Source organism: Pyrus communis, chromosome 15, assembly GCF_041283825.1.
Source record: "Pyrus communis isolate YQ-2024b chromosome 15, ASM4128382v1, whole genome shotgun sequence".
Taxonomy (NCBI): Eukaryota; Viridiplantae; Streptophyta; class Magnoliopsida; order Rosales; family Rosaceae; genus Pyrus; species Pyrus communis.
In genome coordinates, this window is record NC_142579.1 from 24629360 (window position 1) to 24698121 (window position 68762).

A 68762-nucleotide genomic window follows, 5' to 3' on the forward strand; every position below is an offset into this window, starting at 1 on the left:
TAAGCCTACATCCAGTTTCGAGACGGCGAGGAAATTCCACGAATATCAAAAGGAGATTACAAATAGAGTTTTAACTCTCAAACCCAAATCCCACATACAACCAATAGCTCTCACTCAAACTAAGAAACAAATGGAGAAGAAGAAACACATATCAAAATCCTTCTCTCCCAAAAGCTACACAAGTAGCACCAACATCTTTGATTGAGTGATTACTAACAAAATGGGATTATTACAAATGGTGGGAAGGAGCAGCTCATATTCAAATGGGAGAGCCGAATGCTCTCCCTGGTTTCTCTCATCTGCCGCTCCTTGGTCTCTGTATTCCACTCAAAACATAAAATGAGCTCCCTTTATTCTGCTCTCTCAACTCTCCTTTCTTTCGGCCGAACACATCAACCCAAGGCCACTCACCTTTTCTTCCCCAACATCATAATTGCTGCCATAATCATAAAAGCAACTTTTTCCTTTCCTTTTAGCCAAAACTCACGGGTGGTAGACAAAAGAAAAAACAACCCATATTTTCTTCCCCAAAACAAGGAAAGTTGTTCCAACTTTCTTTCTTTAGCCGAAAGGTATTTTGTCTTGTTGTCCACTTGGTCACGAATCCAACATTCCAAATTCAACGTGTTCATATTTGATAGAAGTTGCACAGAGATTGACTATCCACAAGCAATGCCCCAGATGGACTCAGCTGATCAAGATGATGATTCTGATGATGATTTAGACGATTATTCAACCCATAGGGGGAAATCTACATTGCCTTGTACTAGGCCTCACAAGAAAAACAGAACAAGTTCAAGTGGTAAAGCCTAACTCAACATCAACTTACACTATTACACATAATGTGGTTGTGGTTCCATATCATAGTTTGATCATTCAACTTTCGTCAAATGACCTTCGAGAAGTCATTGAAAAAGTTGAAAAGAAATGAAAAATTGCCAAACAGGTGTTTCTATTTTTAATACATGTTATTTTGTTTTCTGCCATTAGGGGTTTGCATGGAATGTTCTATATATTGCAATCTTTAACAGGGAAAGATAATTTTCCCGCTAATAAACGCGAGAAGGCAAATCTAATACTCGAATATTCGAGAAACAAAGACCTGGGTATGTTGGGAGAATGAATCCATTGACTAAGAATGGAAAAGCTACAGCTCTTGATAGAGCCGAGGTCTTCAAATCTCAAAACCCTTCTTCTTTCCATGTTGCCACGAAGCCAACTTATCTTCGACGATTCTTGGTAAGTCATTCAAGACCATCACAAAGTATGTTTACTTGTATCAGTAGATTTCCTTACTCTTTTTTTCTTGTTTTTGTTTTTATTTTTTCTTCAGTGGTTGCCCTCTGAGTGTCGCAATCTACATCTTATGAGGGATTCTAGTAAGGTTACCCTTCGGGTTTCGGATGGAAGAACTTGGCATGTTGATATGAATTACGATAAAGGAAAATCCAATTTCACTTTCTGTAGAGGTTGGTTGGAATTTGTGCGTGACAATAATTTGGTACTGGATGATGTGTGCACTTTTGTGTTGAATACCAACAACACTAAACCTTTGTTTGATGTCGTCCTTTTCCGAGCCCATGATGATGGGGAAAAAACAGTGCTTGAGATAGAAGAAGGTGATTTTCTACCCTGCCCAAAATCGGAGGGGAGATCTCCAATAGCACCGCAGTCCCACAAGAAAAAGAGAACAAGTTGGAGTCCGAAAGCTAGAGCTGGTCCTGAGTTTTTAGGAGCCTGGGACAAAATTCTAAATTGAGTTCCTTCTGAAGACACACTCACAAGTCACAAGTTTCACTATATCTAACTTTGACAATTTGGTGAAATGTCCTTGTACCACTGGTTTTTATGGCTTTCTATTTTTTTTGTTGTTTCGCTTAGCCAAGGACATTTTCAGACTCCTTTCTTTAATTGCGTGATGTAATGGTGTTTTTCTTTTTCTTGGTTTTTGAATTCTCCTTTTGTTCATAAAAATTTACCTTTGATGTAATTATTAGCTATATCAAACTAACAAAATGAAATATGCATTGCTGCTGTTTAGTATTCGCAAAACTAGCATAAAACTATTTGGACACTCATGCTTGTATTAGAGTTTCTATCAGCAAATATGTCAGTTTTGTGTATTTAAATAACATCATGTGTTTACTATTAATATTGTAGTGTCACTTTGGTGCTTTGGCAGTGTCAAATGCAATTCTGGTGTTTTGCGTGATAGTTGGTCGATGTGTAGAGTCGCTTGCGTGGCGACAATATGTGTTGAACTGCAAGGGTTTGAATCGTTGTTTTCTTCGGGTATTATTTATTTTGTATATGGATACTTTTTAAGGTCAAGGTTACAAATTTGGACAATGTACTTTTTACTTAAATATACCATGTTTAGTTCACGTATGTCCTAACTTACTAGGCTTTTTTCATGATACATCGTTGTTTAATTTAAAAAATGCTCATTCAAAAGATTTAACTTTCGAAGTTGTAACATCTTTCTTGTTAATGAGGTCTATAAGAATGAAAGAAAAATTCTAATGCTAGTGGAAATATTCCACCATATATAGAAGAAAAATAGTGTTACGAGCGTGCATGCGCAACATGCTTGATGGAAATAAACTTGTACCTGTCCAGCACTGCGGTCCTTCATTTTTATCTTTTCTTTCTTTTGAGATTACGTAAACAAAGGTGTATGCCGTAATCGGAATCCAATTCCGTAAATTGATTTCGATTACGGGTACGTAAACGTGCCATAAATCATTTCAAAGTCTGGTAGCAGACAAATAAACTTCACAGCCATTTAAAGGAGGTGGATTGTCTGCCCTCCCATTTCCATACTTTTCCCATGCCTTTCTGTTTGTGTGGTCACAGTTAAGCCACGTTAACATTTTATATTCCTATTACTTTTTGTTTTTTTATTTCTATAAAAAATTAATATAAAATGTTGACGTGACTTAACCATAACCACGCATCACATGAGGGCATGAGGAGAATATGAAAATGGGACGGCAGACAATCCACCTCTCCATTTAAATGCCTTAAGTTTTTCGTTTTCTTTTTGGTAAGAACATCCACTAACTAATATTTTTCTTTTTCTTTTTATATTGTTCAATCAAATATTTTGACATTTTTTCTATATTTTTAGTTGGCTTTTTTTAAGGTAATAAAATATTGGGTAAATTACAAAAAGCTACTTCAACTATTGGACCAATCACAGTTTCATACTTCATGTTTAAAACATTTCAATGTCATACCTCAACTTATAAATTTGTTGCAATGTCAGACCTCCGTTAACTTTTCCGTCAAATTGACTGTTAAATATTGACGTGGCTTGAGGCGAGACCCACTTCCTATTAAAAAAATTAATTAAATATTACAACAACAACAACAACAGCAACAAAGCCTTTTACCACTAAGTAGGGTTGGCTATTCTGTATCATATCCTCCATTAGATCCAAGTACTCTAAGTCTTTTCTTAGAGTCTTTTCTTAGAGTCTTCCTAAGTATTTCTCTACCCCTTTGGCCATGGACCTCTGTCCCGTAGTCGCATCTTCTAACAGGGGCATCAGTAGGCCTTCGTTGCACACGTCCAAACCACCGTAACTGATTTTCTCTCATCTTTCCTTGAATTTCGGCTACTCCTACTTTACCTCGTATATCTTCATTCCTAATCTTATCCTTTCTCGTGTGCCCACACATCCAACGAAGCATCCTCATCTCCGCTACACCTATTTTATGTACATGTTGATGCTTCACCGCTCAACATTCAGTGCCATATAGCATTGCCGACCTTATTGTCATCCTATAAAATTTTCCCTTGAGCTTCAGTGGCATACGACGGTCACACAACACACCAGATGCACTCTTCCACTTCATCCATCTAGCTTGTATTTTATGGTTGAGGTCTCTATCTAAATCTCTGTTCTTTTGCAAGATAGATCCTAGGTAGCGAAATTGGTCATTCTTTGGTACTTCCTAATTTTTGATCCTCACCCCTAACTCATTTGGACCTCCATTTGCACTAAACTTGCACTTCGTATATTCTGTCTTTAATTGACTTAGGCGAAGACCTTGAGATTCCAACACTTCTCTCCAAAGGTTAAGCTTCACATTTACCCTTTCCTGAGTTTCATCTATCAACACTATATCATCTGCGAAAAGCATACACCAAGGAATATCATCTTGAATATGTCCCGTTAGCTAATCCATTACCAATGCAAAAAGGTAAGGACTTAAAGATGAGCCTTGGTGTAACCCTACAGTTATGAGGAAGCTTTCGGTTTGTCCTTCATGAGTTCTTACGATAGTCTTTGCTCCATCATACATATCCTTTATAACTTGGATATATACTACTCGTACTCCTTTCTTCTCTAAAATCCTCCAAAGAATATCTCTTGGGACCCTATCATACGTTTTTTCCAAATCTATAAAGACCATGTGTAAATCATTTTTCATATCTCTATATCTTTCTATTAATCTTCATAAGAGATAGATTGCCTCCGTGGTTGAGCACCCTGGCATGAACCCAAATTGGTTGTCCGAGACTCATGTCTCTTACCTACATCTATTGTGGTATCCCGTCCCCAAAATTATTGTTTTATTTTATTCTTGACGTATTTCGAAGATTTGATTGGAACTAGTTCTTTATTTCTCCAAATTTAAGAAAACGAAGTGAGGGGTACTTTAGTCATTTCTAATTTTCTCGACCTTTTCGGTCAACTCTTGAATTGGTTAGGTAGGGTTCGATTCCATGAGCGCGTAGGCGCAAACAGATCTTATTTCCGAGTCTGAACGGAGAAGTTAGAGTCGTTTGAAGTTGGTGGCATTTTGGTTATATTACCAAAATGCTATAAATTGGGGGGATTTCTGAAAATGGGAGGGGGAAACGGCACAAAACCGTTTTAGGGGGAAATTTGACCCATAAACCTACCAAACTTGACCCGCTTGTATCTTTTTCATCCGAGCTCCGTTTTGGATGATCTTGGTGTCCCTGGAAAGCTCTTGACGAGCTCTACATCTCTGTGATTTTATATTTTCCCATTTCTTTTTCCATCCGTGCAGTTCGAGGTCGCAAAGTCCACGACCTTACCGGCGGATTTATCATCTTTCCGGTGATTCCGGCAACGATTTCCTTCGAGTGAGGTATGAAACTTCATCTACTCTTCATAATCTTCAAGTGGGTATGCTTAGTTTGTGCTTTCGTATTCATTTTAGAGTTGAGTGTTTAGAACACCTAGAAATCCGGTTTTCTCCGGTGAAATTGGACTGTTTCCGGTTAGAATTTATCGCCGGCCTAGTTGTGAAAAGTGTTTCCCTTGTTGAGCTCTAGCTACCACGTAAATTTGAGCTCCTCTAGTTAAGGTTGAAATTCGGGGTTTGTAAACCCTCAATCTTGGCTTCCACCGCGTGTGGCAGTGCGTGGGATCGTTCCCGAGTGTTGTCTAGGTTTTAAATACCTTCTAGTGACCATGTGAACCTATGTCTAGCTTGGTTTCCAAAGATTCAATTGTTGGGTGTGTAGATCAAATTTCTTGATCAAGGGTTTGGTTCAAGGTCAATTTCTTGTTAATTTTGAGTCATGTTAGTTTTGGATGTTGTGTACATGACTTCTGGACTACTGGGAAGTATTTTGGGGTGTGTGATATGAATTGGAAGTGGGTTGTTACGTAAGTTGCAGAAAATTGATTTCTTTGCAAAGAAAACTCAAGTTTCGAGTAGCCTTCTTTGGCTCTTAATTTCTAGGCCTTCATGTGCTCCTTTAGAGAAAATTTTTAGTGTGTTGAAAGTATATATGCTCATGATCGTAACCCAATTGGTTTCACTCAATTTCGTTGAGTTTTGGTTGATCAAAACCTTCTTTAAGTTTGGGTCGCGGGCTGCCAAACAGCAGCAGAAAATTGGGTTTCCAGTTTCAAGACTCCGTTTTTCCTTTTGGCATAACTTCCAATTTAGAGCTCCGTTTTCTACAAACTTTGTATGCTTTTAAAGTACAGAACACAAGCTTCAAAACTCATATAATATCACATGATTTGGTTTAGTTTGGAATGTCCCAAAGGGAGCCTAAACTTGGTCTAATAGTGCTGTTTTCTGCAGATTTGGTGGAGAAGTAGAGTACTATTTTTTTGCCACATCTATTTTCTTTTCCAGTTTCCTTTCTAATCTTCTTTACTACTAATTGAGTGATATTATTTGAGTGGTAGATTCCATAATCAGTGTACTTTCTTTAGATAATATTAATTTTGTTCCTTTGAAGAGCCTAATCGGAACACAAAAGTACAATCAAGAGTATAAATACAAGTAGTACACATTACTAACCAAACTAAGCTATTAAAATGTGATTTCTTTTATAATTGGCCATCGATCTATTTTTATTAAATGTGGTTTGATTATGGATGGGTAATATTGTGGAAAAGTGATTCGAATTGCATATTGAAATGTGAATTATATATATACATACGCCATAGACCTATGTTAATTAAATGTGAATTCTATTGAAGTGTTATTTTATTTGTGGCCAGTGATCTATTTTCAATAAGTATGATGTGACTTGTGGATTGGAAATATGGTTTGTATTGTATGATTGGATTGATGTGATGAAATGCGAGAGCTAGTAGTGGACCTTTAATCCATTGTTATGGGGTTTGTTGCTTCGAAACATGTTTCAACCCTCGTGTCATTATTCATTCTCGTTTCATTGAGTCTTTGTACCTTGAGTAACTTGATCCATGTCTTGTTTTATCGATTGGTGTTACACATTCTATTCTGCGATTTCGTTGAGTGATGGTCCGAAATCGTATCCTGGTTTGGATTCCGTTGAGTGATGGTCCGGAATCCTTCCTTCTCCACTCCGCGATTCCGTTGAGTGACGGTCCGGAATCGTATCTTGGTTTGGGTTCCGTTGAGTGATGGTCCGGAATCCTTGCTCTTGTTCATTCCGTAAGGTGATTTAGAATCCTAAATTCGAGTAGATGGGAATTACCCACAATAGATATTGTGAAAATAAATTAGAATTACCATGTTATTATTCTTAACCCAAATTGGGAATTATGTAGAGTTCTTTAATTAAATTCGTGAAATGATATGTTATCTCATTGATTGATTAACGTAATTAAATGTTAATATTGTACTTCGTGATTCCTTGATATGTTACAAGCTATGTATTGAAATATAATGTTGGAAGTATAGTGATTAGTATGATGAAGTGAAATGTGATGTAACTTGGGTATTGGAAATGGTTATGACACATGATTGTAATGCATATTGAATTGCTTGGGAGATGTGAGGCTAGTAAATGACCGATGACCCATTGTGATGTGGATTTTACTCAAATATTGCTTTGTTTCGTTGAGTTTCGTGAATTGGGTAACTTGAATCATGTCTTGTTCCTTCGAGCCGTTGTTATGTTTCTTGGACTCCCGTTCAATTCGGTTGGGTGGATTGGAACTGAGTTCTGTTTGGATTCCGTTGAGTGATGGTCCGGAATCCCCTTTGGAGCCTTGGTCCGTTGTGCGGTCCAAAATCCCCTTTTTCCTAAGATGTAGTCTTCAATTGAATTGTGTTGCTCTAGCCTTGTGTTTCGACTTGTTGTAAGTGTTATTGATTGATGTGATTGTGGAATGACGTTGGATATGAGTGGAGTTATCATGAGTATTTTAGTTGATTAATGTTTCTAGAGATTAATATGTTCTTTGTTAATTCTTAAATATGTTACTCGCTATGAAACGCGAATTTATGTGGGAAACGTGAGGAATTTGTGTGAGGGTTGAAGTGGGATATGTTAATCGTCATGTGGGATTGTTATGTTGGATACCATGGTCATTGTTATGACTAGACTTGTTGATAAATGTGGCTAGAGAATGGTATTGTACATCGTTGATTCTTTGAAATGATATATGTTGTGAATTGCGGTATCATGTTGTGACATAATGGCCTATATATTGTTGGAGGGGAAATCATGATTTTCAGATGGGTTGTTATGTAACCCTGAGTCTAGTATTTTCATGCTTGTCAAGTTCTATTGACTGATTGAGAAATGTTATACCTTTCGACTTAATCGGACTGTGTTATATGTCAATTATTGTGCATGACGAACTACGAATGGCTTGATCCCTGTCTAGGGTACGTAGGCAGTCTAACAGGGAGGTTAGATGCAGCCATAAAGCATACGAAAATAACTATGTGATTCGATTACTGAGTTGTGCTTGGCCATATCCCGGAGGTGGGATATGATAGATACAGATTTTTGTTGACGCCACGTGTCAATTCTGGACGTATGTCGGGATTGGGGCGTGACATCTATGCTCAATGACTCTCTCCCAGAGCTTCATTGTATGATAGCTTAATACCCTTATAATTCATGCACTTTTGTACATCGCCCTTATTCTTGTAGATAGGCACCAAAGTGCTATTTTGCCACTCATTTGGCATCTTCTTCGCTTTCAAAATCCTATCGGAAAGGTCTGTGAGCCATGTTATACTTGTCACTCCCAAGACTTTCCACACTTCGATTGGTATATCATTTGGGCCCACTGCTTTTCTATGCTTCATCTTTTTCAAAGCTAAACAACCACTTATTCCTTCCTAATTCGGCGGTAAAATGAGTAGTTTCTACACTCTTCTGAGTTACTCAACTCCCCCAGAGAAATACTCATTTCATGTCCTTCATTGAAAAGATTATGAAAACAACCTCTCCATCTATCTTCGACCGCATTGGAGAGGTTATTAAAAACAAAAAAAAATAAAATCATTTAATTATTTTTTTTAAATGGAGGACCCACACCTATAATCCCATCCCTCTTCTTCCCTATGCACCCGTGTCCCCTGCCCCCAACCTTCCTTCACCACCAAAACTAGAACCCCACCATGACTCTCCCTCGTCTTCATCCTTCCTACTCGATCGTCTTCTCCACCCAGCCACCTCTGCCAAATTCCAGTCAAGTCTTCCTACTTCTGCAACTCTCCAAAAACCCTTAAATGCCCATCAAATCCTAGACTAATTACTTTATCCTTCAACTCTTTTCTTCTTCTCCTATGGGTTATGAGAACTAAGGCTCAGACGAAGCCCACCCCTCTCGTCGTCGCTGTCCTCTTTGTAGATCGTCTACGTCGCCGCCTCTGCCACCACTATTGCAACAATGCCAACCGACGCCAATCAATTTTTTGCGCCCTCACTGTATCGCTATCTCTAAAATCGTAGCTCGACCCCCGACAACTCTACGTACATCGACCTGCTTCAAGAGCCCTGTCAAGAGCTTTGACAACTCGAGCTCGTACTCTCTCTCATGATCTTCGTCTTTTTCCTCTGAGTACCTCAAAATCACGGTGTAAAATTTCTGGGATTTTGACTTGGGCAATCTCGCCCTTGAGGATAGTGAGGTTGCAAAGTAGGTATTATAGGGGAATATGGTAAATGAGGAGGAGGAGGATGAAGAGGAGGGGGAGGGGGAGAGAAAGGGGGATGAGGAAGAAGAAAAGAGTTGGAGGACACAAGTGTGAAGGAAGGTTAGGGGTGAGGGACACGGGTGGATAGAGAAGAAGGGGGGTTGGGTTTGTAGGAGTGGGTCCCTCATTTAAAAAAGTTATTAAATGATTTTATTTTTTAATTTTTAATATTTAATTAATTTTTTTATAGGAATTGGGCTCCGCCTCAAGCCATGTCAGCATTTAATGGTCAATTTGATAGAAAAGTTAACGGAGGTCTGACATTACAACAAATTTATAAGTTAAGGTATGACACTGAAATGTTTTAAACATGAGGTGTGAAACTGTGATTGGCCCAATAGTTGAGGTAGTTTTTTTGTAATTCACCCTAAAACATTTATTGACTAAAAGTTCTTTCTTGTAATTTTAATGTGCTATTTTAAGTTTTATAAAATGTCAGGCTGTCGACCTTAAAAACTACCAATCCTACGTGGCGCGCATGCCGAATAATTAATAAACTAACTACATCCTTTGGCTATGTGCAAGGTGTGCCAACTCGTCGGCCGAGTTCGGTGGGGGAGTAAAATGTGTTGATGTGGCGTTGGGCGCGCTGCTGACTTCTTGATCTTGCGATTGCGGTCGAGGAAGGAATACGTCTCGGCCTTCGGGTTCTATAGCCTGAAGACAAGGCTGCTAGTTCTGCAAAGTTCACAAATTGTATGTTGTGTAAAACCATCTCACACTGGATGCATGTATGTCTCAGATTAGAGGTGAGGTGTATGGCTTATGTGAACATATAACACAACTGTAAATGGAAGGACAATTTATTTGTGGTTGTAGCTAGATAAGAATGAATGTAAAGGAATGAATCAATCAATAAAATTACCTAGAGTAGCAGCTATGATTTGTTCACTCAAACTCTCTGAAAAACATTCTCTGAAAATTCCTTTTGTTCTTTACCTTTTCTCTCATAAGTTTTTACTAGAAATCCATCACATAATAGTTTTAAAAGTTAGTCCAGTAATTAAACTGTATCGACATATTACATGGGTAATATGATAAACTGTTGATATGTCATGGGTAATATATCGTGCATAAAATTATCAATTACTGCCTGCACAACGTATCGACATATTACATGCATTTTCAACAATGTCAACGTATGTTAAAGAATTGATGTCCCACACTAGGAATCTGGTGCATAAGTTTAATTCTGTCAGACAAAAATTCTAGCTAAGGAAATATCATTAAACTTTACTGGTTTTACTACATATAAGTGCAAAATAATGACATCCATGTAAATCAAAGGCATTTGGATTCTTTATAAATAAAAAATAAAAAAAAAGGCCATTCGAATTCATATTTGAGCCGTACTGATATTGCCAACAAATTCTTCACAAACAATTCATGAGTGCATATTTGCTTACCAGTCTACTTAGTATCATTGAATGAGTTTAGATTTTGATGGTGGTAAGCAAAAGTATTCAGAAATATGTGGTGGTAGGTATACGGCCAACCTAACTAAAGCTGAAACTTTTGGGGCCATAGTGCGAAAATGAAAAATAAGATCATCTCTTGTACTAATTTTTAAAACCATGTATTAATGCCATAAACTAAAATTTATAACTCCGAATCATCAACAAAAATCATCAATTTACAAAAACTCATCGATTTTATTGTTTGACTATATTTGTCTCTTTTCTCTATTATTTTTGTTAAATTAGCTGTCCTATCATTTATAGGCTAATATGAAACCTGGCATGTGAATTTGATGTTGTTTGGCGTAACTCGTTTCAACTACGTATCTGCTGGCTGGGCTGCATTTGCAAAGCGAAACTGTTTGACAGGAGAAGTTCGCATGGTTCCACATCAAAGTGCTCCAAACACGACAGGAATTATTCATACGCAGTACTGCGGCAACTGATTCAACAAATTTGTTAGAAATGAGTAAGTAGTCCTGCCTGTAATTAGTAATTCTAAGTTGGCTTTGTGTTGTACTATTGGGTTTAAATTCCTGAGCGTGTAATATGTTGTACACAGAATCAAATTCCGAAAAACAAAAACAAGAATTTTTCAGTCACTTGACAAAACCACCTATCCAAAATTCAACATAGAAATGGAGGAAGTGCAGGTGGTCATCGTCGGTGCTGGTCCGGCCGGCTTAGCAACCTCAGCGTGTCTTAATCACCTTAACATTACAAATGCGGTACTCGAAAGAGAAGATTGCTATGCTTCTCTTTGGAAGAAAAAGTCTTATGATCGTTTGAAGCTACACTTAGCAAAGCAATTTTGCGAACTTCCCTATATGTCTTTCCCTTCAGATACACCTACATACGTCCCCAAGAATTTGTTTGTTCAATACTTGGATACTTATGTATCCCAATTCAACATAAACCCTAAATGCAACCGAAGCGTGAAGTCTGCTTTCTACGATGTGGATTTAGAGAAATGGTGTGTCAAGGTCGAGAACACGCTTTCGGGTGCGCAAGAAATGTATCTTGGGAAGTTTCTTGTGGTGGCAAGTGGTGAAAATAGCGTAGGTTATATTCCTCAAGTGCGTGGCTTGGATGGGTTCAATGGGTAGGCCATTCATTCAAGCAAGTATGAAAACGGCAAGAAATATGGTGGGAAAAATGTTTTGGTCGTTGGTTCTGGTAATTCAGGCATGGAAATTGCTTATGATTTGTCGAGTTCGGGAGCTAATACTTCCATTGTTGTCCGTAGCCCGGTAAAACTTCTGCCTGCCTTTTTCTCCCACACAAGGACAACTAAAGTTGTTCCTTTTTTTTTATGCTCCTTGAATGTGCACTCAAATTTGTATCGATCATCTTATTTCAAGTACATTAATATTTAAACTTTTGTAAACATCGCAGGTACATGTTCTCAACAAGGAAATTGTGTTCTTCGGAATGGTTTTGTTAAAACTCCTCCCAGTTACAATAGTCGACATGGTTGTCGTAGGATTAGGCAAATTGAAGTACGGAAATTTATCCAAGTACGGAATTCAAAAGCCAAAACAGGGACCTTTTTATCTCAAGGCTGCTAAGGGTCGATCCCCCACTATCGACGTTGGTTGCATTAAGAAGATTAAAACCAGAGAAATAACGGTAAAATAATTTTTAATGCATAATTTATATCTTCATTCTTTATCTTGCAGATTTATAACATTTACTTATGTTGTTGACAATTAAAATAATTAACTATCGATAAAAAATTTCATCAGGTCTTGCCTTCCATAACAAGCATAGAAGGAAATCTAATCAAATTTGAAAATGGCATCTATAATTGGTACGATGCTATCATATTTGCTACAGGCTACAAAAGCAGCGTTCTAAATTGGCTTAAGGTATGCGTTTATGTCTAATGTTTTCTTAGCATGTACCGAAGAATTGCTACTCTTTATGATATATACAGTCCAAATAACGTTGTTCATTATTTTCTTGTGAAGGATGACAACTGCTACTTTAACGACAATGGAATGCCACAAAAGAGGTTCCCAGATCACTGGAAATCAGAAAATGGTCTTTACAGCGCTGGGTTCTCAAGCCGTGGATTGCTTGGCATTGCACATGATGCACATTGTATAGCAAATGACATTAGTTCGTGTTTGAACTTACACTACAAGAAAATGGATTGACTTTGATGGATTATCAAGCGTGATACAGTAACATGGCATTCGTATTACATTCATGAATGTCATACTAACCTGCTGACATGATATTAAAGTTGAAGGATTTGTAACATTAATTCTTTACATTCTTTGAATTGATTTTTCAGCGAGTTAATTGATTCTTTGCATTTGTTTTTGGAAGTTGTACCTGCACTAAGTATTTATGTAATACGAATTTACCTGCATTGCATATGATCCGTCTTTTTTTTTTTAGAATTAGAAATTTTCCTCTTTATTCGCATGCAAATAGAGCTAATTAGCATAGCAGTCCGTTGGGATGTAGCTGCTTGTGGTAAGTATTGAGTAAATAGGAGAATGCAAGTATTGTCCTTCAAAAACCAAAAAAAAAAAAAAAAAAAAATTTCACACACTTTGTGTGTGCCCATATGCTAGTTTTTAATTAAACTATCAATATCTCTTTTAACCCAAATTTACTAACTAAATTACCCTCACAAACTCAATTCAATATATAAATTTGTCTTTACACCCATTTGGAATATAAAAACACAAAATCAATGTTCTACAACTCATTCAAGATTTGTCTCTCTAGCGACATGTGTGCTTAGCTGTCATATAATTCCTTTTATAAAATGTTGTAGAATACAATTATATCTGCTACCAAAAGATTCAAATTTGTTCCTAGGTTCATTATCTAATAGAATTTTTTTTCTCATGAGATTAACTATTCCACTCTTTCTTTGTTTCTTCAACCGGTATCCTCTTGCAGCTTCATAGCACATGAATGAAGTCTCTGCTGCAGACACCAACTTCATGCAGAGCGTTCTGCTGCAAACATTGAAGCATTTACCGAGGAGAAAAAAACAATCTCTTATATGCAAGCATCATGGAAAAGGCGCTGATTTTGTTCATAAAATTTAAATTCTTAAACACAAAACCAAAAAAAAAAAAAAAAAAAAATCAAATCAAATGATTTTTTTTTTTTTTTTTTTTTTTTTTTGTATAAATCGATTCATACTTTTTAGTTAGAGGATTTAAAACTTCAAAATCATCATCTATCAGTAAAAAAGAGTTTGCTTTTCTCTATGAAAGTGTCTTAAGGTTTTAGCTAGAATGAACGTTGTATAAAGATTGTGTGATGGTAGAGTTTGATTATTAGGTGGGTTTATTGATACATTTTAATTTGATTATTAATTTCATCTTATACTTGATGGTAATTATGGAATAAGGTAGAAAAGACAATTCACATTTGAAGTTTAAGTTGGGTGTAAAGAGAGGTTATATGGGTTCAAATAAAATTTTCCAAAAAAATATGAGGTGCCAAACAATCCTTAAAGACTATTTCTTCTTTTTTTGGGATGTTGCGTTCATAGTAGACCTGACATTTTCAACCTGATCCGTTAACCCGACACGACCCGTTAAAATTAGTATTCGAATGAGTGATAAACGAGTCGGATGGTTAACGGGTCAACTTGTTAATCACCCGTTAAATAACGGGTCATTTTGGATGAACTCGTGAAATCCGTTAACCATTCGTTCACACCCGTTAGTGAAGACTTTTGTGTAAATTCAATAGTCCTAAACCCAAATGGGTGGCCCTGTGCGGATCGAACGGCTGCAATCAGCTGGACGCGAAAAGAGACACCTCTCAGATTCAATCCCTCGCGCTCACCTTTGCTACGCCGCAATTCTCAACTTAGCTTTTGACATCCCACAAAGTCTGCAATTCTTCGAAATCCCGAACACCCACTCCGCCTGCAGGGGTGAAATTTGCAGAGGGAGACGAGGAATTGCCAAAGGTTGTTTTGTCCAGCGTCGACTTAATTGCATTTTTTGCACTCGTCCAAGCTTATCCAAATTAATTGTTGTATGTTGATTTTGCTCCTGAATCAAAGTTTTGTTTTTGTTTGAGCTTAATTGCATTTTGTTTTTTGTTTGTTTGTTAACCTGGTAAAAAAAAAAAAATATTGTTAACAGTTGAAACGGATGATTCGTTAGCTTAATGAGTTGGGTTTGGATAATCCATTAACTTAACGGATTTAGTTTGAATGATTCATCAAATTAACGGATCGGATTGGACCCAACCCAAATCCAATAAACTTAATTCGTTTACAGGCCTAGTTCATAGTATACATTCAACCTAATTAAAGGCAAGTAATTTGACTCGTTTAGCTAACCGAATTAATTGGACCTTTTTGGGGTAAAATTATGTACTCCAACACCCCACCCTCAAATCGATAAAACCTAGTGAATAGAGCTTTCCTTCTGCAAACTGGTAGTGCTGATTTGAAAGACCTTTGATTCAACGTCTATGGCTTCCGCTCCCCCGGAAAATATTAACCGGCCAATATTTTCTCCGACGACTCCCCATTTTTTCAAAATCGTTCTAGAGGACACTTCCAAAGACAGAAAATTTGTAAGAGTCTCTCTCTCTCTCTCTCTCTCTCGTCATCCATACATATGTGTGGCTACACCAAGTGAGAAAGTATTATCCGTTTCTTATGCGTGTGACAAATGTCCGCTGCAGTTATTTTATGATTTCGATTATGTTTGTTTATTAGCAACAAAAACGAAGACTTTTTTTTCACAATTTTTTGATCAGTTACTTGGGATGTTTTCTGCTATGCAGAGAATTCCAAAGAAATTTGTGATGAAATATGGTGAAGGAATATCAAATCCAGTATGTCTTAAGCTTCCAAGTGGTTCAGAATGGATAGTAGAACTTAGAAGATGGGATGGTGAGGTTTGGTTTGACAATGGTTGGCCAGAGTTTTCCAAATTTTACTCTCTAGATTGCGGTCACTGGCTGGTTTTTCGATATGAGGGGAATTCCAAATTCAATGTGTGTATATTTGATAAAAGTTGCACGGAGATTGAATATCCATTAACAATGCCAAAGATGGAACTAACTTCTCATGATGAATCTCGTGACGATTCCGCAAATGATTCTAGTGATGATTATGGTGATGATTTGAGTTACAAGTCCGGTGATGGTTCTGGTGATAATTCTGCTATGATCTTAGATAAATTTTTACCTTGCCCAAGAAAAACAAGGGAGAAATCTACATTGCCAAGTCCTCAGCCTCACAAGAAAAGGATAACAAGTTCGAGTGGTAAGCATTATAAAATCTCACCGGAAGTGAAACTAAAATGACATGTTTGTTTCTATTTGTATTACGTATTGTGTTTTCAGCTAATCTGTAATATCCTACTGCAAATTGTTTTACAGGAAAATGTGATTTTCCAACCGAAAAATATGGAGTCACGTCTAGCACTCCAAGTGGAGAGGTTGTAGCTCGTCGGAGAGCTATTGCTTTCAAATCACAAAACCCCTCTTTCATTGTTGTCATGAGGCTCAGTTATATCAACTCTGGGCTCTTGGTAAACTTTATAAAATTTTGTATTCATGTGTCAGTAAATAATATCATTAATATTCTCAATCTTCATTCCCTTTTTTACTTTCTCATTCATGCTATCCTTTGTTATTTTTGTGTTCCTTCCAGTGGTTGCCATCTGAGTTTTGCAAGCTACGTCCTATTAAGAAATCCTGTGAGGTCATTCTTCAAGTTTCGGATGGGAGAACTTGGACTGTTGATTTGAGATATGAAGAAGGAAAGGCCACATTCAGGCGTGGTTGGATGGACTTTGTTTGTGACAATAATTTGGAACTTGGTGACGTGTGTGTTTTTGTGTCAACTAGCAACGTAAAACCCTTATTTGATGTTTTCATTTTCCGCTCTAAAGAAGCTGCCAGTTGTAGCATTGATGAGGGAAAAACAGTGCCTAAGATGGAAGAATCTGATCAAGCAGATGGTGATTCTGTTCAAATCTTGGATGAGGATTCTACTGATGACTCTAGTGATGAGTTTAGTGAGGATTCTGATAACAATTCTAGTAATGGATCCAGTGATGATTCTTGTGAGGATTCTTATGATAATTCTGTTGTAATATTTGACAAATTTCCATCCCACCAAGGAAAAACAAGTAAGAAATCTTCATTACCATTTCCTCAGCCTCAGAAGAAAAGTAGAACAGCTACAAGCGGTAAAGCAGTCTAAAATCTAAGATAGAAGTGAAAACGAAAGAACATATATATGTTTCTACATAACCATATTATGTTCTTTTATTCTCTTCTTGTTTGTAATATTTTACTTTTTTTACAGGGAAATATGATGTTCCAACTGAAAGTGGAGGCAGTATAGCCCTTCAGAGAGCTACTGCTTTCAAATCTCAAAACCCTACTTCTTTTGTTGTTGCCATGAGTCCTAGTTACATCAGCTCTTATTTCTTAGTAAGCATTCCACGAACGTCCATGTTGAGCCATTAAGATTTCGTTTACTTATATCAGTAGAAGAATCATCAATGTTTCTTTCAAAGATTTTCTTACCTTCTCCTTTCTGCATTGTTTTCTTCGTTGTGTGTTCTTTTCAGTTTTTGCCGTCTGATTTTCACAAGCTACATCATATCAAAAAGTCCTGTGAAGTCATCCTTCGAGTTTCAAATATGGGAACTTGGCCCGTTGATTTGAATTATTTTTCAGAAGGAAAGAAGGCCAAATTCGGGCGTGGTTGGATGGAAGTTGTGCGTGACAATAACTTGGAAAGTGGTGATGTGTGTGTCTTTGTGTCGATCAACAACAGCGCTAAACCTTTATTTGATGTTGTCCTTTTCCGCTCTGGACAAGCTGCAAAGCGTACCAATATTGACGGGGAGAAAACAGTGCCAGCTGAGATGGAAGAAAATGTTGATGCAGCTGCTGATTCTGTTCAAAACTTGTAGCCTGGGACAAATTTCTGAAATGATTTCCTTTTGAACAAAAAATATCATATGTTTAGGAACAGTTTTTGCTTACCACTATCAATCCCGCTGTCTGCTCCCCTCCTAGTAGCTGGCCTTGTGTTCCACTAACCAACCAATGTTAACTTTAAAAATAAATGTTTTTTCAAAAAATTTAAGAAAATAAATTAAACATAACCAAAAATAAAAACAAGAAAACCCAATAGACCCAACCCTGAGAACCGTCCTCCCCCCTTCATCTCCCCAATTGTCTCTTTTAGGAATAATCTGGTAAATTTGGTTTTGTTTGTTTATCTCAGTCAACTAACCAATTGAACAATCATTCTTCTAAGTGCACTGCATGATGAATCAGTCGTTTCTTTGTGGTTTACTTATTTATTTATTATTAAACTGATGTAACGAATGGAGCTATAAATAATGTGTTCGAATTCTGATCGTTTTCACGTGAACCACCTTCTAAGCCTAAGTATTCCCCGATAACTTATTACATGCAAGGATTTCTTATGCATGACTATGAAACAGAGCAGAGGCCCTCCTTGGCATACAAATTGAGTTGTGACTATGATGATTGGATTATGACTTAAGTGTTGATAAACGTGCTTATTTTTATTAATGACACATTATTTAGTTTGTAAATTTTGTCTACAAATTTAATCTCTCTAGCATTACCCATTAGATATATGGGGTGTGGACTTCTCACACATTCATTGTTAATTTATGTCATTTGATCTTCTTTAATTCATTCGATCTGACAGTAGCAAATTAAGAGGATGTGTGAGAAGTAAAAAAATGTGTGTGGATAACACATTTCAAAATAAATACAATACTTTAATTGGACTTTTGATATTCTAAAAATGCTACACTTTCCAACCCCTTTTTTCAATAAACATCGCATTATCATGATTGAAGTTGACATTTTTGAAGTGCACATCGAGTTCTACAAAGGGATGAATGGTTTTTCAATACAATGAATATTGTGTATATAAAGTGAAGAATAATGTTAAGTAGATCAATTTTTTAGAGCATATTTGTAATTATGTGATGTTGCGTTACCAATAATAAATAAGCACGATAATCAACACTTAATAATTTAATAGAAAATTTTGTTTTAATCTCTATATAAGATTGTTCTTTCAACAGGCCAAATTAGATTAATGGTTCCCGTAATAAGATATTCGGAGAAGCACCGCCCTCTGCATCGGCACCATCGGCAGCCCGAACCTCATCGTCGGCCTCCTCGCCGCCAATTCCGCAACGTCCGCACCGTTCACATTGACGAGCGCCTTAACCTTTCGTCGGTGAGGCTGCATTCTGCCAATGGCTCCGACGACAACGTGCTTGATTTGAACAGCTTATCGGACGCCGGTATGACTGCTATCAGCGACAGATTACCCAGGCTCGAAAAGCTGACCTTAATCTGGTGCTCCAATGCCTCCAGCATCGGTCTAATTTTGCCGAGAAGTGTAAATTGTTGAAATCATTGGATTTGCAGGCGAGTGTTTGCTTAATTGGCTTTTAATCTCTTCTGTTATTGCTTTGTTAGGGTTGAATTTTAATGCTTGAAGTCTGCAATTCTTCGTTTGAATACTTAACTGGAAATTATTGGTACATTCCTAAATGGGTTTCTTTTGGGATAATGTGTTGCAGTCTTGCTTTCATTAAAGGTGTAATTTTTTTTCGTAAGCATTCGAATAATGTTATTCCTACATTTTTAAGATTACAGAGACAGAAAGAAAATGGCTAACAGAGAATAAATGTGTGAGAGCCTGGAGAGTGAGCCGAGAGGAGGTACAATAACAGACAGAAAGAGGGACAAGAGAAGAAGGCTAAAAAGAAAAGACTGGTTGGATACTTTTATCGCTACATTTAACTGAGGTTTAACAGAAATCTCATATTTGGGTTAAATTTGCTAATAACCTACACCATAAGGATTTAAATTCTAATTTTTTTTACCACATGGGTAATTTTCTGAATACCTTATAACCACGGGGATCATGAATCCAATTTGGCCTTTTTCAATAATACCATATGCAAGATTAAAAAAATTAAAAAAAGTCCTCCATGTCACATTTAATCATTTAAAAAAAAAATTAGTGCATTTTTTAGTTTCCCTATTACCCTTATTACTCTCCTAAAACCAATTAGAGAAACAAATATATAATTAATTTTTCAAGAATGCTTGATTAACTAGATCAATAAATAACATGTTCATTATAACAATAACATTACCATAAACGGTCATGTGTTATTCCAAACAAAGAACCCATAAAACTGAGAAACCATGATCAAACAAAAAAGGCAGAAAACTTAGAAACCAAATTCTCGTTGTATTCAGAAAAAAAAGAAAAGAAAAAAGGGCTTTTAGATGCCAAATTGAAGGTGAATCCAGAGATAAATGAAAAAAAAAAATACAAATAGAGAAAATAGAATGTGAAATCACAACCTAATTCACCGTACCGAATTGATCGAACCTACACTATATAGTACTTCACCAACCATACTGAATGGTAGGACCTAATTGACAGTACCCAAATAATGAACAATTTTGTGTGTAGAACAATATAGTGTACCTTTATTCTCAATGCATTCTTTTTTATTTTTATAGTTTCGGATTCAATAAATTAAAACTACATTGTCACATCCTGGCCCGGGCCCCTACCACATTCCGGGCTCGACTCCACCGTAGCACGATATTGTCCGCTTTGGGCCCCGACCACGCCCTCACTGTTTTGTTTCTGGAAACTCAAACGAGAACTTCCCAGTGGGTCACCCATCATGGGATTGCTCTCGTGCGAACTTGCTTAACTTCGGAGTTCTGATGGAACCCGAAGCCAGTGAGCTCTCATAAGGTCTCGTGCTAGGTAGAGATGAGAATATACATATAAAGCTTATAGGATCCACTCCCTTGGACGATGTGGGATGTTACAAAATCCAGAGATAAATGAAAAGAACAATTTTTTATTTAGAAAAAATGGAATGTGAATCATAACCTAATAGACCGTACCGAATTGATCAGACCTAAACTATATAACGTACCTAATTTATCGGACCTAATCTATCAGACCTAATTTATCGGACCTGGTGAACTAAAACATAAAAAATACAAATCGTACCAAATTGACTGTATCAAATCTATCGGACCTGAACTATATAACGTACTTAATTGACCGTACAAAAGCTATCGGACATAAATTAGTGCATTCTCCACACAATATAAAATTTGAATAAATATAAATAAAAAAAAAAAAACAAAAAAACAAAAAGTAGGTAGTTATAGACAATAAGGATGACATTTTTTAGATAATGAAGATGGATGTTACTTTTATGAGTCATAATGATGAAACTGTTACATTTTTCAAATTTTTATGGTGGAGGTTACATTGTAGACAATAAGGATGACATTCTTGTAAATAGTAGAGTAGTAAAACATGTGGTTTATTATTAGTGACATGCCATGGTGTATTAAAATGAAGGATCCTTTTTAGACATTGAAAACCTTCCCGGTTATATTCTAAAAATCATTTGTCACAAGCCATTATCTCTAAAAGCCTCATAATTTAATTATTAACAATCACATCATATGATTTATAAAATGTGGTTTAAACATATAGTTTTGCAGTATTACCTTAAAGTAAAATTTAGAATGGAAAAAAATTGAGTTATTAAACCTTTTTTTTTTTTTATCCCTCCATTTATTCACGACCATATATATTAACTCAACCAGTATGCAGCTTTCTTCCAAGAACCTGGTGGCAAAGCTTTGAAAAAGACAATTGAAGTGTCGCTATGGCTTCTGTACACGGGAAAACTGATAACTGGCCTCCCCATTTTTTTAAAGCCATCCTAGAGGACACTTCTAGCAACAGAAAACTAGTAAGCACCTCTCTCTCTCTCTCTCTCTCTCTCTCTCTCTCTCTCTCTCTCTCTCTCTCTCAGAAACGGGTCTCCGTCGATATGCTTGTGAAAGATGTTTCTTGCCTTCACTATGCTATTAAATAATATTGTTAGCCACAATATTGTTTGAGATGATTCATTTTTTAGCTACAAATATAGCCGATAATTCATCCTTTTAAATTTATCACCAGTTAGTTAACACGATCTCTGTTGTGCACAGAGTATTCCAAAGAAATTTGTGAAGAAATATGGAGATAAGCCTTCAAACCCAGTACTTCTTAAGCTTCCAAATGGTTCAGAATGGCCAGTAGAACTCAGAAGATGGGATGGTAAGGCTTGGTTTGACAATGGTTGGCCAGCCTTCTCTGAGTTTTACTCTCTATGCTACGGTCACTGGCTAGTATTTCAATATGAAGGGAATTCCAAATTCAACGTGTTCATATTTGATAGAAGTTGCACAGAGATTGACTATCCACAAGCAATGCCCCAGATGGACTCAGCTGATCAAGATGATGATTCTGATGATGATTTAGACGATTATTCAACCCATAGGGGCAAATCTACATTGCATTGTACTAGGCCTCACAAGAAAAACAGAACAAGTTCAAGTGGTAAAGCCTAACTCAACATCAACTTACACTATTAAACATAATGTGGTTGTGGTTCCATATCGTAGTTTGATCATTCAACTTTCGTCAAATGACATTCGAGAAGTCATTGAAAAAGTTGAAAAGAAATGAAAAATTGCCAAACCTGTGTTTCTATTTTTAATACATGTTATTTTGTTCTCTGCCATTAAGGGTTTACTTGTAATGTTCTATATATTGCAATCTTTAACAGGGAAAGATAATTTTCCCGCTAATAAACGTGGAGAAGGCAAATCTAACACTCGAAGATTCGAGAAACAAAGACCTGGGTATGTTGGGAGGATGAATCCATTGACTAAGAATGGAAAAGCCATAGCTCTTGATAGAGCTGAGGTCTTCAAATCTCAAAACCCTTCTTCTTTCCATGTTGCCATGAAGCCAACTTATCTTCGACGATTCTAGTAAGGTTACCCTTCGAGTTTCGGATGGGAGAACTTGGCATGTTGATATGAATTACGATAAAGGAAAATCCAATTTCACTTTCTGTAGAGGTTGGTTGGAATTTGTGCGTGACAATAATTTGGTATTGGATGATGTGCACGCTTTTGTGTTGAATACCAACAACACTAAACCTTTGTTTGATGTCGTCCTTTTCCGAGCCCATGATGATGGGGAAAAAACAGTGCTTGTGATAGAAGAAGGTGATTTTCTACCCTGCCCAAAATCGGAGGGGAGATCTCCAATAGCACCGCAGTCCCACAAGAAAAAGAGAACAAGTTGGAGTCCAAAAGCTAGAGCTGGTCCTGAGTTTTTAGGAGCCTGGGACAAAATTCTAAATTGAGTTCCTTTTGAAGACACCCTCACAAGTCACAAGTTTCACTATATCTAACTTTGACAATTTGGTGAAATGTCCTTGTACCACTGGTTTTTATGGCTTTCTATTTTTTTGTTGTTTCGCTTAGCCAAGGACATTTTCAGACTCCTTTCTTTAATTGCGTGATGTAATGGTGTTTTTCTTTTTATTGGTTTTTGAATTCTCCTTTTGTTCATAAAAATTTACCTTTCATGTAATTATTAGCTATATCAAACTAACAAAATGAAATATGCATTGCTGCTGTTTAGTATTCGCAAAACTAGCATAAAACTATTTGGACACTCTTGCATGTATTAGAGTGTCTATCAGCAAATATGTCAGTTTTGTATATTTAAATAACATCACGTGTTTACTATTAATATTGTAGTGTCACTTTGGTGCTTTGGCAGTGTCAAATGCAATTCCGGTGTTTTGCGTGATCGTTGGTCGATGTGCAGAGTCACTTGCGTGGCGACAATATGTGTTGAGCTACAAGGGTTTGAATTGTTGTTTTCTTCGGGTATTATTTATTTTGTATATGGATACTTTTTAAGGTCAAGGTTACGAATTTGGACAATGTACTTTTTACTTAAATATACCATGCTTAGTTCACGTATGTCCTAACTTACTAGGCTTTTTTCATGATACATCGTTGTTTAATTTAAAAAATGCTCGTTCAAAAGATTAAACTTTGGAAGTTGTAACATCTTTTTTGTTAATGAGGTCTATAAGAATGAAAGAAAAATTCTAATGCTAGTGGAAATATTCCACCATATATAGAAGAAAAATAATGTTACGAGCGTGCATGCGCAACATGCTTGATGGAAATAAACTTGTACCTGTCCAGCACTGCGGTCCTTCATTTTTATCTTTTCTTTCTTCTGAGATTACGTAAACAAAGGTGTATGCCGTAATCGGAATTCAATTCCATAAATTGATTCCGATTACGGAAATGTAAACGTGCCATAAATCATTTCAAAGTCTGGTAGCAGACAAATAAACTTCACAGCCATTTAAAGGAGGTGGATTGTCTGCCCTCCCATTTCCATACTTATCCCATGCCCTTCTGTTTTTGTGGTCACAGTTAAGCCACGTTAACATTTTATATTCCTATTACTTTTTGTTTTATTATTTCTATAAAAAATTAATATAAAATGTTGACGTGACTTAACCGTAACCACGCATCACATGAGGGCATGAGGAGAATATAAAAATGGGACGGCAGACAATCCACCTCTCCATTTAAATGCCTTAAGTTTTTCGTTTTCTTTTTGGTAAGAACATCCACTAACTAATATTTTTCTTTTTCTTTTTATATTGTTCAATCAAATATTTTGAAATTTTTTCTATATTTTTAGTTGGCTTTTTTTAAGGTAATAAAATATTGGATAAATTACAAAAAATTACTTCAACTATTGGTCCAATCACAGTTTCATACTTCATGTTTAAAACATTTCAATGTCATACCTCAACTTATAAATTTGTTGCAATGTCAGACATCCGTTAACTTTTCCGTCAAATTGACTGTTAAATATTGACGTGGCTTGAGGTGAGACCCACTTCCTATTAAAAAAATTAATTAAATATTACAACAACAACAACAACAACAACAAAGCCTTTTACTACTAAGTGGGGTTGGCTATTCTGTATCATATCCTCCGTTAGATCCAAGTACTCTAAGTCTTTTCTTAGAGTCTTTTCCAAAGTCTTCCTAGGTATTTCTAGGCCATGGACCTCTGTCTCGTAGTCGCATCTTCTAACAGGAGCGTCAGTAGGCCTTCGTTGCACATGTCCAAACCACCGTAACCGATTTTCTCTCATCTTTTCTTGAATTTCGACTACTCCTACTTTACCTCATATATCTTCATTCCTAATCTTATCCTTTCTCGTGTGCCCACACATCCAACGAAGCATCCTCATCTCCGCTACACCCATTTTATGTACGTGTTGATGCTTCACCGCTCAACATTCAGTGCCATACAGCATCGTCGACCTTATTGTCGTCCTATACAATTTTCCCTTGAGCTTCAGTGGCATACGACGGTCACACAACACACCAGATGCACTCTTCCACTTCATCCATCCAACTTGTATTTTATGGTTGAAGTCTCTATCTAAATCTTTGTTCTCTTGCAAGATAGATCCTAGGTAGCGAAATTGGTCACTCTTTGGTACTTCCTAATCTCTGATCCTCACCCTAACTCATTTGGGCCTCCATTTGCACTAAACTTGCACTTCGTATATTCTGTCTTTGATTGACTTAGGCGAAGACCTTTAGATTCCAACACTTCTCTCCAAAGGTTAAGCTTCGCATTTACCCTTTCCTGAGTTTCATCTATCAACACTATATCGTCTGCGAAAAACATACCCCAAGGAATATCATCTTGAATATGTCCCGTTAGCTTATCCATTACCAATGAAAAAAGGTAAGGACTTAAAGATGAGCCTTGGTGTAACCCTACAGTTATGAGGAAGCTTTCGGTTTGTCCTTCATGAGTTCTTACGATAGCCTTTGCTCCATCATACATATCCTTTATAACTTGGATATATACTACTCGTACACCTTTCTTCTCTAAAATCCTCCAAAGAATATCTCTTGGGACCCTATCATACGTTTTTTCCAAATCTATAAAGACCATGTGTAAATCATTTTTCATATCTCTATATCTTTCTATTAATCTTCGTAAGAGATAGATTGCCTCCATGGTTGAGCGCCCTGGCATGAACCCAAATTGGTTGTCCGAGACCCGTGTCTCTTACCTCAATCTATGCTCAATGACTCTCTCCCAGAGCTTCATCGTATGACTCATTAGCTAAATACCTTATAATTCATGCGCTTTTGTACATCACCCTTATTCTTGTAGAGAGGCACCAAAGTGCTCTTTTGCCACTCATTTGGCATCTTCTTCGCTTTCAAAATCCTATCGGAAAGGTCTGTGAGCCATGTTATACTTGTCACTCCGAAGACTTTCCACACTTCGATTGATATATCATTTGGGCCCACTGCTTTTCTATGCTTCATCTTTTTCAAAGCTAAACAACCACTTATTCCTTCCTAATTCGACGGTAAAAGGAGTAGTTTCTACACTCTTCTGAGTTACTCAACTCCCCCAGAGAAATACTCCTTTCATGTCCTTCATTGAAAAGATTATGAAAACAACCTCTCCATCTATCTTTGCCCGCATTGGAGAGGTTATTAAAAACAAAAAAAATAAAATCATTTAATAATTTTTTTTAAATGGAGGACCCACACCTACAATCTCATCCCTCTTCTTCCCTATGCACCCGTGTCCCCTACCCCCAACCTTCCTTCACCACCAAAACTAGAACCCCACCATGACTCTCCCTCGTCTTCATCCTCCCTACTTGATCGTCTTCTCCACCCAGCCACCTCTGCCAAATTCCAGTCAAGTCTTCCTACTTCTGCAACTCTCCAAAAACCCTTAAATGCCCATCAAATCCTAGCCTAATTACTTCATCCTTCAACTCTTTTCTTCTTCTCCTATGGGCTATGAGAATTAAGGCTCAGACGAAGCCTACCTCTCTCGTCGTCACTGTCTTTTTTGCAGATCGTCTCCGTCGCCGCCTCTGCCACCACTATTGCAACAACGCCAACCGACGCCAATCCCCTTTTTGCGCCCTCACTGTATCGCTATCTCTGAAATCGTAGCTTGACCCCCGACAACTCCACGTACATCGACCTGCATCAAGAGCCTTGTCAAGAGCTCTGACAACTCGAGCTCGTACTCTCTCTCATGATCTCCGTCTTTTTCCTTCGAGTACCTCAAAATCCCAGTGTAAAATTTCTGGGATTTTGACTTGGGCAATCTTGCCCTTGAGGATAGTGAGGGTGCAAAATAGGTATTATAGGGGAATATGGTAGAGGAGGAGGAGGAGGATGAAGAGGAGGGGGAGGGGGAGAGAAAGGGGGATGAGGAAGAAGAAAAGAGTTGGAGGACACAAGTGTGAAGGAAGGTTAGGGGTGAGGGACACGGGTGGATAGAGAAGAAGGGGGGATGGGTTTGTAGGAATGGGTCCCTCATTTAAAAAAATTATTAAATGATTTTATTTTTTAGTTTTTAATATTTAATTAATTTTTTTATAGGAATTGGGCTCCGCCTCAAGCCACGTCAGCATTTAACGGTCAATTTGATAGAAAAGTTAACGGAGGTCTAACATTACAAGAAATTTATAAGTTGAGGTATGACATTGAAATGTTTTAAACATGAGGTATTAAACTGTGATTGGCCCAATAGTTGAGGTAGTTTTTTTGTAATTCACCCTAAAACATTTATTGACTAAAAGTTGTTTCTTGTAATTTTAATGTGCTATTTTAAGTTTTATAAAATGTCAGGCTATTGACCTTAAAAACTATCAATCCTACGTGGCGCGCATGCCGAGTAATTAATAAACTAACTACATCGTTTGGTTATGTGTGGGGCGTGCCAACTCGTCGGCCGAGTTCGGTGGGGGAATAAAATGTGTTGATGTGGCGTTGGGCGCGCTGCTGATTTCTTGATCTTGCGATTGCGGTCGAGGAAGGAACACGTCTTGGCCTTCGGGTTCTAGAGCCTGAAGACAAGGTTGCTAGTTCTGCAAAGTTCACAAATTGTATGTTGTGTAAAACCATCTCACACTGGATGCATGTATGTCTCAGATTAGAGGTGAGGTGTATGGCTTATGTGAACATATAGCACAGCTGTAAATGGAAGGACAATGTACTTGAGGTTGTAGCTAGATAAGAATGAATGTAAACGAATGAATCAATCAATAAAATTAGCAGCTATGATTTGTTCACTCTAACTCTCTGAAAAACACTTTCTGAAAATTCCTTTTGTTCTTTACCTTTTCTCTCATAAGTTTTTACTAGAAATCCATCACATAATAGTTTTAAAAGTTAGTCCGGTAATTAAACTGTATCGACATATTACTTGGGTAATATGATGATAAACTGTTGATATGTCATGGGTAATATATCGTGCATAAAATTATCAATTACTGCCTGCACAACGTATCGACATATTACATGCATTTTCAACAATGTCAACGTACGTTAAAGAATCGATGTCCCACACTAGGAATCTGGTGCATAAGTTTAATTTTGTCAGACAAAAATTCTAGCTAAGGAAATATCATTAAACTTTACTGGTTTTACTACATATAATATCATTAAACTTTACTGGTTTTACTACATATAAGTGCAAAATAATGACATCCATGTAACTCAAAGGCGTTTGGATTTTTTATAAAAAAAAAAAAAAAAAAAAGGAAAAAAAAAAAAAAAAAAAAAGGCCCTTCGAATTCATATTTGAGCCGTACTGATATTGCCAACAAATTCTTCACAAACAATTCATGAGTACATATTTGCTTACCAGTCTACTTAGTATCATTGAATGAGTTTAGATTTTGATGGTGGTAAGCAAAAGTATTCAAAAATATGTGGTGGTAAGGAAAAGCATTCAGAAATATGTAGTGGTAGGTATACGGCCAACCTAACTAAAGCTGAAACTTTTGGGGCCATAGTGCGAAAATGAAAAATAAGATCATCTCTTGTACTAATTTTTAAAACCATGTATTAATGCCATAAACTAAAATTTATAACTCCGAATCATCAACAAAAATCATCAATTTACAAAAACTCATCGATTTTATTGTTTGACTATATTTGTCTCTTTTCTCTATTATTTTTGCTAAATTAGCTATCCTATCATTTATAGGCTAATATGAAACCTGGCATGTGAATTTGATGTTGTTTGGCGTAACTCGTTTCAACTACATATCTGCTGGCTGGGCTGCATTTGCAAAGCGAAACTGTTTGACAGGAGAAGTTCGCATGGTTCCACATCAAAGTGCTCCAAACACGACAGGAATTATTCATACGCTGTACTGCTGCAACTGATTCAACAAATTTGTTAGAAATGAGTAAGTAGTCCTGCCTGTAATTAGTAATTCTAAGTTGGCTTTGTGTTGTACTATTGGGTTTAAATTCCTGAGCGTGTAATATGTTGTACACAGAATCAAATTCCGAAAAACAAAAACAAGAATCTTTCAGTCACTTGACAAAACCACCTAACCAAAATTCAACATAGAAATGGAGGAAGTGCAGGTGGTCATCGTCGGTGCTGGTCCGGCCGGCTTAGCAACCTCAGCGTGTCTTAATCACCTTAACATTACAAATGCGGTACTCGAAAGAGAAGATTGCTATGCTTCTCTTTGGAAGAAAAAGTCGTATGATCGTTTGAAGCTACACTTAGCAAAGCAATTTTGCGAACTTCCCTATATGCCTTTCCCTTCAGATACACCTACATACGTCCCCAAGAATTTGTTTGTTCAATACTTGGATACTTATGTATCCCAATTCAACATAAACCCTAAGTGCAACCGAAGCGTGAAGTCTGCTTTCTACGATGTGGATTTAGAGAAATGGTGTGTCAAGGTCGAGAACACGCTTTCGGGTGCGCAAGAAATGTATCTTGGGAAGTTTCTTGTGGTGGCAAGTGGTGAAAATAGCGTAGGTTATATTCCTCAAGTGCGTGGCTTGGATGGGTTCAATGGGCAGGCCATTCATTCAAGCAAGTATGAAAACGGCAAGAAATATGGTGGGAAAAATGTTTTGGTCGTTGGTTCTGGTAATTCAGGCATGGAAATTGCTTATGATTTGTCGAGTTCGGGAGCTAATACTTCCATTGTTGTCCGTAGCCCGGTAAAACTTCTGCCTGCCTTTTTCTCCCACACAAGGACAACTAAAGTTGTTCCTTTTTTTTTTAAGCTCCTTGAATGTGCAATCAAATTTGTATCGATCATCTTATTTCAAGTACATTAATATTTAAACTTTTGTAAACATCGCAGGTACATGTTCTCAGCAAGGAAATTGTGTTCTTGGGAATGGTTTTGTTAAAACTCCTCCCAGTTACAATAGTCGACATGGTTGTCGTAGAATTAGGCAAATTGAAGTACGGAAATTTATCCAAGTACGGAATTCAAAAGCCAAAACAGGGACCTTTTTATCTCAAGGCTACTAAGGGTCGATCCCCCACTATCGACGTTGGTTGCATTAAGAAGATTAAAACCAGAGAAATAACGGTAAAATAATTTTTAATGCATAATTTATATCTTCATTCTTTATCTTGCAGATTTATAACATTTACTTATGTTGTTGACAATTAAAATAATTAACTATCGATAAAAAATTTCATCAGGTCTTGCCTTCCATAACAAGCATAGAAGGAAATCTAATCAAATTTGAAAATGGCATCTATAATTGGTACGATGCTATCATATTTGCTACAGGCTACAAAAGCAGCGTTCTAAATTGGCTTAAGGTATGTGTTTATGTCAAATGTTTTCTTAGCATGTACCGAAGAATTGCTACTCTTTATGATATATACAGTCCAAATAACGTTGTTCATTGTTTTCTTGTGAAGGATGACAACTGCTACTTTAACGACAATGGAATGCCACAAAAGAGGTTCCCAGATCACTGGAAATCAGAAAATGGTCTTTACAGCGCTGGGTTCTCAAGCCGTGGATTGCTTGGCATTGCACATGATGCACATTGTATAGCAAATGACATTAGTTCGTGTTTGAACTTACACTACAAGAAAATGGATTGACTGTGATGGATTATCAAGCGTGATACAGTAACATGGCATTCGTATTACATTCATGAATGTCATACTAACCTGCTGACATGATATTAAAGTTGAAGGATTTGTAACATTAATTCTTTACATTCTTTGAATTGATTTTTCAGCGAGTTAATTGATTCTTTGCATTTGTTTTTGGAAGTTGTACCTGCACTAAGTATTTATGTAATACGAATTTACCTGCATTGCATATGATCCATCTTTCTTTTTTAGAATTAGAAATTTTCCTCTTTATTCACATGCAAATAGAGCTAATTAGCATAGCAGTCCGTTGGGATGTAGCTGCTTGTGGTAAGTATTGACTAAATAGGAGAATGCAAGTATTGTCCTTCAAAAACAAAAATAAAAAAAAAAATTTCTCACACACTTTGTGTGTGCCTATATGCTAGTTTTTAATTAAACTATCAATATCTCTTTTAACCCAAATTTACTAACTAAATTACCCTCACAAACTCAATTCAATATATAAATCTGTCTTTACACCCATTTGGAATATAAAAACACAAGGTCAATGTTCTACGACTCATTCAAGATTTGTCTCTCTAGCGACATGTGCTTAGCTGTCATATAATTTCTTTTATAAAATGTTGTAGAATACAATTATATCTGCTACAAAAGATTCAAATTTGTTCCTAGGTTCATTATCTAATAGAATTTTTTTTTCTCATGAGATTAACTATTCCACTCTTTCTTTGTTTCTTCAACCGGTATCCTCTTGCAGCTTCATAGCACATGAATGAAGTCTCTGCTGCAGACACCAACTTCATGCAGAGCGTTCTGCTGCAAACATTGAAGCATTTACTAAGGAGAAAAAACACAATCTCTTATATGCAAGCATCATGGAAAAGGCGCTGATTTTGTTCAAAAATTTTAAATTCTTAAAAACAAAACAAAACGAAAAAAAAAAAAAAAAAAATCAAATCAAATGATTTTTTTTTTTTTTTTTTTTTTTTTTTTTTGTATAAATCGATTCATACTTTAGTTAGAGGATTTAAAACTTCAAAATCATCATCTATCAGTAAAAAAGAGTTTGCTTTTCTCTATGAAAGCGTCTTAAGGTTTTAGCTAGAATGAACGTTGGATAAAGATTGTGTGATGGTAGAGTTTGATTATTAGGTGGGTTTATTGATACATTTTAATTTGATTATTAATTTCATCTTATACTTGATGGTAATTATGCAATAAGGTAGAAAAGACAATTCACATTTGAAGTTTAAGTTGGGCGGAAAGAGAGGTTATATGAGTTCAAATAAAATTTTCCAAAAAAATATGAGGTGCCAGACAATCCTTAAAGACTATTTCTTCTCTTTTTGGGATGTTGCGTTCATAGTAGACCTGACATTTTCAACCCGATCCGTTAACCCGACACGACCCGTTAAAATTAGTATTCGAATGAGTGTTAAACGGGTCGGGTGGTTAACGGGTGAATTCGTTAATCACCTGTTAAATAACGGGTCATTTTAGGTGAACTCGTGAAATCCGTTAATCATCCGTTAACACCCGTTAGTGAAGACTTTTGTGTAAATTCAATAGTCGTAAACCCAAATGGATGGCCCTGTGCGGATCGAACGGCTGCAATCAGCTGGACGCGAAAAGAGACACCTCTCAGATTCAATCCCTCGCGCTCACCTTTGCTACGCCGCAATTCTCAACTTAGCTTTTGACATCCCACAAAGTCTGCAATTCTTCGAAATCCCGAACACCCACTCCGCCAGCAGGGGTGAAATTTGCAGAGGGAGAAGAGGAATTGCTAAAGGTTGTTTTGTCCAGCGTCGACTTAATTGCATTTTTTGCATTCGTCCAAGCTTATCCAAATTAATTGTTGTATGTTGATTTTGCTCCTGAATCAAAATTTTGTTTTTGTTTGAGCGTAATTGCATTTTTTTTTTTTTTTTTTTTTTGTTTGTTTGTTAACCTGGTAAAAAAAAAAAGGTTAATTACAAAAAACTACCTCAAGTATGGGTCAAATGACACTTTCATACCTCATCTTTTAAAATTGACAATGTCATACCTCATCTTACAAATTTGTGTCAATGTTATACCTTCCGTTAGCTTGGCCGTTTATTTCTCAGTTAAATGCTGACGTGGCTTGATCCGGGACCCATTTTTATTAAAAAATTATTAAAAACAAAAAAAAATCATTTAATATTATTTAAATATTAAAATAAAAAAAAAATTATTATAAAAAAAAAAAAATAAAAAAATAAAAACCAACGTCCGTCCCTTCCCCCCCTGTCTCCCTTCTCCCCATCTTCATCTTCTTCCCCTTTCTGCAACTACAACCCAGAAAAACAGAAGAGAAAAAAAAAAAAAAATCAATTTGTTTTCCTTGCTCCTCACCCCCTCTTCTCCCCACACCCACGCACCCAACCTCCCCACCTTCGCACCCCCACCCTCTGCACCCAACCTCGCACCCACTACCTACAACCCCAAAAAAAAAAAAAAAAAAAAAAAAACCCAGAAAAAATACCCATTCTCCTGGGCGAGGAGAAAATGGGCGGCGGGGGCGGCGGGGGGGGGGGGGGGGGGGGGGGGGGGGGGGGGTGGGGGGTGTGTGGTTTGGGGGAATGGGTGTGGAGGGGAGAGGGTGGGTGTGAGGGGGGCGAACTGGGTTGATGCTGTTTGTTTTTTTTTTTTTTTTTTTTTCCTTCTCTCTTCTTCTTCCCTCTTCTTCTTCTTCTTCTTCTGCAGGGGGACGAACTGGGTTTCCAATTGTTTTTTTTTTTTTTTTTTTTTTCTTCTCTCTTCTTCTGCTTCCCTCTTCTTCTTCTTCTTCTTCTGCGGGTTAGGTTGGGGGGTTGGGTGGGAGGGGACGGGTTTGCTGCTATTTTTTTTTTTTCTTCTCTCTTCTTCTTCTTCCATCTTCTTCTTCTTCTTCTTCTTCTGCAGGGGACGAACTGGGTTTGCTACTGTTTTTTTTTTTTTTTTTTTTTTTTTTTTTTTTTTTTTTTTTTTTTTTTTTGTGTTTCCTTCTTCTTCCTCCTCATTTCTAGGTTGCAGGGGGTTGAGTTTGTGGTGGGGGGAGGGGGGATGAACTGGGTTTGGTTTGGTTTGGGTTTTTTTTTTTTTCCTCTTCTTCTTCTTCTTCTTTCTCCTTCTTCTTTTCTGGGTTGCTGGGTTGCAGGAAGATGATGGGGGAAGAGAGAGGGGGGAGATGCACAAAAGGAGAGGGAAGATGATGGCTAATGTTTTTTATTTTTTATGTACTTTTTTTTATTATTTTAATATTTAAATAATATTAAATGATTTTTTTTGTTTTTAATAATTTTTTTAATAATTTTTTAATAAAAATGGGTCCCGGATCAAGCCACGTCAGCATTTAACTGAGAAATAAACGGTCAAGCTAACAGAAGGTATAACATTGACACAAATTCGTAAGATGAGGTATGACATTGTCAATTTTAAAAGATGAGGTATGAAAGTGTCATTTGACCCATACTTGAGGTAGTTTTTTGTCATTAACCCAAAAAAAAAATATTGCTAACAGTTGAAACGGATGATTCGTTAGCTTAACGAGTTGGGTTTGGATAATCCATTAACTTAACGGCTTTAGTTTGAATGTTTCATCAAATTAACGGATCGGATTGGACCCAACCCAAATCCAATAAACCTAACTCGTTTACAGGCCTAGTTCATAGTATACATTCAACCTAATTAAAGGCAAGTAATTTGACTCGTTTAGCTAACCGAATTAATTGGACTTTTTTGGGGTAAAATTATGTACTCCAACACCCCACCCTCAAATCGATAAAACCTAGTGAACAGATCTTTCCTTCTGCAAACTGGTAGTGCTGTTTTGAAAGACCTTTGATTCAACGTCTACGACATGTTTGTTTATAGTTGCATTACCTATTGTGTTTTCAGCTAATCTGTAATATCCTACTGCAAATTGTTTTACAGGAAAATGTGATTTTCCAGCTGAAAAATATGGAGTCACGTTGTCTAGCACTCCAAGTGGAGAGGTTGTAGCTCTTCGGAGAGCTATTGCTTTCAAATCACAAAACCCCTCTTTCATTGTTGTCATGAGGCTCAGTTATATCAACTCTGGGCTCTTGGTAAACTTTATAAAATTTTGTATTCATGTGTCAGTAAATAATATCATTAATATTCTCAATCTTCATTCCCTTTTTTACTTTCTCATTCATGCTATCCTTTGTTATTTTTGTGTTCCTTCCAGTGGTTGCCATCTGAGTTTTGCAAGCTACGTCCTATTAAGAAATCCTGTGAGGTCATTCTTCAAGTTTCGGATGGGAGAACTTGGACTGTTGATTTGAGATATGAAGAAGGAAAGGCCACATTCAGGCGTGGTTGGATGGACTTTGTTTGTGACAATAATTTGGAACTTGGTGACGTGTGTGTTTTTGTGTCAACTAGCAACGTAAAACCCTTATTTGATGTTTTCATTTTCCGCTCTAAAGAAGCTGCCAGTTGTAGCATTGATGAGGGAAAAACAGTGCCTAAGATGGAAGAATCTGATCAAGCAGATGGTGATTCTGTTCAAATCTTGGATGATGATTCTACTGATGACTCTAGTGATGAGTTTAGTGAGGATTCTGATAACAATTCTAGTAATGGATCCAGTGATGATTCTTGTGATAATTCTGTTGTAATATTTGACAAATTTCCATCCCACCAAAGAAAAACAAGTAAGAAATCTTCATTACCATATCCTCAGCCTCAGAAGAAAAGCAGAACAACTACAAGCGGTAAAGCAGTCTAAAATCTAGGATAGAAGTGAAAACGAAAGAACATATATGTTTCTACATAACCATATTATGTTCTTTTATTCTCTTCTTGTTTGTAATATTTTACTTTTTTTACAGGGAAATATGATGTTCCAACTGAACGTGGAGGCAGTATAGCCCTTCAGAGAGCTACTGCTTTCAAATCTCAAAACCCTACTTCTTTTGTTGTTGCCATGAGTCCTAGTTACATCAGCTCTTATTTCTTAGTAAGCATTCCACGAACGTCCATGTTGAGCCATTAAGATTTCGTTTACTTATATCAGTAGAAGAATCATCAATGTTTCTTTCAAAGATTTTCTTACCTTCGCCTTTCTGCATTGTTTTCTTCGTTGTGTGTTCTTTTCAGTTTTTGCCGTCTGATTTTCACAAGCTACATCATATCAAAAAGTCCTGTGAAGTCATCCTTCGAGTTTCAAATATGGGAACTTGGCCCGTTGATTTGAATTATTTTTCAGAAGGAAAGAAGGCCAAATTCGGGCGTGGTTGGATGGAAGTTGTGCGTGACAATAATTTGGAAAGTGGTGATGTGTGTGTCTTTGTGTCGATCAACAACAGCGCTAAACCTTTATTTGATGTTGTCTTTTTCCGCTCTGGACAAGCTACAAAGCGTACCAATATTGACAGGGAGAAAATAGTGCCAGCTGAGATGGAAGCAAATGTTGATGCAGCTGCTGATTCTGTTCAAAACTTATAGCCTGGGACAAATTTCTGAAATGATTTCCTTTTGAACAAAAAATGTCATATGTTTAGGAACAGTTTTTGCTTACCACTATCAATCTCGCTGTCTGCTCCCCTCCTAGTAGCTCGCCTTGTGTTCCACTAACTAACCAATGTTAACTTTAAAAATAAATGTTTTTTCAAAAAATTTAAGAAAATAAATTAAACATAACCAAAAATAAAAACAAGAAAACCCAATAGACCCAACCCTGAGAACCGTCCTCCCCCCTTCATCTCCCCAATTGTCTCTTTTAGGAATAATCTGGTAAATTTGGTTTTGTTTGTTTATCTCAGTCAACTAACCAATTGAACAGTCATTCTTCTAAGTGCACTGCATGATGAATCAGTCGTTTCTTTGTGGTTTATTTATTTATTTATTATTAAACTGATGTAACGAATGGAGCTATAAATAATGTGTTCGAATTCTGATCGTTTTCACGTGAACCACCTTCTAAGCTTAAGTATTCCTCGATAACTTATTACATGCAAAGATTTCTTATGCATGACTATGAAACAGAGCAGAGGCCCTCCTTGGCATACAAATTTAGTTGTGACTATGATGATTGGATTATGGCTTAAGTGTTGATAAACGTGCTTATTTTTATTAATGACACATTATTTAGTTTGTCAATTTTGTCTACAAATTTAATCTCTCTAGCATTACCCATTAGATATATGGGGTGTGGATTTCTCACACATCCATTGTTAATTTATGTCATTTGATCTTCTTTAATTCATTCGATCTGACAGTAGCAAATTAAGAGGATATGTGAGAAGTAAAAAAATGTGTGTGGATAACACATTTCTAAATAAATACAATACTTTAATTGGACTTTTGATATTCCAAAAATGCTACACTTTCCAACCCTTTTTTTCAATAAACATCGCATTATCATAATTGAAGTTGACATTTTTGAAGTGCACATCGAGTTCTACGAAGGGATGAATGGCTTTTCAATACAATGAATATTGTGTATATAAAGTGAAGAATAATGTTAAGTAGATCAATTTTTTAGACCATATTTGTAATTATGTGATGTTGCGTTACCAATAATAAATAAGTACGATAATCAACACTTAATAATTTAATAGAAAATTTTGTTTTAATCTCTATATAAGATTGTTTTTTCAACAGGCCAAATCGGATTAATGGTTTCCGTGGTAATAGGATATTCGGAGGATTACCCATGTGGTAAGAAAATTAAGATTAAACCCTTATGATGAAAATTATTAGCAAAATTAACCCAAAAAACAAACTTCTGCTAAGCTCAGTTAAGTACAAGGATAAAAATGTCCAACCACCCTCTTTATTTCTGCTAGCCTTCTCTTCTTCTCTCTGTGTCTGTGCAATTATACCTCCACGGCAGCACCGCCCTCTTATTTTTAATGTCAACCACACTCTTCCGCCTTTAATGTCAACCACACTCTTTTTTTTATGGAAGCTCCTTTTTTATGTCTGACAAGTTTGCATCAAATGGGTTGCTTGACTCCAAGCCCAGCAGTGATGCCTGCTCCCTCGTCTGCAAGCTCTAGCTCGCCCTCGAGCGCCTCAGGAGCACCGCCCTCTGCATCGGCACCATCGGCAGCCCGAACCTCATCGTCGGCTTCGCCGCCAATTCCGCAACGTCCGCACCGTTCACTTTGACGAGCGCCTTAACCTCTCGTCGGTGAGGCTGCATTCTGCCAATGGCTCCGACGACAACGTGCTTGATTTGAACAGCTTATCGGACGCCGGTATGACTGCTATCAGCGACAGATTACCCAGGCTCGAAAAGCTGACCTTAATCTGGTGCTCCAATGCCTCCAGTATCGGTCTAATTTTGCTGAGAAGTGTAAATTGTTGAAATCATTGGATTTGCAGGCGAGTGTTTGCTTAATTGGCTTTTAATCTCTTCTGTTATTGCTTTGTTAGGGTTGAATTTTAATGCTTGAAGTCTGCAATTCATCCTTTTAAATTTATCACCAGTTAGTTAACACGATCTCTGTTGTGCACAGAGTATTCCAAAGAAATTTGTGAAGAAATATGGAGATAAGCTTTCAAACCCAGTACTGCTTAAGCTTCCAAATGGTTCAGAATGGCCAGTAGAACTCAGAAGATGGGATGGTAAGGCTTGGTTTGACAATGGTTGGCCAGACTTCTCTGAGTTTTACTCTCTACGCTGGTCACTGGCTAGTATTTCAATATGAAGGGAATTCCAAATTCAACGTGTTCGTATTTGATAGAAGTTGCACAGAGATTGACTATCCACAAGCAATGCCCCAGATGGACTCAGCTGATCAAGATGATGATTCTGATGATGATTTAGAGGATTATTCAACCCATAGGGGGAAATCTACATTGCCTTGTACTAGGCCTCACAAGAAAAACAGAACAAGTTCAAGTGGTAAAGCCTAACTCAACATCAACTTACACTATTACATATCATAGTTTGATCATTCAACTTTCGTCAAATGACCTTCGAGAAGTCATTGAAAAAGTTGAAAAGAAATGAAAAATTGCCAAACATGTGTTTCTATTTTTAATACATGTTATTTTGTTTTCTGCCATTAGGGGTTTGCATGTAATGTTCTATATATTGCAATCTTTAACAGGGAAAGATAATTTTCCCGCTAATAAACGTGGAGAAGGCAAATCTAACACTCGAATATTCGAGAAACAAAGACCTGGGTATGTTGGGAGAATGAATCCATTGACTAAGAATGGAAAAGCTACAGCTCTTGATAGAGCCGAGGTCTTCAAATCTCAAAACCCTTCTTCTTTCCATGTTGCCACGAAGCCAACTTATCTTCGACGATTCTTGGTAAGTCATTCAAGACCATCACAAAGTATGTTTACTTGTATCAGTAGATTTCCTTACTCTTTTTTTCTTGTTTTTGTTTTTATTTTTTCTTCAGTGGTTGCCCTCTGAGTGTCGCAATCTACATCTTGTGAGGGATTCTAGTAAGGTTACCCTTCGAGTTTCGGATGGAAGAACTTGGCATGTTGATATGAATTACGATAAAGGAAAATCCAATTTCACTTTCTGTAGAGGTTGGTTGGAATTTGTGCGTGACAATAATTTGGTACTGGATGATGTGCGCGCTTTTGTGTTGAATACCAACAACACTAAACCTTTGTTTGATGTCGTCCTTTTCCGAGCCCATGATGATGGGGAAAAAACAGTGCTTGAGATAGAAGAAGGTGATTTTCTACCCTGCCCAAAATCGGAGGGGAGATCTCCAATAGCACCGCAGTCCCACAAGAAAAAGAGAACAAGTTGGAGTCCGAAAGCTAGAGCTGGTCCTGAGTTTTTAGGAGCCTGGGACAAAATTCTAAATTGAGTTCCTTCTGAAGACACCCTCACAAGTCACAAGTTTCACTATATCTAACTTTGACAATTTGGTGAAATGTCAAACTAGCATAAAACTATTTGGACACTCTTGCTTGTATTAGATTGTTTATCAGCAAATACGTCAGTTTTGTGTATTTAAATAACATCACCTGTTTACTATTAATATTGTAGTGTCACTTTGGTGCTTTGGCAGTGTCAAATGCAATTCTTGTGCTTTGCGTGATAGTTGGTCGATGTGCAGAGTCGCTTGCGTGGCAACAATATGTGTTGAGCTGCAAGGGTTTGAATTGTTGTTTTCTTCGGGTATTATTTATTTTGTATATAGATACTTTTTAAGGTCAAGGTTACGAATTTGGACAATGTACTTTTTACTTAAATATACCATGTTTAGTTCACGTATGTTCTAACTTACTAGGCTTTTTTCATGATACATCGTTGTTTAATTTATAAAATGCTCGTTCAAAAGAGTTAACTTTGGAAGTCGTAACATCTTTTTTGTTAATGAGGTCTATAAGAATGAAAGAAAAATTCTAATGCTAGTGGAAATATTCCACCATATATAGAAGAAAAATAATGTTACGAGCGTGCATGCGCAACATGCTTGATGGAAATAAACTTGTACCTGTCCAGCACTGGGGTCCTTCATTTTTATCTTTTCTTTCTTCTGAGATTACATAAACAAAGGTGCATGCCGTAATCGAAATCCAATTCCGTAAATTGATTCCGATTACGGATATGTAAACGTGCCATAAATCATTTCAAAGTCTGGTAGCAAACAAATAAACTTCACAGCCATTTAAAGGAGGTGGATTGTCTGCCCTCTCATTTCCATACTTTTCCCATGCCCTTCTGTTTGTGTGGTCACAGTTAAGCCACGTTAACATTTTATATTCCTATTACTTTTTGTTTTATTATTTCTATAAAAAAATAATATAAAATATTGACATGACTTAACCGTAACCACGCATCACATGAGGGCATGAGGAGAATATAAAAATGGGACTGCAGACAATCCACCTCTCCATTTAAATGCCTTAAATTTTTTGTTTTCTTTTTGGTAAGAACATCCACTAACTAATATTTTTCTTTTTCTTTTTATATTGTTCAATAAAATATTTTGACATTTTTTCTATATTTTTAGTTGGCTTTTTTTAAGGTAATAAAATATTGGGTAAATTACAAAAAACTACTTCAACTATTGGGCCAATCACAGTTTCATACTTCATGTTTAAAACATTTCAATGTCATACCTCACTTATAAATTTGTTGCAATGTCAGACCTCCGTTAACTTTTCCGTCAAATTGACTGTTAAATATTGACGTGGCTTGAGGCGAGACCCACTTCCTATTAAAAAAATTAATTAAATATTACAACAACAACAAAACATTTTACCACTAGGTGGGGTTGGCTATTCTGTATCATATTCTCCGTTAGATGCAAGTACTCTAAGTCTTTTCTTAGAGTCTTTTCCAAAGTCTTCCTAGGTATTTCTCTACCCCTTTGGCCATGGACCTCTGTCCCATAGTCGCATCTTCTAACAGGAGCGTCAGTAGGTCTTCGTTGCACATGTCCAAACCACCATAACCGATTTTCTCTCATATTTCCTTGAATTTCGACTACTCCTACTTTACCTCGTATATCTTAATTCCTAATATTATCCTTTCTCGTGTGCCCACACATCCAACTAAGCATCCTTATCTCCGTTACACCCATTTTATGTACGTGTTGATGCTTCACCGCTCAACATTCAGTGCCATACAGCATCGCCGACCTTATTGTCGACCTATAAAATTTTCCCTTGAGCTTCAGTGGCATACGACGGTCACACAACACACCAGATGCACTCTTCACTTCATCCATCCAGCTTGTATTTTATGGTTAAGGTCTCTATCTAAATCTTTGTTCTTTTGCAAGATAGATCCTAGGTAGCGAAATTGGTCACTCTTTGGTACTTCCTAATCTCCGATCCTCACCCCTAACTCATTTAGGCCTCCATTTGCACTAAACTTGCACTTCGTATATTCTGTCTTTGATTGACTTAGGCGAAGACCTTTAGATTCCAACACTTCTCTCCAAAGGTTAAGCTTCGCATTTACTCTTTCCTGAGTTTCATTACTATATCGTCTGCGAAAAGTATACACCAAGGAATATCATCTTGAATATGTCCCGTTAGCTTATCCATTACCAATGCAAAAAGGTAAGGACTTAAAAATGAGCCTTGGTGTAACCTTACAGTTATGAGGAAGCTTTCGGTTTGTCCTTCATGAGTTCTTACGATAGTCTTTGCTCCATCATACATATCCTTTATAACTTGGATATATACTACTCGTACTCATTTCTTCTCTAAAATCCTCCAAAGAATATTTCTTGGGACCCTATCATACGTTTTTTCCAAATCTATAAAGACCATGTGTAAATCATTTTTCATATCTCTATATCTTTCTATTAATCTTCGTAAGAGATAGATTGCCTCCATGGTTGAGCGCCCTGGCATGAACCCAAATTGGTTGTCCGAGACCTGTGTCTCTTACCTCAATCTATGCTCAATGACTCTCTCCCAGAGCTTCATTGTATGACTCATTAGCTTAATACCCTTATAATTCATGCACTTTTGTACATCGCCCTTATTCTTGTAGATAGGCACCAAAGTGCTATTTTGCCACTCATTTGGCATCTTCTTCGCTTTCAAAATCCTATCGGAAAGGTCTATGAGCCATGTTATACTTGTCACTCCCAAGACTTTCCACACTTCGATTGGTATATCATTTGGGCCCACTGCTTTTCTATGCTTCATCTTTTTCAAAGCTAAACAACCACTTATTCCTTCCTAATTTGGCGGTAAAAGGAGTAGTTTATACACTCTTCTGAGTTACTCAACTCCCCCAGAGAAATAGTCCTTTCATGTCTTTCATTGAAAAGATTATGAAAACAACCTTTCCATCTATCTTTGACCGCATTGGAGAGGTTATTAAAAACAAAAAAAATAAAATCATTTAATAATTTTTTTTAAATGGAGGACCCACACCTACAATCCCATCCCTCTTCTTCCCTATGCACCCATGTCCCCTACCCCCAACCTTCCTTCACCACCAAAACTAGAACCCCACCATGACTCTCCCTCCTCTTCATCCTCCCTACTCGATCGTCTTCTCCACCCAACCACCTCTGCCAAATTCCAGTCAAGTCTTCCTACTTCTGCAACTTTCTAGAAACCCTTAAATGCCCATCAAATCCTAGACTAATTACTTCATCCTTCAACTCTTTTCTTCTTCTCCTATGGGCTATCAGAACTAAGGCTCAGACGAAGCCCACCCCTCTCGTCGTCGCTGTCCTCGTTGCAGATCGTCTCCGTCGCCGCCTCTGCCACCACTATTGCAACAACGCCAACCGACGCCAATCCCCTTTTTGCGCCCTCACTGTATCGCTATCTCAGAAACCGTAGCTCGACCCTCAACAACTCCATGTACGTCGACCCGCATCAAGAGCCCTGTCAAGAGCTATAACAACTCGAGCTCGCATTCTCTCTCATGATCTCCGTCTTTTTCCTCCGAGTACCTCAAAATCACGGTGTAAAATTTCTGGGATTTTGACTTGGGCAATCTCACCCTTGAGGATAGTGAGGGTGCAAAGTAGGGATTATAAGGGAATATGGTAGAGGAGGAGGAGGAGGATGAAGAGGAGGGGGAGGGGGAGAGAAAGGGGGATGAGGAAGAAGAAAAGAGTTGGAGGACACAAGTGTGAAGGAAGGTTAGGGGTGAGGGACACGGGTGGATAGAGAAGAAGGGGGGATGGGTTTGTAGGAGTGGGTCCCTCATTTAAAAAAATTATTAAATGATTTTATTTTTTAGTTTTTAATATTTAATTAAATTTTTTATAGGAATTGGGCTCCGCCTCAAGCCACATCAGCATTTAACGGTCAATTTGATAGAAAAGTTAACCGAGGTCTGACATTACAACAAATTTATAAGTTGAGGTATGACTGAAATGTTTTAAACATGAGGTATGAAACTGTGATTGGCCTAATAGTTGAGGTAATTTTTTTGTAATTCACCCTAAAACATTTATTGACTAAAAGTTGTTTCTTGTAATTTTAATGTGCTATTTTAAGTTTTATAAAATGTCAGGCTGTTGACCTTAAAAACTACCAATCCTACGTGGCGCGCATGCCGAGTAACTAATAAACTAACAACATCCTTTGGTTATGTGCGGGGCGTGCCAACTCGTCGGCCGAGTTCGGTGGGGGAGTAAAATGTGTTGATGTGGCGTTGGGCACGCTGCTGACTTCTTGATCTTGCGATTGCGGTCGAGGAAGGAACACGTCTCGGCCTTCGGGTTCTAGAGCCTGAAGACAAGGCTACTAGTTCTGCAAAGTTCACAAATTGTATGTTGTGTAAAACCATCTCACACTGGACGCATGTATGTCTCAGATTAGAGGTGAGGTGTATGGCTTATGTGAACATATAGCACAGCTGTAAATGGAAGGGCAATGTACTTAAGGTTGTAGCTAGATAAGAATGAATGTAAACGAATGAATCAATCAATAAAATTAGCAGCTATGATTTGTTCACTCTAACTCTCTGAAAAACACTCTCTGAAAATTCCTTTTGTTCTTTACCTTTTCTCTCATAAGTTTTTACTAGAAATCCATCACATAATAGTTTTAAAAGTTAGTCCGGTAATTAAACTGTATCGACATATTACATGGATAATATGATAAACTGTTGATATGTCATGGGTAATATATCGTGCATAAAATTATCAATTACTGCCTGCACAACGTATCGACATATTACATGCATTTTCAACAATGTCAACATACGTTAAAGAATCGATGTCTCACACTAGGAATCTGGTGCATAAGTTTAATTTTGTCAGACAAAAATTCTAGCTAAGGAAATATCATTAAACTTTACTGGTTTTACTACATATAATATCATTAAACTTTACGGGTTTTACCACATATAAGTGCAAAATAATGACATCCATTAACTCAAAGGCATTTGGATTTTTTATTAAAAAAAAAAAAAAGAAAAAAAAAAAAGGCCCTTCGAATTCATATTTGAGCCGTACTGATATTGCCAACAAATTCTTCACAAACAATTCATGAGTGCATATTTGCTTACCAGTCTACTTAGTATCATTGAATGAATTTAGATTTTGATGGTGGTAAGCAAAAGTATTCAGAAATATGTGGTGGTAAGTAAAAGTATTCAAAAATATGTGGTGGTAGGTATACGGCCAACCTAACTAAAGCTGAAATTTTTGGGGCCTTAGTGCGAAAATGAAAAATAAGATCATCTTTTGTACTAATTTTTAAAACCATGTATTAATGCCATAAACTAAAATTTATAACTCCGAATCATCAACAAAAATCATCAATTTACAAAAACTCATCGATTTTATTGTTTGACTATATTTGTCTCTTTTCTCTATTATTTTTGTTAAATTAGCTGTCCTATCATTTATAGGCTAATATGAAACCTGGCATGTGAATTTGATGTTGTTTGGCGTAACTCGTTTCAACTACATATCTGCTGGCTGGGCTACATTTGCAAAGCGAAACTGTTTGACAGGAGAAGTTCGCATGGTTCCACATCAAAGTGCTCCAAACACGACAGGAATTATTCATACGCAGTACTGCTGCAACTGATTCAACAAATTTGTTAGAAATGAGTAAGTAGTCCTGCCTGTAATTAGTAATTCTAAGTTGGCTTTGTGTTGTACTATTGGGTTTAAATTCCTGAGCGTGTAATATGTTGTACACAGAATCAAATTCAGAAAAACAAAAACAAGAATCTTTCAGTCACTTGACAAAACAACAAAATTGAACATAGAAATGGAGGAAGTGCAGGTGGTCATCGTGGGTGCTGGTCCGGCCGGCTTAGCAACCTCAGCGTGTCTTAATCACCTTAACATTACAAATGCGGTACTCGAAAGAGAAGATTGCTATGCTTCTCTTTGGAAGAAAAAGTCGTATGATCGTTTGAAGCTACACTTAGCAAAGCAATTTTGCGAACTTCCCTATATGCCTTTCCCTTCAGATACACCTACATACGTCCCCAAGAATTTGTTTGTTCAATACTTGGATACTTATGTATCCCAATTCAACATAAACCCTAAGTGCAACCGAAGCGTGAAGTCTGCTTTCTACGATGTGGATTTAGAGAAATGGTGTGTCAAGGTCGAGAACACGCTTTCGGGTGCACAAGAAATGTATCTTGGGAAGTTTCTTGTGGTGGCAAGTGGTGAAAATAGCGTAGGTTATATTCCTCAAGTGCGTGGCTTGGATGGGTTCAATGGGCAGGCCATTCATTCAAGCAAGTATGAAAACGGGAAGAAATATGGTGGGAAAAATGTTTTGGTCGTTGGTTCTGGTAATTCAGGCATGGAAATTGCTTATGATTTGTCGAGTTCGGGAGCTAATACTTCCATTGTTGTCCGTAGCCCGGTAAAACTTCTGCCTGCCTTTTTCTCCCACACAAGGACAACTAAAGTTGTTCCTTTTTTTTTTTTTTGAGCTCCTTGAATGTGCACTCAAATTTGTATCGATCATCTTATTTCAAGTACATTAATATTTAAACTATTGTAAACATCGCAGGTACATGTTCTCAGCAAGGAAATTGTGTTCTTTGGAATGGTTTTGTTAAAACTCCTCCCAGTTACAATAGTCGACATGGTTGTCGTAGGATTAGGCAAATTGAAGTACGGAAATTTATCCAAGTACGGAATTCAAAAGCCAAAACAGGGACCTTTTTATCTCAAGGCTACTAAGGGTCGATCCCCCACTATCGACGTTGGTTGCATTAAGAAGATTAAAACCAGAGAAATAACGGTAAAATAAATTTTAATGCATAATTTATATCTTCATTCTTTATCTTGCAGATTTATAACATTTACTTATGTTGTTGACAATTAAAATAATTAACTGTCGATTAAAAATTTCATCAGGTCTTGCCTTCCATAACAAGCATAGAAGGAAATCTAATCAAATTTGAAAATGGCATCTATAATTGGTACGATGCGATCATATTTGCTACAGGCTACAAAAGCAGCGTTCTAAATTGGCTTAAGGTATGCGTTTATGTCTAATGTTTTCTTAGCATGTACTGAAGAATTGCTACTCTTTATGATATATACAGTCCAAATAACGTTGTTCATTGTTTTCTTGTGAAGGATGACAACTGCTACTTTAACGACAATGGAATGCCACAAAAGAGGTTCCCAGATCACTGGAAATCAGAAAATGGTCTTTACAGCGCTGGGTTCTCAAGCCGTGGATTGCTTGGCATTGCACATGATGCACATTGTATAGCAAATGACATTAGTTCGTGTTTGAACTTACACTACAAGAAAATGGATTGACTGTGATGGATTATCAAGCGTGATACAGTAACATGGCATTCGTATTACATTCATGAATGTCATACTAACCTGCTGACATGATATTAAAGTTGAAGGATTTGTAACATTAATTCTTTACATTCTTTGAATTGATTTTTCAGCGAGTTAATTGATTCTTTGCATTTGTTTTTGGAAGTTGTACCTGCACTAAGTATTTATGTAATACGAATTTACCTGCATTGCATATGATCCATCTTTCTTTTTAAGAATTAGAAATTTTCCTCTTTATTCGCATACAAATAGAGGTAATTAGCATAGCAGTCCGTTGGGATGTAGCTGCTTGTGGTAAGTATTGACTAAATAGGAGAATGCAAGTATTGTCCTTCAGAAACAAAAATAAAATAAAAAATTTCTCACACACTTTGTGTGTGCCCATCTGCTAGTTTTTAATTAAACTATCAATATCTCTTTTAACCCAAATTTACTAACTAAATTACCCTCGCAAACTCAATTCAATATATAAATTTGTCTTTACACCCATTTGGAATATAAAAACACAAAATCAATGTTCTACAACTCATTCAAGATTTGTCTCTCTAGCGACATGTGCTTAGCTGTCATATAATTTCTTTTATAAAATGTTGTAGAATACAATTATATCTGCTACCAAAAGATTCAAATTTGTTCCTAGGTTCATTATCTAATAGAATTTTTTTCTCATGAGATTAACTATTCCACTCTTTCTTTGTTTCTTCAACCGGTATCCTCTTGCACGCTTCATAGCACATGAATGAAGTCTCTGCTGCAGACACCAACTTCATGCAGAGCGTTCTGCTGCAAACATTGAGGCATTTACTTAGGAGAAAAAAACAGTCTCTTATATGCAAGCATCATGGAAAAGGCGCTGATTTTGTTCCTAAATTTAAAATTCTTAAAAAATAAAAAAAAAATAAAAAAAAACGAAATCAAATCAAAGATTTTTTTTTTTTTTTTTTTTTTTTTTTTTGTATAAATCGATTCATACTTTAGTTAGAGGATTTAAAACTTCAAAATCATCATCTATCAATAAAAAAGAGTTTGCTTTTCTCTATGAAAGCGTCTTAAGGTTTGAGCTAGAATGAACGTTGGATAAAGATTGTGTGATGGTAGAGTTTTATTATTAGGTGGGTTTATTGATACATTTTAATTTGATTATTAATTTCATCTTATACTTGATGGTAATTATGCAACAAGGTAGAAAAGACAATTCACATTTGAAGTTTAAGTTGGGTGTAAATAGAGGTTATATGGGTTCAAATAAAATTTTCCAAAAAAATATGAGGTGCCAGACAATCCTTAAAGACTATTTCTTCTCTTTTTGGGATGTTGCGTTCATAGTAGACCTGGCATTTTCAACCCGATCCGTTAACCCGACACGACCCGTTAAAATTAGTTTTCGGATGAATGATAAACGGGTCGGGTGGTTAACGGGTCAACTCGTTAATCACCCGTTAAATAACAGATCCTTTTGGATAAACCCGTAAAACCCGTTAACCATCCGTTAACATCTGTTAGTGAAGACTTTTGTGTAAATTCAATAGTCCTAAGCCCAAATGGGTGGCCCTGTGCGGATCGAACGGCTGCAATCAGCTGGACGCGAAAAGAGACACCTCTCAGATTCAATCCCTCGCGCTCACCTTTGCTACGCCGCAATTCTCAACTTAGCTTTTGACATCCCACAAAGTCTGCAATTCTTCGAAATCCCGAACACCCACTCTGCCAGCAGGGGTGAAATTTGCAGAGGGAGAAGAGGAATTGCCAAAGGTTGTTTTGTCCAGCGTCGACTTAATTGCATTTTTTGCATTCGTCCAAGCTTATCCAAATTAATTGTTGTATGTTGATTTTGCTCCTGAATCAAAGTTTTGTTTTTGTTTGAGCTTAATTGCATTTTGTTTTTTTTGGTTTGTTTGTTAACCTGGTAAAAAAAAAATAATATTGTTAACAGTTGAAACGGATGATTTGTTAGCTTAATGAGTTGAGATTGGATAATCCGTTAACTTAATGGGTTTAGTTTGAATGATCCATCAAATTAACGGATCGGATTGAACCCAACCCAAATCCAATAAACCTAACTCGTTTACAGACCTAGTTCATAGTATACATTCAACCTAATTAAAGGCAAGTAATTTGACTCGTTTAGCTAACCGAATTAATTGGACTTTTTTGGGGTAAAATTATGTACTCCAACACCCCACCCTCAAATCGATAAAACCTAGTGAATAGAGCTTTCCTTCTGCAAACTGGCAGTGCTGTTTTGAAATACCTTTGATTCAACGTCTATGACATCACTACTACAAAAGGATCTTATAGTGTCAGTTGTTGCGTCGGTTTAATATAATATAGTGGCGAATAAGAGACTTGCGACACTCACTGAAGATGGCGTCGTATTTACTGTCGCTTATAAGCGTCATAAAATTTGTATGTTGCTTTTAAACCAACGTAAAAATTTAATGTCGCTTATAACCGACACATATTTTAATATTTTTAAATACTTGCGTCGCTTTAAATAAAATAGTTAGCCCATTTAGAAGGTAAGAACGTTTAATCATGCATCTTAATGTTTGATTGGTTTTCTTAACTTTGAAAAAATAATTATCTAAATTGGACATAATTGTGTAGGCAACATGAAGAATTCTTGAAAACTAAACATCGTCGAGAAAGGTTAACCATGCGACAAATTAAGGAGCTAACCAAGAAAGAATTTCCAGAATGGTTCAAGCAACATGTGAGTTGATATAACAATCATATTATTTATTTATTGTTTTGCATTTTAATTATAACATGTTTATAGTTATTCTGTCAATTTTTATCTTCATACTTATTACAGATGAATTCAAGATATGATGCTTATGACACATTGATATCTCAAGACTTGCATTGGCTAGCTAATTATCCTAGTAGGGTTGTGAGTAGATACAAAAGTCACATTGTTCATGGATTTAGATTTCGTATAAAATCTGTGGATGATAAGCATAAGAATCAAAATTGTGGTGTCTTTGTACCTGCAAATGTTCCTGGAGCAATTGGGCAAGTGAATTGTTATGGTAGAGTTGTAGATATGTTCGAGGTCAAATATTGTGGTCCTACTGAAGCAGGAGATAGGGGTCGAGCTGTGATGTTATTTAAGTGTGAATGGATTAATAGTGAAAGTCCACGAGGAATGAAGATTGATCAATATGGATTTACTATGGTGAATTTCAATCAATTGGGATTTAAAGAGGATCCTTTCATACTAGCATCACAAGCATTACAGGCATTTTACGTGGAGGACACGATTGAAAAAGATTGGCATGTAGCTGTTCGAACTCAGCCAAGAGATTTATTTGACGTATTAGAGGATAGTGATGCTATTGATGATTATGCCATGCCGAACTTGGATAATCGAATTCTTGATAATGAAAATTTCCATACAAGGGTTGGCGTGGAAGAGACTCCCTTTCTTGAATCATTAGTGTTGCCTACCGGGTTCGTTAATCATGCCAATACCGACGATGAGCTAACAGATGATGACAGGGAATAAATATATTAATTATTTTTTGTATTAATTAGACTTTGTTTCATTTTGTATGCTATGATATCTTATCATAAAATTATATTTCTGTTTTTTATTTAATTTTTTTTATTTTCTTGTTTCCTGTCGCTTTTAACCGACGGCATATGTAATGTGTGTCAGACTTGGCGTCGGTTTTAACCGCCGCAACCTTAACCTATTTCGACGCAATGTTAACCTTACGTCAGTTTTATGCGACGCAATATGAGGCTATTTCGACGCAAGGTACCTGTTGTGAATCATATGTATTAATGCGAAGTAAGGACGATTATTTTTTATTATTTGTAGTTTTATACCCCTAATAATAATAATTATATATTAATTTAACAGTTTTATATCCCTAAAAACTATAATAATTATATATAATTATATATTAATTTAACAGTTTTACACCCCTAAAAACTATAATAATTATATATATAATTATTATACGAATTATACGAAACTAATTTCAACGGTCCAACCGTCAAACATGTTTGTATATAAATCGAGATCGTATATGCAAAAAATCGCAAAAAACAAACATTATGAGATCAAGTAACGGGACAAAAATTTTCGACGGTTATCAACAAAAAATGATGATTTAATGGTTATTTGAAGTCCGATTTTGATGATTTTTTACAACTACACTCCTTGAACCTATATGAATACAATGGATGAATTCGATCTTCAATTTAAAATATTTAGACTACATTATATGTCATGATGATCAATGAAAATTGAAGATTTTGTAAAAAGAATAAAATGCAAGCTTTGAGTTACATTGGCAAGGTTTAAACTTTTGAGAAATGCTCATCTAATCCATTCTAGTAAATAACAACCAAATGTTATCAAAGTTATCAAAATAACAACAAATTAAAATAACAATTAGAGTGCAAAAAAAATTAATTTAACATAATATATTCTTATATTACTAAATATTATAAGTTTATGTTATATTTAATATTTTAACATAAATGCTTATAAATATTATTCATTCCATTTTCTCATAACAACTCAAATTATGTTCATCTAATCCATTCTAGTAAATAACAACAAAAAATTATCAAAATAACAACAAATTAAAATAACAATTGCAATGCAAAAAAAATTGATTCAACTTAATAAATTTATTTATTAAAATATTATATGAGATAACATAACTGATTATTTTTTAATTTAGGGGTTAAACTTTTTTATTTTTTTTGTTTTTGTTTTTATCCTTGTTCCCTTTTTTTTTGTAAGTTAAAACTTTATTTTTATGTTGGGCGGGAATTTTCCCCGTTTTTTTGCACGGGGGAATGGGTTGGAAGACCTTTGTCAGTCATTGTCATGTCAAGTCATGCTTATATTGGTTTTAACCGATGCAAAATTATTCACTTTCGAGACTACCTGCTACAATGGATTTTCTGTCAGAGACACTACACAAATTTGTTCTTATTTCGACGCAAATTTATTCTTATTTCGACACAAACTTGTTCTTATTTCAATGTTATGAAAATCTGTCAGGCTAACGTCGGTTTTAACCGACGCAATGTGACCTTATTTCGACGTTACTGACCTTTCGGTGAAAACTATGTCAGGCTTTCAGTGAAAAGTATGTCAGGCTATAATGTGATGGGTCGAGTCAGATATAGTGTCGGTTTTAAGCGATACAAACTTGTTCTTATTTCGACACTATGCAAACTAACGTCGATTTTAACCGACGCACTAGGACCTTATTTCGACGCTATGTAAGATAACGTCGGTTTTAACCGACGCAATGATCTTCCACTGAAAAGTATGTCAGGCTTTCTGTCAACAGTATGTCAGGTTACGTGTGTCCAGGTCGAGTCAGACCTTGTGTCGGTTTTAACCGACGCAATGTGTTCACATTTCGACGCTAAGTTTTTATCCATATTTAATCTTCTTTATTTCCCATCACTTCCGTGATTCCACTTCTGTCTCTCATCTCTATCCCCCATTTCTGGCTTACTCTTTCCCCCATTTCAGCCATATTCCTTCTTCTTCCATTAAATTTTGCTATGGATAATTCTCGTGAAGATCAACGTTCTGAGGAACTTCATTTGGAAGAGGACGAGGGTGATGCTGATTCTTTTTTGAATTGTTATTAATCTCAGTTTTTATTTTTATTTTTTTGTGTGTGTTTGAACTATTATTATGCCTAAACTGAAAATATACATTTGTTTCCTAGTTTTTAATTGTGTTTTTGTATTAACAAGGTACATCTCAACGGAGGTGTGGACCCTCAATTCCTAAATGGACGAAACAGCTTTGTTCGTTTGATTCATCCGGAAAATGCATTAGTGATAATGCTAGTGATTTTTCAAAACATGTAGCAGCGGAGGTTAGGGACTATAGAAATCTCCCGTTGGAGAAAGATCGGCGTAAGGTTACGGAAGAAGATAAGGAAGCTTTCTGGAATAGAATAAACATATAGGTGTTTTTATTTTTAGTTGAAAATAGAAGAATAAGTCAATGATTGTAATAATAATTGACTAGCGTGCTTTTTTTTGTTTTTTGTTTTTATGGATGTAGGAAATATTTTTTTTGAAGATGCAAATATAGTAAAAATGCCTTTGATCCATCATATGACGCTTAAGATTGCGGAGCATGCGCACAAAGAGTTTAGAAATAAGTTAAAAAAAAAGTATTATACTGAAAGAGCAGAAGAGGTGCGCAACGAGCCTCCTCCTGATGTGATTCCTGCCCAGTGGGATGATTTGTTGGCATATTGGAATAGAGACAAAACAAAGGTAAACCTTACATGATTTATTTCGTTATAACTTTAAAGTTGCCTAATATAATCTTTTTTTTTTCTTTTTTTTTTCCTGGAGGTTGCTGAAAAAAATAAGATTAATTGGGGATTGAAATCAATGAACCATACTACTGGTACAAAATCCTTTGCAAGAGTGCGAGAAGAATATGTATGGATTGTACATTTTGAAGAAATGATTAATTTTAAATAATCATATTTATTTTTAGTATGAGGTTTGCTTAAAGTTGTTTGTATGAAATTTTATTTTTGATAAAGCGGAAGAAGCATGGGAAAGAAGCAGATCCTGTAACCTTTTTTTCGTGAATGTCATACACGAAAAGATAAAACATGGATTGATGAAACATCGGAGTGTACAGGGGTAATTGATTTTTTCGTGTTAGTATTTCATTTTATTAGTATTTATTATCTATAGCTTATTTTTCTGTTTTACGATTGAATTTTTGTTTTTAAAAATTGTAATGCAAGGCAACAATGGAGAGCAATCTGGAAACGTTGATTGAGTCAGGCCAGGAGGATAATGAAGATCTTAGGACCCAAGTTTATGTTGATACTATGGGTCCTGAGAGGCATAATAGAGTCAGAGGATACGGTCATGGTGTGACTCCTGATATGGTGTCCTGTGCATCTTCTTCATCTTCTACATCAATTTCCTCCAGGAGATCATCTAAGAGTTCAATGGCGCTGCTGATGACTCAAAATAATGAGTTGAAAATGAGGGACGAAAATAATAATAAACGGATTTCGGACCTAGAGAACAAGCAAAATCAGTTGTTTGCATGGTTTTTTCAAAGATTTCAGCCACAACCACCGTATAGCCCGGGAACCCAACAATCAGGCTAGAGTCAACCTCCTCAACAGTCAGGCCAAAGTCAGCCTCCCCTTGCATATTCGTATGCTGGCCATAATCAGCAACCTCCATATCCTATGTATCTGATGCCTACGCAACCCATGCCATACATGCAGCAGCCGCCCATACCATAAATGCAGCAGCCACCTTATCAAGTGCTAGTATATCGACCTAAAATGGCTGCTCCTGGTGGATTTTATCCTGAAGTTCCAGCTGGGGGATTTTCTGGAACACTTGCGGGTGTTGGATTTGATGTGGACTTGTCGAGGATTTTTGGATCAGATGGAGGATCTCAAGGAGAAGGTTCTCAAGCAGAAGGATCTGGACGACGTTCAGGCGCAGATTCGGTTGGGTAGTTTATTTGGTTCATTTTCTTGTCGGTTAAATATGACACTATAATCGTTCTATCTTTTTGTTTTTATATGTTATGTTTGTAATGTCGGATTTAGTGTTTGTTACGACGGATGACTTTTTGTATTTTATGTGGAATGTTAGATGTACAGTTTGGCACTACTGTTCTTGTTATTTATTTTCATTAATGTTTATTTAGATCTTAAAATTTATTATTTTGATTATATAATTTATTTTAGTTGGAATTAATTGAAATTGCATGCAGTTGTCCATCTATTTTTATTATTATTAACAAATATAGTGTCGGTTAAGACCGTTACTAGATTTTATATTTTATTTATTTAATTGTTATCTAACGTCGGTTTAAGGGATATTTTATTTATTTAATTTTATTACAATGTCGATTAAAAGCGATAGTAGATTGTATATTTTACAATTAAATAGCTGATGCACGTGTAAGTATATGTCGCTTTAAACCGACGCTGTGTAGTGGCGGATTAAGCCCAAAAAGCGACACTGAAGCCCTTTCGCGACGCTAGCAATAGTGTCGCTATTCCAATGCGACATTACATTGTTTAATGTCGGATTTGTGCCAAATTTCCGACAGAAATTTGATTTCTCGTCGGTTTTTCCTCCGCCGATGATAGCATATATTGTAGTAGTGCATGTTTGTTTCTATTTGTACTACCTATTGTGTTTTCAGCTAATCTGTAATATCCTACTGCAAATTGTTTTACAGGAAAATGTGATTTTCCAGCTGAAAAATATGGAGTCACGTTGTCTAGCACTCCAAGTGGAGAGGTTGTAGCTCTTCGGAGAGCTATTGCTTTCAAATCACAAAACCCTTCTTTCATTGTTGTCATGAGGCTCAGTTATATCAACTCTGGGCTCTTGGTAAACTTTATAAAATTTTGTATTCATGTGTCAGTAAATAATATCATTAATATTCTCAATCTTCATTCCCTTTTTTACTTTCTCATTCATGCTATCCTTTGTTATTTTTGTGTTCCTTCCAGTGGTTGCCATCTGAGTTTTGCAAGCTACGTCCTATTAAGAAATCCTGTGAGGTCATTCTTCAAGTTTCGGATGGGAGAACTTGGACTGTTGATTTGAGATATGAAGAAGGAAAGGCCACATTCAGGCGTGGTTGGATGGACATTGTTTGTGACAATAATTTGGAACTTGGTGATGTGTGTGTTTTTGTGTCAACTAGCAACGTAAAACCCTTATTTGATGTTTTCATTTTCCGCTCTAAAGAAGCGGCCAGTTGTAGCATTGATGAGGGAAAAACAGTGCCTAAGATGGAAGAATCTGATCAGGCAGATGGTGATTCTGTTCAAATCTTGGATGAGGATTCTACTGATGACTCTAGTGATGAGTTTAGTGAGGATTCTGATAACAATTCTAGTAATGGATCCAGTGATGATTCTTGTGATGATTCTGTTGTAATATTTGACAAATTTCCATCCCACCAAAGAAAAACAAGTAAGAAATCTTCATTACCATATCCTCAGCCTCAGAAGAAAAGCAGAACAACTGCAAGCGGTCAAGCAGTCTAAAATCTAAGATAGAAGTGAAAACGAAAGAACATATATGTTTCTACATAACCATATTGTGTTCTTTTATTCTCTTCCTGTTCGTAATATTTTACTTTTTTTACAGGGAAATATGATGTTCCAACTGAAAGTGGAGGCAGTATAGCCCTTCAGAGAGCTACTGCTTTCAAATCTCAAAACCCTACTTCTTTTGTTGTTGCCATGAGTCCTAGTTACATCAGCTCTTATTTCTTAGTAAGCATTCCACGAACGTCCATGTTGGGCCATTAAGATTTGGTTTACTTATATCAGTAGAAGAATCATCAATGTTTCTTTCAAAGATTTTCTTACCTTCTCCTTTCTGCATTGTTTTCTTCGTTGTGTGTTCTTTTCAGTTTTTGCCGTCTGATTTTCACAAGCTACATCATATCAAAAAGTCCTGTGAAGTCATCCTTCGAGTTTCAAATGTGGGAACTTGGCCCGTTGATTTGAATTATTTTTCAGAAGGAAAGAAGGCCAAATTCGGGCGTGGTTGGATGGAAGTTGTGCGTGACAATAACTTGGAAAGTGGTGATGTGTGTGTCTTTGTGTCGATCAACAACAGCACTAAACCTTTGTTTGACGTTGTCTTTTTCCGCTCTGGACAAGCTGCAAAGCGTACCAATATTGACAGGGAGAAAACAGTGCCAGCTGAGATGGAAGAAAATGTTGATGCAGCAGCTGATTCTGTTCAAAACTTGTAGCCTGGGACAAATTTCTGAAATGATTTCCTTTTGAACAAAAAATATCATATGTTTAGGAACAGTTTTTGCTTACCACTATCAATCTCGCTGTCTGCTCCCCTCCTAGTAGCTTGCCTTCTGTTCCACTAACCAACCAATGTTAACTTTAAAAATAAATGTTTTTTTCAAAAAATTTAAGAAAATAAATTAAACATAACCAAAAATAAAAACAAGAAAACCCAATAGACCCAACCCTGAGAACCGTCCTCCCCCCTTCATCTCCCCAATTGTCTCTTTTAGGAATAATCTGGTAAATTTGGTTTTGTTTGTTTATCTCAGTCAACTAACCAATTGAACAATCATTCTTCTAAGTGCACCGCATGATGAATCAGTCGTTTCTTTGTGGTTTATTTATTTATTTATTATTAAACTGATGTAACGAATGGAGCTATAAATAATGTGTTCGAATTCTGATCGTTTTCACGTGAACCACCTTCTAAGCCCAAGTATTCCTCAATAACTTATTACATGCAAAAATTTCTTATGCATGCTTATGAAACAGATTGAGTTGTGACTATGGTGATTGGATTATGGTTTAAGTGTTGATAAATGTGTTTATTTTTATTAATGATACATTATTTAATTTGTAAATTTTGTCTACAAATTTAATCTCTCTAGCATTACCTATTACATATATGGGGTGCGGACTTCTCACACACTCCTTATTAATTTATGTCATTTGATCTTCTTTAATTCATTCGATCTGACAGTAGCAAATTAAGAGGATGTGTGGGAAGTAAAAAAACGTATACGGATAGCACATTCCTAAATAAATACAATACTTTAATTGGACTTTTGATATTCTAATAATGCTACACTTTCCAACCCTTTTTTTCAATAAACATCGTATTATCATAATTGAATTTGACATTTTTGAAGTGCACATCGAGTTCTACAAAGGGATGAATGGTTTTTAAATACAATGAATAGTGTGTATATAAAGTGAAGAGCAGTGGTAGGTAGATTAATTTTTTAGACCATATTTGTAATTATGTGATGTTACGCTACCAATAATAAATAAGCACGTTAATCAACATTTAATAATTTAATAGAAAACTTAATTTTAATCTTTATATAAGATTGTTTTTTCAATAGGCCAAATCGGATTAATAGTTCCCATGATGATAGGGTATTCGGAGGATTGCCTGGTAAAAAAAATTAGAATTTAAAGGTGAAAATTATTAGCAAAATTAACCCAAAAAACAAACTTCTGTTAATTAGCTACATTTAACTGAGGTTTAACAGAAATCTCACATTTGGGTTAAATTTGCTAATAACCTTCACCACAAGGGTTTAAATTCTAATTTTTTTACCACATGGGTAATTTTCTGAATACCTTATCACCACGGGTACCATGAATCCAATTTGGCCTTTTTCAATAATACCGTATGTAAGATAAAAAAAATAATCCTCCATGTCACATTTAATCATTTTCAAAAAAAAATTAATGCATTTTTAGTTTCCCTATTACCCTTATTACTCTCTTAAAACCAATTAGAGAAACAAATATATAATTAATTTTTCAAGAATGCTTGATTAACTAGATCAATAAATAACATGTACGTTATAACAATAACATTACCATAAACCTTCATGTGTTATTCCAATCAAAGAACCCATAAAACTCAGAAACCATGATCAAACAAAAAAGGAAGAAAACTTAGAAACCAAATTCTCGTTGTATTCAGAAAAAAAGAAAAGAAAAAAGGGCGTTTAGATGCCAAATTGAAGGTGAATTCAGAGATAAATGAAAAAAAAATATACAAATAGAGAAAATAGAATGTGAAATCACAACCTAATTCACCGTACCGAATTGATCGAACCTACACTATATAGTACTTCACCGACCATACTGAATGGTAGGACCTAATTGACAGTACCCAAACAATGAACAATTTTGTATGTAGAACAATATAGTGTACCTATATTCTCAATGCATTCTTTTTTATTTTTATAGTTTCGGATTCAATAAATTAAAACTAAATTGTCACATCTTGGCCCGGGCCCCCACCACATCCCAGGCTCGACTCCACCGTAGCACGATATTGTCCGCTTTGGGCCCTGACCACGCCCTCATGGTTTTGTTTCTGGGAGCTCACACGAGAATTTCCCAGTGGGTCACCCATCATGGGATTGCTCTCGTGCGAACTCGCTTAACTTCGGAGTTCCGATGGAACCCGAAACCAGTGAGCTCCCATAAGGCCTCGTGCTAGGTAGAGATGAGAATATACATATAAAGCTTACATGATCCACTCCCTTGGACGATGTAGGATGTTACAAAATCTAGAGATAAATGAAAAGAACAATTTTTTATTTAGAAAAAATGGAATGTGAATCATAACCTAATAGACCGTACCGAATTGATCAGACCTAAACTATATAACGTACCTAATTTATCGGACCTAATCTATCAGACCTAATTTATCGGACTTGGTGAACTAAAACATAAAAAATACAAATCGTACCAAATTGACTGTATCAAATCTATCGGACCTGAACTATATAACATACTTAATTGCCCGTACAGAAGCTATCAGACATAAATTAGTGCATTCTCCACACAATATAAAATTTGAATAAATATAAATAAAAAAACAAAACAAAAAAAACAAAAAGTAGGTAGTTATAGACAATAAGGATGACATTTTTTAGACAATGAAGATGGATGTTACTTTTATGAGTCATAATGATGAAACTGTTACATTTTTCAAATTTTTATGGTGAAGGTTACATTGTAGACAATAAGGATGACATTCTTGTAAATAGTAGAGTAGTAAAACATGTGGTTTATTATTAGTGACATGCCATGGTGTATTAAAATGAAGGATCCTTTTTAGACATTAAAAACCTTCCCCGTTATATTCTAAAAATCATTTGTCACAAGCCATTATATCTAAAAGCCTCATAATTTAATTATTAACAATCACATCATATGATTTATAAAATATGGTTTAAACATATAATTTTGTAGTATTACCTTAAAGTAAAATTTAGAATGGAAAAAAATTGAGTTATTAAACCTTTTTTTTAATCCCTCCATTTATTCACGACCATATATATTAACTCAACCAGTATGCAGCTTTCTTCCAGGAACCTGGTGGCAAAGCTTTGAAAAAGACAATTGAAGTGTCGCTATGGCTTCTGTACACGGGAAAACTGATAACTGGCCTCCCCATTTTTTTAAAGCCATCCTAGAGGACACTTCTAGCAACAGAAAACTAGTAAGCACCTCTCTCTCTCTCTCTCTCTCTCTCTCTCCCAGAAACGGGTCTCCGTCGATATGCTTGTGAAAGATGTTTCTTGCCGTCACTATGCTATTAAATAATATTGTTAGCCACAATATTGTTTGAGATGATTCATTTTTTAGCTACAAATATAGCCGATAATTCATCCTTTTAAATTTATCACCAGTTAGTTAACACGATCTCTGTTGTGCACAGAGTATTCCAAAGAAATTTGGGAAGAAATATGGAGATAAGCTTTCAAACCCAGTACTTCTTAAGCTTCCAAATGGTTCAGAATGGCCAGTAGAACTCAGAAGATGGGATGGTAAGGCTTGGTTTGACAATGGTTAGCCAGACTTCTCTGAGTTTTACTCTCTAAGATGCGGTCACTGGCTAGTATTTCAATATGAAGGGAATTCCAAATTCAACGTGTTCATATTTGATAGAAGTTGCACAGAGATTGACTATCCACAAGCAATGCCCCAGATGGACTCAGCTGATCAAGATGATGATTCTGATGATGATTTAGAGGATTATTCAACCCATAGGGGGAAATCTACATTGCCTTGTACTAGGCCTCACAAGAAAAACAGAACAAGTTCAAGTGGTAAAGCCTAACTCAACATCAACTTACACTATTGCACATAATGTGGTTGTGGTTCCATATCATAGTTTGATCATTCAACTTTCGTCAAATGACGTTCGGGAAGTCATTGAAAAAGTTGAAAAGAAATGAAAAATTGCCAAACATGTGTTTCTATTTTTAATACACGTTATTTTGTTTTCTGCCATTAGGGGTTTGTTGTAATGTTCTATATATTGCAATCTTTAACAGGGAAAGATAATTTTCCCGCTAATAAACGTGGAGAAGGCAAATCTAACACTCGAAGATTCGAGAAACAAAGACCTGGGTATGTTGGGAGAATGAATCCATTGACTAAGAATGGAAAAACTACAGCTCTTGATAGAGCCGAGGTCTTCAAATCTCAAAACCCTTCTTCTTTCCATGTTGCCACGGAGCCAACTTATCTTCGACGATTCTTGGTAAGTCATTCAAGACCATCACAAAGTATGTTTACTTGTATCAGTAGATTTCCTTACTCTTTTTTTCTTGTTTTTGTTTTTATTTTTTCTTCAGTGGTTGCCCTCTGAGTGTCGCAATCTACATCTTATGAGGGGTTCTAGTACGGTTACCCTTCGAGTTTCGGATGGGAGAACTTGGCATGTTGATATGAATTACGATAAAGGAAAATTCAATTTCACTTTCTGTAGAGGTTGGTTGGAATTGGTGCGTGACAATAATTTGGTACGATGATGTGCGCGCTTTTGTGTTGAATACCAACAACACTAAACCTTTGCTTGATGTCGTCCTTTTCCGAGTCCATGATGACGGGGAAAAAGCAGTGCTTGAGATAGAAGAAGGTGATTTTCTACCCTGCCCAAAATCGGAGGGGAGATCTCCAATAGCACCGCAGTCCCACAAGAAAAAGAGAACAAGTTGGAGTCCGAAAGCTAGAGCTGGTCCTGAGTTTTTAGGAGCCTGGGACAAAATTCTAAATTGAGTTCCTTTTGAAGACACCTTCACAAGTCACAAGTTTCACTATATCTAACTTTGACAATTTGGTGAAATGTCCTTGTACCACTGGTTTTTATGGCTTTCTATTTTTTTGTTGTTTCGCTTAGCCAAGGACATTTTCAAACTCCTTTCTTTAATTGCGTGATGTAATGGTGTTTTTTTTTCTTGGTTTTTGAATTCTCCTTTTGCTCATAAAAATTTACCTTTCATGTAATTATTAGCTATATCAAACTAACAAAATGAAATATGCATTGCTGCTGTTTAGTATTCGTAAAACTAGCATAAAACTATTTGGACACTCTTGCATGTATTAGAGTGTCTATCAACAAATATGTTAGTTTTGTGTATTTAAATAACATCACGTGTTTACTATTAATATTGTAGTGTCACTTTTGTGCTTTGGCAGTGTCAAATGCAATTATGGTGTTTTGCGTGATCGTTGGTCGATGTGCAGAGTCGCTTGCGTGGCGACAATATATGTTGAGCTGCAAGGGTTTGAATTGTTGTTTTCTTCGGGTATTATTTATTTTGTATATGGATACTTTTTAAGGTCGAGGTTACAAATTTGGACAATGTACTTTTTACTTAAATATACCATGTTTAGTTCACATATGTCCTAACTTATTAGACTTTTTCCATGATACATCGTTGTTGAATTTAAAAAAGGCTCGTTCAAAAGATTTAACTTTGGATGTTGTAACATCTTTTTTGTTAATGAGGTCTATAAGAATGAAAGAAAAATTCTAATGCTAGTGGAAATATTCCACCATATATAGAAGAAAAATGATGTTACGAGCGTGCATGCGCAACATGCCTGATGGAAATAAACTTGTACCTGTCCAGCACTGCGGTCCTTCATTTTTATCTTTTCTTTCTTCTGAGATTTCCATTTCTGCACAGTGTGACTTTAGTACGCATTGCAGATTAAGGAAACCAGACTGCATACACTCCTTCCATAATTTGTAAAAGAAAAACCAAGTTTACTGATTCCATCAAGAAAATGACGTTGAGCTGCTGGCCGCTTTGAATAAATCATTTACTTTCAACTACCAATTACATAATTGCAGACCTCCTCTTGTATACCTTTTCCTTGGTACTTCGTCATCAGATTCCATCTAGTAGATCCTGCACTTTGTTCATAAGCTTTGGAGCACCTATGGCTTTTCTACCCCGAGAAATCGATGACCGCCCGACATTTCCCCCTGCCGTTCCTCATTTCTTCGAGATCATTCTCAATGACACTTCCAGAGACAAGAAAATTGTAAACCTCTCTCTCTCTCTCTCTCTCTCTCTTTCTCTCTCTCATGTTTTCTGTTGTAGTTAGGCCTAGATCATATTGAGGTGATTAATCTCTACTGTTGTTAGGCTTAGATAGTACTGATGAGTTGATCAATTTCTTGCCCGAAAAAGATGAGTGTTTTATACTTAAAGACCAAAAACTGAAACTTTCGCTGTTGTGCAGAAAATTCCACCGAAATTTGTGACGAAATACGGAGACAATATGTCAAATCCAGTATTTTTCAAGGTTCCAAGTGGCTTAGAATGGAAAATAGAACTTCGAAAATGGGATGGTGAGGTCTGGTTTGAGAATGGTTGGCAGGACTTCTCTAGTTTTTACTCTCTGGATTACGGTCACTTGCTGGTTTTTGGGTATGAAGGGAATTCAAAATTCAGGGTTCGGATATTAGAGAGAAGCTGCACAGAGATAGACTATCCACTACAAAATACGGCGGAAAAAGCTGATGAAGATGAAAAATCCAGTGATGATTCCCATGATACTTCCTATCATGAGTCTGGTGATTATTCGGATGTTGGTTCTGTTGAAATCGGGGAGAATCATACACCCTGCACAAGAAAAACAAGGGAGAAATCTCTACTGTCTTGTCCTCGACCTCCCAAGAAAAACAGACCAAGTTCACGTGGTAAGGCGAAAACCAACATCGAACTTGTTCAATGTGGTTCCACATCAATCAGACTAATTAGAAACTCTCAGCAGTACGAAATGACGTTTGAGAAGACAACGAAAAGAAGAGATCCACATTTGTCCAGATCGGAAGTGAAACTAGAGAACATAATTTTGTTCTCCATTTTCACCTCCTTGTGCTTTCTGCCATTATGTTCTAAGTCTCTAAATTGTAATTAATTTCCTTATTGTATTAATTCAACAGGCAAAGCTAATGTTCCAGCTGCAAGTGCAAATGCCACAGCTCTTGAGAGAGCTAGTGGTTTCAAATCTGATCGACACCCTCCTCTCAAGGTTGCTATGACACGCACATATTTATATCGATGCTACTTGGTAAGCTTTCTATAGAGCCGTCACCCCGTTTGGGGATACCGCGGATAACGAATTTAGCAGATGCAATTGTCATCCCAAGGCCATCATACGTATTGGTTCCTAAATTTTATTATTGACTTTACTGCTTTTCCCCTTTCTTCTTTTATTTTTCAGAGTTTGCCATCCCAGTTTATCAAGAAACACCTTAACCGGACTGTTGGTTATGTCATCCTTCGGGTTTCGGGTGGAAGAACTTGGCGTGTCAAATTCGAACAATACGACACCGGAAGATGCAGATTGCTGGGAGGTTGGAAGAAATTTGTCCGAGAGAACAGTTTGGCAATTGGCGATGAGTGTGTCTTTACTGTGATTAACACCACCAAACCCTTGTTTGATGTTGTCATTTCCCGGCAGCGGATAGAATGCTGCGACTTGCAACTTGAATAACTGAAAGAGACGACTGAATCTGAATCTGAATATTGCACCATGAGTGACTGCTACCAAGTTGAATTGAGTATTAAGAGCACAGGAAGAAGTGTCTGTAAATTTAATGATGCGCAAACATAAATACCCCTAAGTTGCGTTTATATGTTGTGCCCTCCATTGTTATGACTCCTGATCCCGTTCGAAAGATCAATCTAGAATCTTATATGTTGTGTTTTATATTTCAGTTGTCATTTTGAACAGTTCATCTTAATATGAATACTCTATTGTGAGAGTAAGGATTATTTAGTGGCATGTGAAATTGTGTGACCATTATTATAATTGGAAGCTGCCTCCTTTTTCTTATCATAAAACGAAAACATATTAAAAGAAAAGAACTCTATATTATTCATTAAAATGCCGTTTTGAAATAGCACTATATGGTCACTCAAAGTAAATTTCATTCCAATAAAAAGCTAGTACAAGATAGAGACAACTCAAAGAGAGATTCCAAGAGCCAGTCTTTGGTGGCCCATTGGATTGGATTGGATTGGATTTGTGCAACCTCCACAACAACCTAGCTGGTCCTGTTTGAGATTGGCAAAGACAGTGGAAAAAAGAGAGATTCCAAGATAGCCAAACAAAGCCTAACTCTACGAAAGAAAATTTCAATAAAAGAAGACCTAGAGGACTAATTCAAAGACTTTACCTTTCTCTCCCCTGTGAGAGTCTTTCTCACCGTTGTGTGAGTGGTCCTTCGTAATTTTCGATTTGCGTCGGTGCCTGCCATATAGCTTTGGTTAGGGTCGATGCCATTCCCATGTTTTTCATGTGTGGTTTGTTTGGCTTCAGCTTTTTATTATGCTTTTTGTTGCCTGCAATTTTTCCTCCCCTTCCTTGTAATTTTCACGATCTCCGTCTATCTTTTCACTTTTTGCCTTTGATCTCACCTTCTATCATCTGCATCATTTGGTACTGTCATCCATAATGAAATAGAACTGTTTTGAGGTTCCCTATAAAATGAGGCATGGAGCGATATTTAAGAGTAGATAACTTGTTCCTTGTGTCTTTATTTCTATTGGATTCTATCTAATCGTATCACATTCTGTTCTGCGATATTTAAGAATCACTGTCAATACCTCGGCGTAGGTCCTGGATACCCCCCCTTTTGACCCATCCTTATGTCATAAATTCCAGTCGGTTACTGCCTTCGTTTACTGCAATTTATCGCAAATCTTTGGGAGGATGTGTAGAGCTTTAACTCAGGTGTTCGCACGACCACCCTTGTTGACCGTTGTTGGTCTTTCCTGTAGTTCGCCCTTGTCAGCGTTGTTGCTCGTGGGCTCTCCCTGCCTATTTCCTTGTTCTCCTAGCGGCAGTTCTTGCCGGTACTTTGAGCAAATTGTGCTTCTTTCATCACCATTTATGGGGTTCTTGATGGTGTGATCTTAAGTGCTCATAATGGGAGGTTGATTATGACAATTGTTGGGTGGTTCTCCTATGGTGGAGCTTCAGGAAGACTAGCATTTTAGGATTTTTTTTTTTTTTTTTTTTTTTTTTTTTTTGTTTTTGTGTGTGTGGTGTTTATTTGGGTGTGTTGGGCTCTGACCTTGGGCTTGTGACTTTGTCTTCTATGTGTTTGTAGCCCATTATTTGCACATTACCTGTATATTGGCCTCTGATGTGCTTGCTTTTGTTAGTAATGAATTTTACTCTTTGACAAAAATAAATAAATAAATAAATAAAAAATTTGGACTTGAAAAAGTAAAACAGCAATCTCCATTGATCAACAATTTAATGTGCCAGGTTTGGTTGGTTGCCTGAAAGGCTATCTGATTCAATAAAATGTATAGTCGTAGCGTGCTAGTGTGTGTACTCTTCCTTTATCTATGGGCGAGACTCTATCCAGATCTATGGATTTCTCCAACATCAAAGCGATACCCTATCAAATTCTGCCACTTGTTGAGTGACGCCTTCTTTTATATGAGCACCCCACCATTGAATGATGAACTTTCCAGTCTTTGTCTCTGACCCGATTTAGGTAGAACACAAGGTCAAGCCAAGCCCTTACTCACTTGAATTGAATTAATATCTTCTTCGTCTAGTCAAGAAGGGACAAAGCCTAGGGAACTGAACCATTACCCTTCTATTACATTACGGAGAAGTCCATTCTTGTCAAGATAGATAGGACAAGCCGCCTCCACTTCGAAGGACTAAAGAACTAAGAGGATGAACGAAAAGTGGGGGTAGGCAAGCCACCTGTGCTTTGAGCGCTTTCTAATCTTACCAAATAATGCATATTGCACTTTAAAAGCTACAAACCACCAAAGTGCACCCCAAGAGGAGATCCTTGGAGGAAAGACTCGATGAACTGAGTAGCAGAGGTAAATGGTAGAGGATTCACGTTGGCGAACAATAATTGGAGGATAAAGAAGGTTGAGAAATAATTGCACAACACCTTTACTTAAATGGGTTGAGAAAACTACAAGTAATGATAAACTTGATGAGCTCAAAGAATGTAAAAGTGACAAGGAATATCATGTATATGTACTTTTTCTAAAAGTTTTACAGCTTGTAAAGAAAGCCATTTATAACTTTGATATTCTTGAGCTTTTTAAATAAGTAAAGATAAATATTCCTTTGTTAGATGCTGTTAAGCAGGTTCCCGCTTATGCTAAATTTTTGAAAAACTTATGCACTTATAAAAGAAAGCATAATGAGAAGAAATAAAAAATTGTGTTCATAGCTGCTCATGTGATAAGATTGTACAAAGCGTGTTATTTTTGGATTTTTGCATGTAATTTTTTTACTCCAACAAGTATAAAAATAATCCACAAAACTTATAAAAAATTAATAATAAAATACAAAAGTCAAGTTGGTTACAAAATACATATTTTTAGTAAATAACTTAAAAAATCATAATACGTTACAAAAGTTCGAAACTCTTAAAAAATTTTCTTGTCAGAAATTCAAAATTCAAAAAAATCTCTAAATACATTCTAATTTTCAATTTATTGTAGGCATAATTTACTGAACGATTATGGAGGCCATAGAGAGAGAGAAAGGTGCGGCAATAGTAGAGATGTGTAATTGTGGTGTATTCTATTCCACCTCATCGTGCCTTTATTAATGAAGTCGTTAGCACAATGAACGAATGCGAGTCTTAGATTAACAGAAGAATGCGTAAAAAGTAAAACTCACAAATCTTCGCTATGGTAAACCCCAAGGTAGGAGAAAAACCCATAGTCTAAGGAGAAAAGTGAGAAGTTGCATTAAGTCAAAACTATACGCCTTTTGGATGCAAGTAGAAGAGCTCACATGGGTATGATCAGCCCAGGATGGGTGCCTTGTTAAAACCTAGTTAGGTAGGAAAAACCCAGTGGGAAAAATACTCCTAATCGTAGGGAAAAATAGTACATTAAGATCAAGTGAGTATACTTCTGGATAATCCCCTTGAGTTTGACATAACTTCCAAATAAGAACTACAAACATTGCATATGAATAGTTGGGCATACCAATTCCTTGAACAAGCTTCTGGAAGGTTGACTTTTGCAGTGACGTCGTGTAGAGGTCAATAAGGTTGTCTAGGATTGGCTTGCATGACTTCAATCTCCTAATGTTTTGCTGATGTAGATGTGGATGCAATATGTCTTGGCACTGACTTCGTTAATGTATCATGGCTTGGTCGGGTGGATACATGCGGCATAATTTTCATGGATCGTCATTAGGACTCGACGATGGATGAAAACAACAAGTGCTTCGAATATGCTCAACAAGAACTCCTAACCATGTCTAACTTATGGTGTAGTGAAGTGAGGTAAGTCTTGGAAGGATTCAAAGATTTCGCAACTAAGGACATATCGTGGACCTCCAAGATATTGCGATATCCCTAACGGTAAAGACATAACCATTCAGGGATTTTGCCTTGTGCGAGTATGATAAGTAACCAACATCAGCATAACAAACAAGGCAAACATCATTCCGAGGATTAGGAGGGTTGGATCCGCTGAGATGTGTTGGGATTTGCCCTCGTAGTACTTTCAGGGTACATCTTTAATACCAATTCAGTGGTTATGTGTAGGCACGGTGATGCATCTTTACCAAGATCAACAACGAAGGAGATGTCCTGTCTAAACACAATGAGCTAAGTACAACGAAGCGCAAAGTTGAACTTTAGATATGGAATTTCGGATTCCATAACCTCATCAAGGGTCTCATTTGCATATAACGTATGGACGATCAAAGGTATACTCAAAAGTAACACATTCAGGGTGTAGTTCGACTGGTAAACCAAAATACCGTTAGAACAACGCTTGAACTTCAGGTCAAGGCATAAACGAGTTTTCCCAAGATCCTTCATCTCAAATTCCATCTTTAGGTGCGAGGCAATTTTCTCAAGCTCTTATGAAGTCTTAGTGAGATTCGTGTCAATGACATAAACTATAACTCTAGCAAT

General features: G+C 36.5%; 8 protein-coding genes and 3 pseudogenes across 10 annotated transcripts; all 11 read left to right on the forward strand.

The window, feature by feature from the left end:
* Positions 1-11521: 11521 nt before the first annotated feature.
* On the forward strand, positions 11522-13042 carry LOC148690756 (putative indole-3-pyruvate monooxygenase YUCCA11; annotated as a pseudogene).
* A 2204-nt stretch (positions 13043-15246) lies between these two features.
* Positions 15247-17873, forward strand: LOC137716387 (B3 domain-containing transcription factor VRN1-like). Its single transcript, XM_088686546.1, has 6 exons — positions 15247-15449; positions 15663-16146; positions 16263-16414; positions 16537-17077; positions 17197-17324; positions 17465-17873. The coding sequence occupies exons 1-6, from the start codon at positions 15345-15347 to the stop codon at positions 17810-17812; spliced, it is 1758 nt and encodes a 585-aa protein (XP_088542672.1). The 5' UTR covers positions 15247-15344; the 3' UTR covers positions 17813-17873.
* Positions 17874-21583: 3710 nt separating this feature from the next.
* Positions 21584-23531, forward strand: LOC137716204 (uncharacterized). Its single transcript, XM_068455655.2, has 3 exons — positions 21584-21703; positions 21945-22335; positions 22565-23531. Exons 1-3 carry the CDS (start codon positions 21617-21619, stop codon positions 22771-22773), a joined length of 687 nt encoding a protein of 228 aa, XP_068311756.2. The 5' UTR covers positions 21584-21616; the 3' UTR covers positions 22774-23531.
* A 5724-nt stretch (positions 23532-29255) lies between these two features.
* On the forward strand, positions 29256-30777 carry LOC137716481 (putative indole-3-pyruvate monooxygenase YUCCA11). The gene is made up of 4 exons (XM_068455970.2): positions 29256-29867; positions 30014-30247; positions 30364-30486; positions 30589-30777. The coding sequence occupies exons 1-4, from the start codon at positions 29256-29258 to the stop codon at positions 30775-30777; spliced, it is 1158 nt and encodes a 385-aa protein (XP_068312071.2).
* Positions 30778-32355: 1578 nt separating this feature from the next.
* LOC148690757 (B3 domain-containing protein LOC_Os12g40080-like) lies at positions 32356-36249 on the forward strand. Its single transcript, XM_088685006.1, has 5 exons — positions 32356-32566; positions 34711-34865; positions 34988-35516; positions 35634-35761; positions 35902-36249. Exons 1-5 carry the CDS (start codon positions 32356-32358, stop codon positions 36247-36249), a joined length of 1371 nt encoding a protein of 456 aa, XP_088541132.1.
* A 1172-nt stretch (positions 36250-37421) lies between these two features.
* LOC148690758 (B3 domain-containing transcription factor VRN1-like) lies at positions 37422-39962 on the forward strand (annotated as a pseudogene). The gene is made up of 6 exons (XR_015956134.1): positions 37422-37464; positions 37800-38078; positions 38134-38168; positions 38268-38656; positions 38865-39073; positions 39168-39962. The product of XR_015956134.1 is annotated as a B3 domain-containing transcription factor VRN1-like (transcript).
* A 5479-nt stretch (positions 39963-45441) lies between these two features.
* Positions 45442-46967, forward strand: LOC137716292 (putative indole-3-pyruvate monooxygenase YUCCA11). The gene is made up of 4 exons (XM_068455763.2): positions 45442-46053; positions 46204-46437; positions 46554-46676; positions 46779-46967. Exons 1-4 carry the CDS (start codon positions 45442-45444, stop codon positions 46965-46967), a joined length of 1158 nt encoding a protein of 385 aa, XP_068311864.2.
* Positions 46968-49653: 2686 nt separating this feature from the next.
* LOC148690759 (uncharacterized) lies at positions 49654-50505 on the forward strand. The gene is made up of 2 exons (XM_088686780.1): positions 49654-49710; positions 49813-50505. Exons 1-2 carry the CDS (start codon positions 49654-49656, stop codon positions 50503-50505), a joined length of 750 nt encoding a protein of 249 aa, XP_088542906.1.
* Positions 50506-54316: 3811 nt separating this feature from the next.
* Positions 54317-56820, forward strand: LOC137732056 (B3 domain-containing protein LOC_Os12g40080-like). The gene is made up of 5 exons (XM_088685007.1): positions 54317-54476; positions 55231-55385; positions 55508-56036; positions 56154-56281; positions 56422-56820. Exons 1-5 carry the CDS (start codon positions 54317-54319, stop codon positions 56767-56769), a joined length of 1320 nt encoding a protein of 439 aa, XP_088541133.1. The 3' UTR covers positions 56770-56820.
* A 3122-nt stretch (positions 56821-59942) lies between these two features.
* Positions 59943-61347, forward strand: LOC148690760 (B3 domain-containing transcription factor VRN1-like; annotated as a pseudogene). The gene is made up of 4 exons (XR_015956135.1): positions 59943-60029; positions 60249-60639; positions 60868-61076; positions 61171-61347. The product of XR_015956135.1 is annotated as a B3 domain-containing transcription factor VRN1-like (transcript).
* Positions 61348-62424: 1077 nt separating this feature from the next.
* LOC137717131 (B3 domain-containing transcription factor VRN1) lies at positions 62425-64637 on the forward strand. Its single transcript, XM_068456439.2, has 4 exons — positions 62425-62869; positions 63071-63530; positions 63777-63904; positions 64058-64637. The coding sequence occupies exons 1-4, from the start codon at positions 62765-62767 to the stop codon at positions 64328-64330; spliced, it is 966 nt and encodes a 321-aa protein (XP_068312540.2). The 5' UTR covers positions 62425-62764; the 3' UTR covers positions 64331-64637.
* The last annotated feature ends 4125 nt before the right edge of the window (positions 64638-68762 follow it).

What these genes read in the sequence shown, in the direction of transcription:
- LOC137716387 (XM_088686546.1), top strand. Translation starts at nt 15,345, where the DNA reads ATGGCTTCCGCTCCCCCGGAAAATATTAACCGGCCAATATTTTCTCCG. An exon ending in AAGGATAACAAGTTCGAGTG is followed by an intron (nt 16,147 to 16,262) that starts GTAAGCATTATA and finishes ATTGTTTTACAG; the next exon opens with GAAAATGTGATTTTCCAACC. An exon ending in AAGTAGAACAGCTACAAGCG is followed by an intron (nt 17,078 to 17,196) that starts GTAAAGCAGTCT and finishes CTTTTTTTACAG; the next exon opens with GGAAATATGATGTTCCAACT.
- LOC137716204 (XM_068455655.2), top strand. Translation starts at nt 21,617, where the DNA reads ATGGCTTCTGTACACGGGAAAACTGATAACTGGCCTCCCCATTTTTTT. An exon ending in CTTCTAGCAACAGAAAACTA is followed by an intron (nt 21,704 to 21,944) that starts GTAAGCACCTCT and finishes TGTTGTGCACAG; the next exon opens with AGTATTCCAAAGAAATTTGT. An exon ending in AAACAGAACAAGTTCAAGTG is followed by an intron (nt 22,336 to 22,564) that starts GTAAAGCCTAAC and finishes AATCTTTAACAG; the next exon opens with GGAAAGATAATTTTCCCGCT.
- LOC137716481 (XM_068455970.2), top strand. Translation starts at nt 29,256, where the DNA reads ATGGAGGAAGTGCAGGTGGTCATCGTCGGTGCTGGTCCGGCCGGCTTA. An exon ending in CCATTGTTGTCCGTAGCCCG is followed by an intron (nt 29,868 to 30,013) that starts GTAAAACTTCTG and finishes TAAACATCGCAG; the next exon opens with GTACATGTTCTCAGCAAGGA. An exon ending in GCGTTCTAAATTGGCTTAAG is followed by an intron (nt 30,487 to 30,588) that starts GTATGTGTTTAT and finishes TTTCTTGTGAAG; the next exon opens with GATGACAACTGCTACTTTAA.
- LOC148690757 (XM_088685006.1), top strand. Translation starts at nt 32,356, where the DNA reads ATGGATGGCCCTGTGCGGATCGAACGGCTGCAATCAGCTGGACGCGAA. An exon ending in GAGAAGAGGAATTGCTAAAG is followed by an intron (nt 32,567 to 34,710) that starts GTTGTTTTGTCC and finishes ATTGTTTTACAG; the next exon opens with GAAAATGTGATTTTCCAGCT. An exon ending in AAGCAGAACAACTACAAGCG is followed by an intron (nt 35,517 to 35,633) that starts GTAAAGCAGTCT and finishes CTTTTTTTACAG; the next exon opens with GGAAATATGATGTTCCAACT.
- LOC137716292 (XM_068455763.2), top strand. Translation starts at nt 45,442, where the DNA reads ATGGAGGAAGTGCAGGTGGTCATCGTGGGTGCTGGTCCGGCCGGCTTA. An exon ending in CCATTGTTGTCCGTAGCCCG is followed by an intron (nt 46,054 to 46,203) that starts GTAAAACTTCTG and finishes TAAACATCGCAG; the next exon opens with GTACATGTTCTCAGCAAGGA. An exon ending in TTAAAACCAGAGAAATAACG is followed by an intron (nt 46,438 to 46,553) that starts GTAAAATAAATT and finishes AAATTTCATCAG; the next exon opens with GTCTTGCCTTCCATAACAAG.
- LOC148690759 (XM_088686780.1), top strand. Translation starts at nt 49,654, where the DNA reads ATGCGACAAATTAAGGAGCTAACCAAGAAAGAATTTCCAGAATGGTTC. An exon ending in CAGAATGGTTCAAGCAACAT is followed by an intron (nt 49,711 to 49,812) that starts GTGAGTTGATAT and finishes TACTTATTACAG; the next exon opens with ATGAATTCAAGATATGATGC.
- LOC137732056 (XM_088685007.1), top strand. Translation starts at nt 54,317, where the DNA reads ATGGCTGCTCCTGGTGGATTTTATCCTGAAGTTCCAGCTGGGGGATTT. An exon ending in AAGCAGAACAACTGCAAGCG is followed by an intron (nt 56,037 to 56,153) that starts GTCAAGCAGTCT and finishes CTTTTTTTACAG; the next exon opens with GGAAATATGATGTTCCAACT. An exon ending in ACATCAGCTCTTATTTCTTA is followed by an intron (nt 56,282 to 56,421) that starts GTAAGCATTCCA and finishes TGTTCTTTTCAG; the next exon opens with TTTTTGCCGTCTGATTTTCA.
- LOC137717131 (XM_068456439.2), top strand. Translation starts at nt 62,765, where the DNA reads ATGGCTTTTCTACCCCGAGAAATCGATGACCGCCCGACATTTCCCCCT. An exon ending in AAACAGACCAAGTTCACGTG is followed by an intron (nt 63,531 to 63,776) that starts GTAAGGCGAAAA and finishes TTAATTCAACAG; the next exon opens with GCAAAGCTAATGTTCCAGCT. An exon ending in ATTTATATCGATGCTACTTG is followed by an intron (nt 63,905 to 64,057) that starts GTAAGCTTTCTA and finishes TTTATTTTTCAG; the next exon opens with AGTTTGCCATCCCAGTTTAT.